At 37.0% G+C, this 59,736-nt stretch overlaps 2 protein-coding genes across 2 annotated transcripts; one reads left to right on the forward strand and one right to left on the reverse strand.

Moving 5' to 3' along the window:
- Positions 1 to 6,237: 6,237 nt before the first annotated feature.
- Positions 6,238 to 8,583, forward strand: LOC140136523 (uncharacterized). The gene has a single exon (XM_072158231.1). It carries the CDS (start codon positions 6,329 to 6,331, stop codon positions 8,468 to 8,470), a length of 2,142 nt encoding a protein of 713 aa, XP_072014332.1. The 5' UTR covers positions 6,238 to 6,328; the 3' UTR covers positions 8,471 to 8,583.
- A 2,028-nt stretch (positions 8,584 to 10,611) lies between these two features.
- Positions 10,612 to 35,925, reverse strand: LOC140135726 (amine oxidase [flavin-containing] B-like). Its single transcript, XM_072157327.1, is given in 18 exon segments — positions 10,612 to 14,430; positions 14,433 to 14,460; positions 16,179 to 16,241; positions 16,635 to 16,746; positions 17,651 to 17,748; positions 18,694 to 18,751; positions 20,675 to 20,728; positions 22,117 to 22,204; positions 23,848 to 23,923; positions 24,742 to 24,825; positions 25,051 to 25,139; positions 27,529 to 27,592; positions 27,971 to 28,008; positions 29,034 to 29,229; positions 29,773 to 29,877; positions 30,380 to 30,523; positions 33,427 to 33,521; positions 35,826 to 35,925. Coding segments are annotated over 18 exon segments (1,587 nt in total). The 5' UTR covers positions 35,869 to 35,925; the 3' UTR covers positions 10,612 to 14,278.
- Between the last annotated feature and the right edge of the window lie 23,811 nt (positions 35,926 to 59,736).

A 59,736-nucleotide genomic window follows, 5' to 3' on the forward strand; every position in this document is an offset into this window, starting at 1 on the left:
TTTCGGTGATTTTGTTAATTTTGACCAAAAAAGTGAATCATGCCAACTTCCTAAAAACAAAGGTTTTTGACCTATGACCTCTTGAAAATCAAAGGTCAGCATAAAATGCTTGTTTTTGGCTAAAAACGGCATTTTTTATTGAAAAGGATGGAAAATTTTTGTTATGATGATAACATTTGGAACCTAATAAAATAATACAAAAAAGAATCATACATTTAGTATGAGACAAGTTAAGGGATCCAAAATGAGCGTTTATTGCATTTCGACAGTATTTTTTGTGGGACATGAGAGCACCTCAGACCTATCGAATTGCATTCTGAATACGAAGCATGTCTTTCTGATATCAAATAATTTTCATTTTTTTAAATCACAATATAATACAAATTTTATGACAAATTATAAAATTTGATATTTTTCAAATTTTTGATATATAACAGTCCTCGAAGTAAATTATATAAATCTAATGATATATTCTTAAAGTGTATGTAGCAGGGAGGAAAAGCCGATGGTCAATTGAAAATTTTGACCTTTCATATTGAAGATATGGATTTTTTTCCCAAAAGACCTTTTTTTTTTTTGGTGTTTTGGGAAAAAAATCCATATCTTCAATACGAAAGGTCAAAATTTTCAATTGATCGTCGGCTTTTCATCCCACCTACATACACTTTTAAGTATAAATCATCAGATTTATAAAGTTTACTTCAAGTACTGTTAAATATCAAAAATATCAATTTTTAATGATTTGCCATAAAATGTGTATCAAATTGCGAATTTCAAAAAAACAAAATTATTTGATATCAGAATGACATTCTTCGTATTCAGAATGCAATTCGATATGTCTGATGTGCTCTAATGTCCCAAATAAATACTGTCCAAACGTTCATACCCCAGCCCTTAAAGGCTTAGGAAAACAGTACGGAAACGTTTTAATAATTATGCAAATATTCCTGCTCGCTGCGCTCGCAACATGTATCTAGACCATTTAAGGTTTGTAAATTGGGATCCCCAAAATTTGGCATGCGCAAGGGGGGGGGGGGGCAAAGATTTTTTGGCGGGCCGAGAGGGGGGCAAGCGATTTTTGGCGGGCCGAGAGCCGAGGGGGGCTCATAATTATTGCACAGCCCCTTACGACATGCATCATCTTCTGTGAACCCACTCTCGCATAGCCCACTTACGGCCTGCATCATTTATGCGCAAACAACTATACGCATTTTCACAAAGCAATTTTGGCATCATGGTTTTTCGCTATCTTCTGAAGATAGCATTGCGGGCCTAATAAAACAATACAGAAAATATTTCATGCATTTAGAAGAACACGCGTTAGGAAAGTTTATTTTGATAATTTTGTTATCTACTGATGATATCATTTGGAACCTAATAAAATAATACAAAAAAGAATCATAGCATGAGACCAGTTGGAAAGATCATTTGGTATCTTTTTAATATTTCATGTTTGTTTGTTATCTACTCAAGATAAATTTACGCCGTGATTGCCCATCATTATAAGCCCGTTAAGACATGCATCACCTTCTGTCAACCCACCGCCACCCACTTACGACCTGCATCATTTTCTCGGAATGCGCAAAAAGCTATAAGCGTGTTCGGAAAGTATTTTGGTATCCTAGTTTTTCGCTATCTTCTGAAGATAGCAATGCGGGCCGAATGAAACAATACAGAAAATATTTCACACATTTAGAAGAACGCGTTTATTTTGATGTTTTTTTTGTCGATATCTACACAAAGTGGTAGTATTTATTTACAAAACTACAGGGACACCCACGCTTCGCTTGCATTTGCATCAAGAGGCAATAAATTTAGTTTACAGATAACAAAACAATTCCATTTGGGAAATCCCCGGCATCATCATCAAAATTGTATCAAAGGTGTTCACCGCAATTCACAATTGTAGTTGACACAAGCCTACCTTTCTTGTTTGTACATTACTTCTGCTTTGAACATTAATAATGAACCATGAACAGGGAGTCTGAATAGGGAAATATACATCATTACCAAAATTTTATGAAACAAATATTGTCGCCCTAATTTAAAATACTAGTCCACACAAGCTTATACTGTAATTATTTGTACATTACTTCTGCTTTGAACATTAACAATGAACCATGATCAGGGAATTGAATGGGGAAATATATTTTTTGCTTATTTAACAATTTTGTCATGCAAGTCTTTACTTTCAACCCAAGTAATCGTGTGTAAGTAATTTTATTTTGCTTCATATTGGCGCTAGTTTCTACGCCAAAACTATGGTGAGAAACTTAGACAGGTAATTTCCCACAACTCCTGGAACAAGCGTAAAATCCCACTTTGGTTAGCAAATTATCCCATTATCCTCATACAGCATTGAGGTGATAGGTACGAAGGATGCAAGTTTGTTAAAGATCTATGTCTCAACAACAAAAGTCAGCATTGCCAACTGCAAGCGGTGAAAACAATCCTGAACAGGTGGGGCTCTGATGACATTGCATAAATCGATTGCCTTATTGTCAACGTAAACCAGCCTGATGTTAATAAAAAGACTTCATTTGCCGCTGGAAAATAGCAATTTGAAGCAACTAACATTTTCATTGATATGCAGTTCACTGTTAAATTGAGTGCCGAGTAACCACTGGACTCAAATGTGCATCCAGCGAATAAACTACTTCAAACATTTGGCACACAACAGAGCTGTACGTTGGATTCTACTATGACAAGCCTGATGATCATCAGCATTGAGTCTTGAAGTGAACTATTTACATATTCACATTGATACTTAAAAAGTGTCTTATCATGCTTATTGGACTCCACGCCGATTGTTAAAAAAATCGATCAACGTACCGCTTGTTAACCAATGCATTGGGAACCTTCAATTGTGCCCAAATACTGAGATTCTCCATCAAGTTTCAAAACAGATTTTCGGATGTTATTACTACTACAATAGCTGACACTTCCAAACACTTGTTATTTTTTCTGAATGTCGGTAGAAACACCGTTATAGCCAGGCAGCAAACAATAGCATCAACGAGTAATGCCATCAAGGAACCTGACAAACAAAAAAGGCAACATTACGGTATAAAACTGAATGTTGATACCAGACTCTAAAATCAAAGTTTTATTTCATTTTATGTTTGTGATCATGACAATGGTAGCGATGGTGGTTTCCAAATCATACCAGTACCTTCTTTTGGCTATCCTATTGGTGATCCATATAGAGTTAGCAGCATCTGATGTTGGTAAAACGACGAATCCCTTTCACTCTGGAGTCTATGTTGTAACCAACGACACTGTCCAATGTCATAATCAGCACTTCAATCTCCATGGGAATAATTCCATTACAATTCAGACATATGGAAACGAGACCTGCGACTTTTGGGTGTCCTCGTCTAATGGCCAAGGAATAAACCTGAATGTTCTTCATTTGTCTTTGTGGTCTATTTATGACTACTTCACTCTGCAAGAATCTGGAGAAGAATGCTTTGATCGATCTTTTGGCTGGATTGGATCTCTAATGGGAGAGCCATGCACGATAGTTCTTAATTGTAGTGTTATCCATGTCAACATGAGAGCTTTATCTATTTTGGAAATACAACAGAGTAGTATGATTCTATCAACAAATAACTTCAAACAGTTTGATTCTGATCATCTACATGCCCTAGAGTTCCACCTGTACCCTTGCGAAGATTTCCACATCTTCGATGATATTTATAACATACCATATTATGACATTTCCTACGCGAGACTACAGGAATTAAACCCATCTCTCCAGATAACATTAGAAGGTGATCCATATTTCAAACCGGATGAATTGCCTGGATTTGATCTTGGACTTCCAGATGATGTATTTGTGGCTGAACTCCTAGTGGTTGCTGTCAACTGCTTCTGTTACATGAGCTTCCAAGTGCTTCATATGGACTGTCATGGTGCACCTGCTGTAAAGAAAACTCTTTTGATATATGAACCTCCTGGGTTAGTTCCTGAACAATCAACAGCAATTGATCTCTCCTACAGACATCTTACGCACATGGAATCCAACAGCTTCTTCAATCTATCGGATGTTATCATTGTATTGCTGAGTCAGAATCAGATAAGTACAATTGGAAGAAATGTATTTGCTGGATTAGAGAACATCCATACTTTGGACTTGTCGTTCAACCACATCTCAAGTATAGAAACTGGTTCATTCTCATATTTGTATACATTGAAGCGTTTACTGTTAAATGTAAATAAATTAAGGTATATGTCACATAGTTGGTTAGATAGTTTAGTCAATGTACAAGTACTGTATTTAGGTGGGAATACCATCACTGATATAGAATCAGATTTATTTTCTGAAGTAAAAAGTTTGAAAGTCCTAACATTACCTAATTCCAATTTATCCAAAGTCAACCTTATTAACGAAATGCTTTTGTTGGATCTTTCATCAAATATTTTAGCAAGTTTCCCCACGAATCTGCCTGTGAATATGACCCATCTATCACTTGATCACAATCGAATCTCTCTTCTGAACCAAACAATGTTTGATAATAGATTTACATTGATATCACTAGTCCTGTCAAACAATAACATATCTTACATTCCAAATGCAACATTAAGAGATCTTCATCAGTTACAAAAGCTGTTTCTATATGGTAACAAATTGACAACAATTGAAATTGACCTGTTCAGTGGATTAATAATGTTAGAGATACTAACTTTGAATGACAATAACATTGAATCACTACCATCTGGTACATTCACATATCTTCATCAATTGCAAGAGCTGTTCCTATATAAGAACAAACTCAAGGTAATTCATAGTAATCTATTCAATGGATTGACAGAGTTAGTGATATTAAATCTGGCTAACAATACCATTGAGTCATTACAGCCTGGTGTATTCGCAGATCTTCAGCAATTGCAAAGACTTTACCTGCATGGAAACAAACTAGAGGTAATTGACAGGAACCTCTTCAATGGTCTGTCGACTCTTAAGATTTTAAATCTGCAGGACAATTTCATTGAATCATTGCAGTCAGATGTTTTCAGAGATCTTTATCAATTACAAAAACTTTATCTGCATGACAACGCATTGACGGCAATTGAAATTAACCTATTCAGTGGATTAACAATGTTAAAAATACTTGGGTTTAATAACAATATCATTGAATCATTACCATCAGGTATATTCAGAGATCTTAATCAATTGCAAGAGCTTTATCTATATGGTAACAAACTGCACACAATTAACATTGACCTGTTCAGTGGATTAACAATGTTAGAGATACTAGCTTTGAATGACAATAACATTGAAGCATTACCATCAGGTGTATTCAGAGATCTTCAGGAACTGAAAAAGCTTTATCTGTATAGGAACAAACTGAAGGTGACTCAAAGACAAAGTAATCTATTCAATGGATTGACAGAGTTAGTGATATTAAATCTGGCTAACAATACCATTGAGTCATTAGAGACTGGTGTATTCACAGATCTTCAGCAATTGCAAAGACTTTACCTGCATGGAAACAAACTACAGGTAATTGACATAACCCTCTTCAATGGACTAACAAAACTAGAGATATTAAATCTGCAGGACAATCTCATTGAATCATTACAGCCAGATGTATTCGAAGGTCTTCAGCAACTAAAAGAACTTTACCTGTATAGAAACAAACTAAAGGTAATTGATACAACCCTCTTCAATGGACTGACAAAACTAGAGCTATTAAATCTGCGAGACGATCTCATTGGATCACTACAGTCAGGTATATTCGAAGGTCTTCAGGAATTAAATGTGCTTGATTTGGGTAGCAACAGACTTAATATGATTCCAGTGGACATAAACGGAATGCCAAAGTTACAGATATTGAATATGGGTAACAATAGCATTGAGTCATTACCGTCTGATGTATTTAATGATATGCATCAACTGAGAGAGGTTGGGCTGCATGCCAACAAACTTAAGGTGATTCAAACTGACCTTTTCAATGGATTGATTGAGATACATATACTGAAACTTAGTAATAATAGCATTGAATCAATAAATGCAAGTGCATTCAGGAATCTGTATCAATTGCAGGAGCTTTGGTTGAATGGGAACAAACTAAAACAGATTCAACCTGACCTTTTTAATGATTTGACAAAGTTAAAGATATTAGGCCTGACTACTAACATGATTCACTCATTGCCATCAAGTGTATTCAGCTATCTTCATAGATTGCAAGAACTTTACCTGAGTAGCAACAAACTTAAAGTGATTAAAAAAGACCTATTTAGCAACTTGACAAATTTAAAGATATTCAGTCTGCGTAACAATACCATTGAATCATTACCATCAGGTGTATTCAGTGGATTAACAATGTTAGAGATACTAGCTTTGAATGACAATAACATTGAATCACTGCCATCTGGTATATTCACATACCTTCATCAATTGCAATCTCTGTATCTGCATGGGAACAGACTGAAGATGATTCAAAGTAATCTATTCAATGGATTGACAAAGTTAGTGAGATTAAATCTGGCTAACAATACCATTGAGTCATTACAGACTGGTGTATTCAGAGATCTTCAGCAAATGAAAGAGCTTTACTTACATGGCAACAAACTAAAGGTGATTCAAGTTGACCTTTTCAGTGCATTGTTGAATTTAAAGAATATGAAACTGGGTGACAATATGATTGAATCATTACCATCAGATGTATTCAGATATCTTCCTCAACTGAAAAAGCTTTGGCTATATGGAAATAAACTTGAAGAGATTCAAATTGACCTTTTCAACAGCTCAACAAAGTTAGAGAAATTATTTCTGCATGACAATTTCATTGACTCATTACCATCAGGTGTATTCAGAAATCTTCATCAATTACAAGAACTTTATTTGCATGACAACAATTGTACAGTAATTCAAGTTGAACTTTTCCATGGATTGAGTAAGTTAAAGAAATTAAGTCTTAACAACAATAGCATTGAGTCATTACCATCGGGCGTATTCAATTTGAGTTCCTTATCATATCTAAGTTTACAGTTTAACATGTTTAAAACATTACCTTCCGCTCTGTTTAAAGATCTTGTAAGCTTAGAAGAGCTCCGACTTGATGGCAACAGGTTAACTGAAATGCCAATAGATATTTTCCACCAATTTAATGGAATGACACTAGAGGTTCTAACATTACGATCAAACAAAATTGCCAGACTTTTTCCATATCAGTTTTCAAATTTGACTGCTTTGACATTTCTGGACCTTAAGGATAATCACTTGGAACAAATCCACAGTAAATCACTGTATGGCTTAACCAAACTGAAATTTATAAACCTTAGGAAAAATAGTTTAACTAAGATAACTAAAGACTCCTTCATAGGCTTGGCTCTCCAGAATGACAGTTATATTACTCTAGCCGATCCAGCCATGTGTTGTTTTCTTGAACCATCAAATCGGTCGCAGTGTGTACCGCAAAATAAGAAATCTCCTTACTTGACATGTAAGCAGCTTCTTCCCTCTGCAGCAGTTAAATGCTGCACATGGATATTTGGCTTCTGTGCTTTGTTTGCCAACATTGTAGTGTTCATTTGGGGATGTCAGCAGATTAAATCTGAATCACAAGGAGAAAAGTATGTGAAACAAATTGTATTTATCACCAACTTAGCGCTAGCAGACTTAATCATGGGTCTGTATTTGTTACTTATTGCATCTGTTGATCAATACTATCATGAGTATTTTCCTTCATATGCTAAACACTGGAGACGCAGCATGTTTTGTAAATTAATAGGATTTCTATCAGTGTTATCAAGTGAAGCTTCACTTCTGTTGCTAACCCTCATAGCAGTAGATAGAGTTTGGGGATTTAGAAAAAACTTGATAAGACACAAGTTATTTGGCCAAAAGACACAAATAATACTGTCAACATTTACTTGGGTTATTGCTCTTGCATTAAGTATTGTAACTGTGATATTCAATGATGACCAATTATATCAATTTTCTGATGTCTGCATTGGGTTACCACTGGCTAGAAGTAAAATATATGCAAGCAATTATACAAACTTTACAATATCGTATGACTTTGACATACCAGATGATCATTTCTGGTTACAAAGGTTTACAGAAATTGGATCAAAAGCAGGAAACTATTTCTCAATTGGGATTTTTCTTGGCCTTAACTTTCTGTTATGTTTGATCATTGCAATGTGTTACATACTTTTATTCATATATATTTGTAAATCAGGATTTGCCTTGATGAAAACTGATTTGAAAATGAGCATAAAGATGGGTGCCATCACGTTAACTGACCTCATGTGTTGGCTACCCATTATCATCGTAGGTATTCTAGCACAGACAGGAGTAAAGGAACTCTCCCCTGAATGGTTTCCATTGATTACAACATTTGCTTTGCCAATCAATTCAGTACTCAATCCATTTTTGTATTCTACTGTAGATCAGGTGTCAAAACATTTTGTACATCGTTTACGACCAAATTGTTACACAGAAGAAACAACGTTGTAAATCTATTCTATGTCGTTTCATTTAAAACTGTGTCACTATTTGATATGAACATGATGAACAGGGCTATTCTCTTGGATGTCACAAACATTTCCACAGTAACATTGAACATTGTCGTAAACTAGAATATTGCTTAGAAATGTTTTAAGGTTGGTGTTAATTGATTTGCTTTGTCAATAACTTTAAATATGTTTATTTTCATCACATAGTTCAATATTACCATGGTAATGTTTGCATCATCCCAAAGATGAAACGACGGAAGTAATATTGTTACTTGATAAAGCCTACATGTGATTTATAATATTCCAAGAAGTGCCTGTGTTTGATGATAATTATCATGATTGTTTGTACAATTTTCATTAATAGAATTAAAGCTTATATCTAAATTATTTGAACACCTTTTAGAAACAAACTTGTTAAATTTTGAGTCTGGACTTCCAAGTGTGATAAGGCTTTGTCAATATTGAAACAACCTGATAACAAAGAAACAATGAACATTGTGCAAATATATGCCTAAATGATAAGGATGTAAAAAGGTGTAAAAGGGATTCCCGAAATAGAGGCATAGTGTCTGTAAGTTACACTTCATTGAATCACCCTGTGTGATGATCATTACATGTAGAAATAATATCAAGACTAAGTGATGCATGTCATCAAGTTTTAAATGGAACCAGATTCACATAAAGACAACTTTATACTCAGTAAAATAATAAAAGTATTCCCAGGTCATGTTGCATTGCCAGTTTAACAATATGAAGCTCATTCTAACCAAGCTATACTCTTGGCTAATATAGCTGAACATTATTGTAAATCAGACTTATGTATTTTATTGATTTACTTAAACATTCTCATGTTTACATTATTGTTGCCAGTCTTGTGGGACTAATTTTACTACACAGACAGTGCCAGTTATGAATACAGTTGTAAAATACATTTTTTAATTATTTATCAGGTAATCTGGGAGACTTTTGGATTATAGTGGGAGGTCGGGAGATGAACACAAAATCTAGGAGTGAGTCTCCCGCAAGATCCGGTTGAGTTGGATTTATTTGTGAAGAGAGTTTGACTTGATGCTCAATATATTAGAAAAATGACAATAAATATTTATATATTTTCCTTAAGGGATCTAAAATGAGCGTTTATTATGTTTCGACAGTATTTTTTGTGGGACATGAGAGCACCTCAGACCTATCGAATTGCATTCTGAATACTGAAGCATGTCTTTCTGATATCAAATAATTTTCATTTTTGAAAATCACAATATAATACAAATTTTATGACAAATTATAAAAATTTGATATTTTTCAAATTTTGATATATAACAGTCCTCAAGTAAATTATATAAATCTAATGACATATTCTTAAAGTGTATGTAGCAGGGAGGAAAAGCCGACGACCTTTCATATTGAAGATATGGATTTTTTCCCAAAAAGACCTATTTTTTTTTTTTGTTTTGGAAAAAAAATCCATATCTTCAATACGAAAGGTCAACATTTTCAATTGATCGTCGATTTTTCATCCCACCTACATACACATTAAAGCCATATTATAACATTTTCAAACAAAATAGATTAGCATTTCTTTGCCATAAAATGTTAGCTTTTACTGTCAAATATATCCCCTTTTATTTTTGAGCCGAACAACTACGGCAAAGCAAAAAAAATTGAATTTACTACCAGCGCACATGTCGCCAATATCGCACCACTCCTTCGGTCACGCTGTGGTACGACACGACCCTTTATTGTGTATATCACCGTCCCGCTCGCCGTTGCAATGCGTGGCGTGTTATGAACATCGTGTATGCGTTCGACTAATAATTCCATCGTAATAATAAAGCGCCGGTTCCGGCGTTTTATTTCAAATCTCGGATTTTGACAAAACTACAACACCTAGAGTCTTGATTTTTGCAGGGTATATTGGTTTAATAAAGTACAATATTATCGTGTAAAAAAAGGAATTTTAAAAATTCAGTGAGGGCGTCTTCCTCAGCAAATGTTCACAGTATAATATGGCTTTAAGTATAAATCATCAGATTTATAAAGTTTACTTCAAGTACTGTTAAATATCAAAAATATCAATTTTTAATGATTTGCCATAAAATGTGTATTAAATTGCGAATTTCAAAAATCAAAATTATTTGATATCAGAATGACATTCTTCAGATTCAGAATGCAATTCGATATGTCTGATGTGCTCTAATGTCCCACAATAAATACTGTCCAAACGTTCATACCCCAGCCCTTAAGGTGACGAAAAAAGAAAACCCTGTTCTACGGGCCCGACCGACCCACATTTTGAACAAATGAATGTCGACCCAAATTTCAGAACTTTTAGGAACAATTTTTTTTTTGTATTTTCTCAAATTGCAAATTATTTATTTACAGATTTTGGTTATTTTTGGGTCATTTGCAAAAAAGAAAAAGAAAAAAAAAGCCTTACTTGAAAGGTCCATCCGCCCGTAGAACAGGGATTCTTTTTTTCGTCACCTAATGGTCCAATTTTTTCACATTAATTCAAGTCTACCATTAACACAATATGTTTCACAATTTTGAGTTGTATTGCTCCGGCGGTTTTAATATGAGAAGCAAAACGTATAACAATGCCCCATATGATAGTGCATACTTCCACGTCTTTGCTCACACCAAAAATGAAACATATCTTAGGCATTAAATTTGACTGGGTTAATGAGAAAAACATGAACTTTCTTCTGATAACTAAATCTCAGTTTTGATGTAGAAAAATGGGGATGAGGCTCATTTTAAACTTGAAATGCACACACATATTGCTAAACTATAAAAATATTTGGTAGATATACGTTATAAATTGGTCTTTTTGCTCAAATTTACCCTTTCCCCCACCATTTTTCACAGAAAAGATATATATGTAGTTTAAAGAGGAAGCCCCGCCAGAACAGTTCTTCTGGGGTGAACCAAACCTGCCTGGTTATCAAATTAATCAGTGACAAGGGTATCTCTGAATTTGACAGGTGCTAATTGATGTTTTAATGTTATTGCATCAATTAACATCTGTCAAATTCTGAGATAACCTTGTCACTGATTAATTTGATAACCAGGTAGGTTTGGTTCACCCTAGAAGAACTGCTCTGGCGGAGCTTCCTATTCAAGCTCAACAATTAAATGTTTAATCTTCATAAATATAGACATTTGAATATACATGGCTTACTGAAGTTCAGTATCCTCTTCTAATTTCTCATATATATTGACTCATGTTAAAAAAATACTAACACCACCAACAAAAAACACCTGCTTTGCAAAGTTATAACATACACATACATTGTATATAACATACTAAAATTCACTACAGTTTGTCCACTTTGAAGTAAAAAGTAAAGTACACAGGTAATTACAGTTTTATCGCGACGTAATGTCAAAAGAAATTAACACGCTCAGGCCCGTATGCAGGGGGGTGCAACACACCATCCCAAATTTGGAAAAGTATACAAAAAGTCTTCAGAAAAATTTCAGAATTTGCGAGCATAGCCAGCAAAAAATTCAGGTTTTTCACGCTTTTTTAGACAAAAAGTCCACTTTTTCAAAATCAGCACCCCCCCCAAATGAACTCATGCGTACGGGCCTGGTTAGATTACGCTGCTAGGCGCGCACAAATGCATTAGCGTCTTAATACACAATGCACGATACGCTCACGCAAAATGTGTGTATCTTACTTCATACTTCAAAGTGGACAAACTGTATTGACAAATATTTTTATTGAATGATCAAGCCATCTGAAAACCAGCCTGCTAAGGTCTAATTTTGTGCACAAGAAGTGGATGTCTCTTTTTCTGCAATTTTGACGCAAATACTTTGTTGCAACATAAATGAGGGCAAAATTGGTTTTGATGGCTGTCCTTGGCACAGGTTTAATATTGTCTTGTTCCCATTCACTGTATCTACTGCCAAATCATGTCAAACTTTCAAATGGCCAGGCGGTATTTCTGAACTAAAACAGATCTTAACCTAACATGCTGGTGTTCTTTACTTGTTTGTAAACAAAAAATAGACTTGGTTCAAGGTATGAGGCTGTTTTTCTCTCTCATTCTCTTCTTTAAAAAATTGTTTAAGTTACACCATGGTCTATAAATGGCTCAACTGCTTAAGTATTTTCTTCATATTTAACATTATTATAACATTGTATAAAAATAACATTTTCACGACATTTCAGATCTGACATTGATTATCAATAAGAAATAGTACCTTATTATTGTTAGGTTGTTCCATTCAAAGGGTACATTATTCATCTATACAGGATACTGCAGACCTTCACTGTGGACATTCATTATCATAGCAATGAGTCTCTGCACTAGATGTTATGCTGTTCCTCTGCATTGCACCATAGATTATCAAAGAACAGAGAAAAAACCTGGTTCATAGTGCTATAGAAGTTTCACATTATGCCGAGTCCATGTCTGATTTACTCACACCTGTGAGATTAGTGCCGTTGAAAAGTGTGGTAATTTGTGTCGTCATATTCAATCGATGATTGCACACATACACAGGTAATGAAAGCAGCTTAAGCCTAAAAAAAATGTTTCATTGGCGCAACCCGACCGACACTAAAAGTAGGCCCCACCCTAGACTTTTTAAAAACTTTTACCCCAAATAAATAAATAAATAAAATTTAAAAAAAAAGAAGAAGAAAAAGGCCTTTATCAGACACAATTTACAGCTTTAGTAAAAAAAATTCCGTACCTACCTACCCTAATTTATGTTACACCAATCAAACAATTTGATTTAGGCCTTACTTATAGTCTAGGGCAATACCTTCAAAACAGGTGCAGATCCATCACTATGGTAATTGATCCTGTCACATTACTATTTCTACAGTGAATTCTATTGTTAAGAAATAACAGGTAATACAATCTCCTTATACCTAATATAAAGTTTCTGAGGCAGTACAAACATTAACCCTAAAGGTCCGTTCATACTACACGATGCGTTGCTTTGCGATGCGCTGCATCGTACTGCAAACTACTGCATTGCGATATCGCAATAAAGTTAAATACATTTGAACTTGGAAATGCGTTGCGTTGAGTTGGGGCAAAAGTAGTCAATATATTCGCAATGCGGTGGTAGTATGAACGGACTTTAACTCTGTAAAATCTTACAAAGCAAAACAAGCATGCTTGCATCATATGTGATGTGATGAGGTAATCACTTAAACTCATAATACGCATGCAGATGCTAATTTTGGTCCTTTATTGACGTACACTTATCCACCTTATCCACAGCATATAAGTGAGTGAGTATCATCTATTTACCAATAAATAATGTACCCTTTTTTAGTGAGGTAACAGAATTTCGAATTACACATGATAATAAAACATAATTAAAGCCATATTATAACATTTGCTGAGAAGGATGCCCTCAATATTTTTCAAAATTTTATTGAACCAACATACCCTGCAAAAAGGTGCTGTAATTTTGTCAAATTCTAAGATTTTGAATAAAACGCAGGAACTGTCATTTTATTATTACGATGGAAATATTAGTTGAACGCATACGCAATGTTCATAACACAGTATGTACATGGCATGCGGGATGGTGATCTACACAACAAACGATCATACCATAACACGACCGAAGGAGTGATATGTATTGGCGACATCGGCGCGGCCGCTGGTAGTAAATTCCAATTTTCTTTGCTTTGGCTTAGTTCTTCGATCGGCTCAAAATTAAAAGGGATATATCTGACAGTAAAAGCTAACATTTTATGGCAAAGAAATACTAATCTATTTTGTATGAAAATATGTTATAATATGGCTTTCATTTCATTATGAAAATGGAATTACATTCACACTTCTATCTTCCATTCATTAATTACTTTCAATACGTCTGGTAGCCTGTCCTTGTGCAGATATAGCAGACCTCCTAGAACTCCAGCAGATGTCACCAAGCCACAGAATTTCAGAAAACCGCCGACGGTTGGACAATTCTTCTCAATGCACTGAATTCCAAAGGTTTGGCAGGGATGTCCTACAAAAAAATGAAGAACAAACAAACAACAGGTAAGACATAAGATTACAACATCAAAAGTCACAGATTTTAAAACTGGTCAACCACCCAGGCAGGGGGGGGGGTACTCAATTTTGGTTTTGATGGGTGTGTGCTGCTGAAAATTTGAAAGTGGACACATCAATATACCAAATTTTCAAGAAATTTTGACCTATCAATATAGCAAAAGTAAAAATTTTCCGCCAAATTTAAAACAAATTGTCTTAGGTTTTACAAATTTCCCCAAAATTTTTGGCAAGATTGAGGCAAAATTGAGCTATTTCCCCCAAAAAATGGATACAATTTTGAAAAAAGGGCCCATCCATTTACCTAAATTGACCTAGAAAAAGGGGTCATTGATATACCAAAAGGCTGCAAAATGCTACCCATGTTTGAGGGTCATTTGTACTTAGTACCCCCCGGTCAACAACACACATTTTCAATATTTCATTATTTCAGGGAGACCCCCCCGGGGTCAACAACATTCGACCATTCTCCTTCCTCAGTGGTGTAATGCTGTAGGTTGACTGACTGATGACCCTACTGTCATTTGACTTAATAATGTCCTTTTTGTCCTTTGGGACATTGTTTCTAGTAGAGAATCATATATTCTGGAAAGTTTTAGGCCCCTGTCCCCATAACAAAAAAAGTGAGAGAAGTATTATTATGCATCAAACAAAAGACAAGCCCACCCTAAATATATACAAGAGAGGCTTGGATATCATGTGTGCTTGCATGGAAGGACATAAGCCACTATAGCAAGAGGCAAGAAAATGGAATGTGCAATTTTGGGATGGGCATCTTTTTCATTTAAAGGGTCACCATTACAGTAATAATCTTACAACTGAAGCAAACGCGTTTTCAAACATGCATTACATAATTGGTTTCTTGCTTGTTATTTTGTTTCCACATTAATTATATGCACTTATTTTATTTTAATGATATAAGTTAATTTTTGTGTGATGCATTTACTTTCTTCCATTATTTTTATTACATCTTAATGTGTCTAATTATTATTGTTAGTATTGCAATAAGTTAACATTGCAAACACTTAATTATTGTGCTTCTTTAAATTTATTCATCAACATATAAATCAAACCCAGTTCTATGGGTCCAACTGACTGATCTCTATTTGTTGATTTTATTTTTTGTATACAAGTAAATTAACATTGCAAACACTCAATAATTATTGTGCCATTCTTATTCATGAACATATGAATCAAACCCTGTTCTATGGGTCCAACTGACTGATCTATATTTGTTGAATTTATTTTTTGTATACAAGTAATAAATTAACATTGCAAACACTCAATTATTGTGCTTCTTTTATTCATGATCATATGAATCAAACCCTGTTCTATGAGGCCAACCAATCTTTTTGGTGATTTAATTTTTTATATGCAAGTAAAAACAGCCATATTCTTGGCAGAAGAGGATTTATTTTGACTTAAAATTCAGGCCATTTTCAAAATATGTTTATAAAAACTGTTCAGATTTGTTCCATGATTTTTTAGGGACATTTAACCTCTTCCAAAAATAAAGACTTGTAAAATAAATTCCTGACCAACCGATCCTACTTGGAAAGTCCTATCAGTAGAACAGGGTTTTTTCATTGTCTTTGGTAGAAATGGAAGCCCCTAGCACCACTGATAAAAGAAACAAAAATAAGAGAAACCAATGAACACAAGAATTGAACTCACAATTGACTCCGGCTCTTCCTGCCACACTTGGTCCCTTCTAAGGATTCTTTTTGCATGTAAAACCTGAGAAATGATAATATACAAATCATTACACACACAGCTACAAGATATACACTAAAAATATATCATACTCTCTTTTCAAAAACTGAACGGAATAAAATGTACAAACATTGCAAGTAGAAGATCAACCTCGCAAACACGTTTGCAAAAGATTAGAAAAGGTTGACAGAACCCGATATTTAATAACATACAATGCAGTTTTGAAAGTTGCACTTTGGTCCATTCAAATCTGCAGAATGTATCTACAGTACATGCAGATCAAGCATACTGTATTGTTTCAGATTTAAAAATAATTTTGTCAAACACTTTTTGATTTATTCTACAAAGTCTTAGAGGGAACTTAGAACTTGTAAACCCTTTATTATACAAGTGTATTATATTTAGCACATGACATACCTCTCTTGCTGCTCGCTCACCAGACTGAACAGCGCCCTCCATATAGCCTGACCACCAAGTTGCTGTTTCTGTACTGGCAAAGTATACTCTACCAAATGGAGTACGCAACACCCTGCAAACAGATTTAAAAGATGTCATACTTACAGTTACATACCATAAAGATTCACCTATGCACATGGGCATCTTTGCCTTAAAAGTAAATTTCATGTACAAACACTGTCAGATAAGAATTAAGGGGCTGTGCCCTAGGCCTTGTTTGCTTGTGGGATTTTTTATGGGATGACACCCCTTACCAAACCCGAATGCAATTATTGCATTCAGAATGCATTCATATCTTACCATTGTGGTAGTGATATGGCATTTTGTGATCTTTTGCATTTGAATGCATTCAAATGCAACAGACCACAAAATTTTGAATCCTTTCGAAAGCAATATATCCAAATTCAAATAACCTTGTTTTTTGTGTGTTATTTTTGCATTCGGATCTGACAACTAAGGACAAAAATCTCTGCATTCGTGTTGCATTCGGTAGCATTCTAATCCAACCACAAATGATGATCACATGGTCACCACATGTTTTTTTTTCCTTCAAATTATGCTACAAAAGTGGCAGTTATGTTTGTGCCAAAAATTCCAGTTTTGTCAGGGGAGCTCATGTATTGCGCCATTTGGTGAATCTTTACGGTACATCAGATAACTTGACATTATCCAATATCTACAAGTATAGGGGAAATGTCAATTTATCAACACAAACAGAGTCTCGCTAGTATCAATTGGGCAAGGGCAGCAAAGTCAGGCAGCTTGTTTACCAATGTTTACACTTTGCCAGTGTGAGTGTTTATAGTTTAGATACCAAACTACTAGATGGGAGGTTCATACCTCACAAACACAATGTCCATATTGTAGATATCCATTGAAGAATTTAATATGAACATTTTTTTGTTATAAAAAAGTAATTTTATGACTCAGTCCATGCATGCTAAAACCACATCAAGCCAACTGAATAAATAACTTACTTTCCATATTTACTAAATACCCCTGGAGGTGGTGCTCCCATGTAACACCCTCCAGACCACTCCTCCTCCATCCAGTTGTGTTCTACATAATACGTTGGCTACAGAGAGAGGGGGAGAGAGATGTAGAAATGGTATTATAACATAAAATGTGCACCTTAGTAGATTATGTACATTGATTCACCTCAAATGTGGCAGTGACTTAAGTGAGTATTTCACTCATGGAATACGCTGGCCCGGGGGGGGGGGTACTCAAGTTTGGTTTTGGTAGGGACATGCCGCTGAGAATTGAAGTGGACCCATAAATATACCAATTTTTCAAGAAATTTGGACCCATTGATATACCAAAAGTCAAAATTTTCGGCCTAATTTAACCCAAATTCTCTTAGTTTTTAAAAATGTTCCCAAAAATTCTAGATTAAGGAAAAATTGGGCTATTTTCCGAAAAGAATTGAGAAAAATTTGAAAAAAGGACCCATTCATATACCAAAATAGGCTTTGAAAAAGGTCATTGATATACCAAAAGGCCGAAAATGCTACCCATATTTGCGGCATGCCCCCGTATGGTCATTTGTATTGAGTACCCCGGACGCTGGCCTAATTTTGCAGAGCAACATGGGTACAAGGGCCATTTGTTGGCATACGTGCGAACCAACCGCGTAAAGGTACTAACGTCACCACTAAGCTTGGGTGAAACAAGGTATAGGTGTCATTCTACATTTTTAAAATATAGAAGTAATAACACATAACTTTTTTCAATCTCCATGGAGATACAATCAAGCATAATGTGGAACATGATTTGACCATTTTTTACTATTTAAGCTGCAAGTTTCGTTTGATAAAGGCTTTGGAACTTTTTTCTTCTTTTTTTTAAATTTATTTAAATCTATTTATTTATTTAATTTGATTTTTTTTTCAAAAAAAAAGTCAGGGTCGGGTCTACTTTCAGGGTCAGTCAGGTTACGCCAATCTTATCATCACAAATTATCATCTTGATGGAAATATCAATGTTCTGTATAAATTAAACAAGAGAAATATTGTCTTACATGCAAGGCCTCTTCTGTGTTGAATGCTTTGGCATAGTACTCTGCTATCACTTGTTTTCTGTCGGAAGTGGAAAGAATCAACATTTACTATCAAAAATTGTTGTCTTACTTTCATTCAAATTTGTTTCTACATGGAGCAATTGGGTCATTCCATTTAAAATCCACCCACTACCCCAGTGGAAGATTTTGTAAATAGCTTCCACAGTGAGAGTATGAATTTCAAATGGAATGAACACATTAGCAGCTTAATTTGAATTTCATACACCCTCTGAGAAAGACTCAACCTGAATCTTCCACTGAGGGAGGGCATTTTTCAAATGGAGCTGCTAATGTATTCATTCCATTTAAAATTCATACTCCACCTGGGGACGATATTTCCAAAATCTTCAACAGGGGTAGTGTGGATTTTAAATGGAATAACCCATTTAATACCTGTAATAATGGTAACCATCAGTTGTTTTACGTTTTTGCAATGTGAAAATTCTAAACATTAGAATAGTTCAAATTCCTTAGTTCAAATTCAGATTATTAACAATACGAGCGTATAGCCTCCAAACAACTGATGCACATTTATAAGCCTCTACTCCACAGCAGCCATTGGGCTACCACTGGTTTTCTCGGTAGGGGTTCCCATGTGACCGTGGCTTTCCCATTCAGCATAGCGTAATTCACCTGCTGGTGTAAGAGATATTTGCTTGACCCATGAGTTGAGCTGACCTTTTCTTGTAAAGTAAACAGACACATGTCAGCTAAAAATAATTTTGGTACTAGTATTTTGGGATTTTGCTACGGGACTGTGTGGACATTCTATTCTACACCCATCAACAGTTGGTACTCTTTTCCTGGTTCCCCCTGATTTATTAGAAGTTTATATCATAAGTGACAAAAGAGTCTAGAAGATGCCATGAAATTAGAATCATAAAATTGGGAAGGACATGACCCGGAGCTACCTGGGAATATGACCAATAGCTAGAATTTTTATCGAGTGCTGATATGGAAACAGCATTGCATTTGCAAGAAATATAAAACAATATTATGGCTCATATATGGAAATGGAATAAATCTGGACTTGATAATGCCAATTATTATGAAAGCTCAAAACTCAGTAAAACCACAAATATTGGTAAAACAGACCAAATGTCACTCTACAAATCTAGCTCCATGGCTGAGTCGATCTCGGTAAACAACCCGGGTAAACACCATGCTGTACAATTGTACTGCCCCTGCATGCACTTGACTCATGACCGGTGTCAAGAAAAGCCAAGTTTGCATTTTACCTTCCTGTGCCACGACCTGTCCTGTGTAATTTAAATCCTTTTCTGGACTGAGATTTGTTCTTGATTTATATTCCATAAAGTAGAAAGGTCCCGGAGAAAAGTATCATTCCAAATTCCAATCATTGACCAACTGACCTAGTTTTATCGTGCATGCGTGAGATCGTGGTTGTTTATGGAACACACGAAAACATGTGCTTACAATGACCGGGGCAATGACTAGTCTTGGTGTCACACTGCATGTGGGTATAACATGAACATACACAACAGTAACAGTCTGGAAAGAGACGTGAGCTAGCCAGACTGCAGTCTCTGATACTGAGTACTAGTTGCTTCAAAATATTGGCTGGTTTTCGAAAGGATCTAAAGGATCTATAGAGTGATAGAAAGGAGCGTTTGGGGATCTAAATGCTCTGAATTATTCATTATTATACCCTACGTCAGCTCATTATATAAAGATTTCTACACGCTGGTGTAAACAAAAAAATCAGATTTTTTTGATTTAAATCGGATTTTTTTGATTTAAATCGATTTTTTTGATTTTTTTAATTCCAAGAACTGCAATACCCCATAATAAGTTCAAAAGAGACCAGTGGAATGCTAGACATATGCACAATACTATCAGGTATTTACAAAAATTCAAAACGGGGTATAATTATATGACAAGAGGTCATTGGAATAAATGTGGTAATGAAATGCATGCATACCTTTCTTCCTTGGTTAAATGGCAGTACTGCCTAGCCCTCTCACCATTCATGAACCTGAAAGAGATAAAAAGAAGTATACGGTAATCCCCAATCCAAAATGAAGTCAATGTACCACAGAGTCAGGCTAGCATTACATTAAACACAGATTCTCTATCTCTCTTTGGGCTATTCCATTTAAAATACACACTACCCATGTGGAAAATGTATCTAAAATCTTCCACAGAAGGAGTATGTGTTTCATATAGAATAGACAACTTCCATTTCAAATATCCATTCCTATTGTGGAAAATATAGGCCATAATACAGGGGGCGTATGGGTCTCAAAATGATTAACCCTGACCAATTACATATGAAAAACATACTCCCCCTGTGGAAGATATTTCCCAAATCTTCCACAGGGGTAGTATGGGATTTAAATTGAATAGCTCATTGTCTCTAATTTTACCTATCACTCTTTCTCAAGTCAATCTGTTTTTCTACCAAGCACTTTGAATGATTTTCAGATGTGTCCGCATTGTCAATCACGCAGATGCATCGGACACGAGTTGTTAAATGGTGATGAACAACAGTGATACATGATTGAAAGGATCCCTTTCAACAATGAAAACAAGCTAAATATCGTCTAATTCACATGAATATTTCATGAGGAATGTCAGATAGTCATCGACACTCAACATTACAAGATTGTTGATATACCAATAAGACTATAGAATAAAAATGGCAATATTGATGCTTTCTCCAAAATACTGAATTCAACATGTAAGTATATAGGCACACAAATTCCAGGCATGACAAATTTTACGCGATCATGCATAACATTTATGCCGTTATCGCGTATACGCTACTGTAAAAGTGTGGATTCATCACCGATTAACAAGAGTTTGCTCCTATACAACGGTATTAGCCTTTCAACAAGGCTCTGCCTGGACCCCGCCTGGAGCACCGTAGTGGGAGCGCCACCTATAATTTGCCGCTCGCTGTCGCGGCTTCACCGCTCTGTCGCGCCTTCGGCGCTCGCCCCCCCTGGGATCGCGAGGTCTATGACAAAGACTACAACGGTATAGGAAGAGTTGATGAATATTAAAAAAAAAATAAACAAACAAATGAAGCCAAAATCAAACATTTGAACCAGCCCAATTTAAATTGGGCTATTCCATTTAAAATGCACACTACCCCTGTGGAAGATTTTGGTAATATCTTCCACAGGAGGAGTATGTTTTTAAAATGTAATTAGTCAGGGTTAATCATTTTGAAACCTATTATACACCCCCTGTATTAAGGCTTTACCTATATCTTCCACAAGTGGAGTGAGTATTTCAAATGGAAGTTACTCAACTGTCTATTCTATTTGAAACTCATACTCCCTTTGTGGAAGGTATTTCCAAAATCTTCCGCAGGGGGTAGTGTGGATATTAAATGGAACAGCCCATTGGCATACTTGCCCTAAAATTCCTGGATATGATCCATCAGGTTTTGTTTCTTCTTGGGTGCCAGCCACTGGTCCCATGCCTACTATTATACCATTGTAATCTGAAATCATTAGAATACAGAGTAAAAGAGAGGCCATTTCGTGCATCATTTTTGAAAAAAAAATCTATAGTTTGTTAGGCTTTTACCACTACGCCGAAAAGTAGACCCACATTAAAAGTGATATACACCAGGCACAAAAAGAAACTTGTCAGTTATATTCATCCTTGCTGTTCAATAACTTGATAAATTTTGGATTATTCTGAAATATACATTTTGTTAATTGGACTTTGCTTTCTCATTTGACACCCTGTTCGTGAAAAGCGAACAAGAATTGACCAAGATATACGCCTCCAAAGCCTCAAACCCCAAAAAGAAAAGTTGCATTTTCAACGGTTTTCAATGGGAACACATCGTTGAATTGCACACAAGCACCACGGGCCAATCAATAAAGCACACAGTGTAACAGGCACAATTGAATCCTTAAAATTGCAACTTTTCATTTTGGGGTTTGAGAGTTTGGAGGCGCATATCTTGGTCAATTCTTGCTCAATGTTCATGAACAGGGTGTCAAATGAGAAAGAAAAGTCCAATTAACAAAATGTATATTTCAGAATAATCCAAATTTATCAAGTTATTGTACAGCAAGGATGAATATAACTGACAAGTTTCTTTTTGTGTCTGGTGTAGTTAACCTATGTGATGCTTCATGTGAAATGTCACAAGACAATTCTCGAAATAAAATACATTGATATTAATCCGTGATGTCACAAGGCCCGCCGATTAAGAGCTGATCAAACTATAATGATATTAACCCCATGGGTACTACAGCCTTTATTACAGTGCCCCTAATTGGTTAAATAGAGCTTTAAAATCCCTCCAGCCCTAACTGACTGTTCTTACCACATCTCTGATTGGTTCAATGTATGATATAGCCCTCTTTGTAACCACGATGTCACAAGGCCCGCCGATTAAGAGCTGATCAAACTATAATGATATTAACCCCATGGGTACTACAGCCTTTATTACAGTGCCCCTAATTGGTTAAATAGAGCTTTAAAATCCCTCCAGCCCTAACTGACTGTTCTTACCACATCTCTGATTGGTTCAATGTATGATATAGCCCTCTTTGTAACCACGATGTCACAAGGCCTGCCAATTAAGAGCTGATCAATCTATAATGATATTAACCCCATGGGTACTACAGCCTTTATTACAGTGCCCCTGATTGGTTAAATAGAGCTTTAAAATCCCTCCAGCCCTAACTAACCATTCTTACCATATCTCTGATTGGTTCAATATATGATATAGCCCTCTTTGTAACCAATCAAAATAGTTCTGAGAGGACATTTTTGATTATTGTTCTCCACATTTTGCCTGGCTCTCATTTCCGAATAATAGATTTGCATTGCTCTTTCGACCGACCCTAAAATCTGAAAAAATATTGGGTCAGTTTTTTCCCCTTCATATTTCAATGTTCATTTGGTATAAAATACACAAAAGTGTTGTGAAAAAAATTCCCTTAGCTAGGATTTTCAAGAGAATGAAAAAGTGACAAATTTTCCTTAGTAAATCACACTCTTGGGTACAAACCCCTTCATACTTTCTTGCACAAGTGTGGACCTTACAGTTTTACATGCCAATTGCAAAATGTAGCCGGACCATATCAATGCTTTTACTATAATGACAAGTTATATGAGACTTACCTAGATCCCTCCAAAAAGGTCTCTTATAATACATCATGGTCTTAATACATGATCCCATGGGCATTCTCTGAATCAGCTAGTACATGAGAGGTGGAAACAAAAGAAAAGATAATCAAGTTTTGTTTATGAATTCAGCTTTTAAACCCATGAGCACTATTACCTTTCTTCCAGTGCCTCTGATTGGTTACATGATATAGTCGCAGTGGCGTAGCCAGCACTTTTTAAGAGGGTGGATCACCCTATCATATATACCCAGGGAATCGCTGGCCGGGCCAGCGTAACTTCTGTGGCTATAGTCTGTGATTTTCTACATAGCATGTGAGGGGCCGGAGGTTCAAACCCTGGGTGTACCAAGTGATTTCATTGTTCATCTTCTCTCCTTTCTTCTTTTCCTTCCGATAGCAAAAAATCCATGGGTTGGGTTAGGGTTAGGCTAGCTGAAAATAGGGTCTCTTAGGTGTGGTGAAGTAGCCTGAAAAAGGGGTCGTTATCGCTGCACATATACCCATATACCACCTGACAATGGCATTGCTCTCCTCCCGACAAAGTATAGTCTTGGTTTTAAAAAAACCATTTCCAGTGCTTCAACAAATTGGGCTATTCCATTTAAAATCCACACTATCCCTGTTGAAGATTTTGGAAATATCTTCCATAGAGGGAGTATGTTTTTCAAATGTAATTGGTCAGGGTTAATTATTTTGAAACCCACACTCCCTCTGTGTTATGGCTTTGCCTATATCTTCCACAACTGGAGTGAGTATTTCAAATGGAAGTTGCCCAATTGTCTATTGTATTCAAAACTCATACTCCCTTTGAGGAAGACTTCAGCTAAATCTTCCACAAGGGTAGTGTGGATTTTAAATGGAATAGCCCATTTGCCACAAACAGACTCACCTGATTCTTGAGTGCTGGTAGAGATGGCTGGAAGGAGATCTTATTCATAATAGCTGGTGGAACTGCACAAATAACATACGTTGCCTGCATTAAGGATATATAATCAGAATTACTTTAATCACTAGCCGTGGGGGCTTGCAAAAAGTGTTTTTGATATTTTTTGGCCCTGTAAAGGATCACCATTTATAAGCATGGTATTTTACTTATCCCGGATTTTTTCACTTATCCGGCCAATGCTTACTCCCGATTCCCAAATTATTTTTTTTGACATTGCAAGAATGACTAGAAACGTCACGGTTTCACAATTACCTTAAACACACTTCCATCTGCTACTGTTACAGATACCAATTCATCAGTTTGTTCTAACCTAGTAACTGGGTTACCTAGCAACACACAGTCTGCCAAAAAAAGAAAAGAAACTAGATGGCACAGTTGTGTTTGACCAAACACGAATATCTATGCCTGTGTTTCCTCCCACTAACCCCCAACCCCGCACCCCCACCCACCATGACACTCTCAACCCACCCTGACACCCCGTAATATGTTTAATGCTAAAACAGCTATCAGTATACCAACATAGAGCATTGCAGCTGCTTTATTTACTGAGAAAACAGCCAGCCCTTTGTTTTAACATTTGGGCCCTTGGGCCCCTAGCCCTGTACATCTGGGACCAAAACGGGCAAAAGGCACATCTACAACTTAGGGCTCATACATATGCCACATATGAGCCCTAGTGATCTTGTACTTTTAGAGCTGGGCTTGTAAATCTGTTGCACCATATTTTAACATTTGGGCCCTGGGGCCCATAATATATAACATATGGGGCCTTGTATATTTGTAAATATAGAGTACCCCTAGGGCTATCAGTGTACCAACTCAGGGCCATGAGGCTGTTTTATTTGATGAGAAATGGCACGATTGGTATTTTTACATTTGGGCCCCTGGGGCCCGTGACCTTTGACCTATGGGGCCAAAATGGGCAAAAGGCACATCTATGGGGTAGGGCCATTAAGTGTGCCAAATATGAGCGATGGGGCTCTTGTAGTTTTGGAGATAGCCCTGTTAATATGAAGCGTGAGAAGAAGGAGAAGGAGAAGGAGAAGGAAAAGGAGAAGACTAAAGAGCATAAGCAGAATATCTATGCCCTGTTCCACAGGCATAGATAAAAAGGGAAGTTATTTACAGTTGAGAACTTGAGAACATAAATCTCGCAATCATCTTCCAACAGTTTCATTTTGTAATCTAGACATGGTATCACTATCATTATTACTATCATTATTATTATTGTATTCATCAGATTAACCAGAACATTATACACAACCATTTTGTTTTTGATACAAGTTTTCACAACCAAGTCTGCGGGTGCTCTTTATCCCTTCCACTATGAGTAAAGTGCCACCCTCAAGACAATCTTTTTCAAACTCTTTTTCCACCGCCGCCGCCGCCACCACCACTGCCGCCACCACCGCCGACACCTCCACCACCACCACCACCACCACCACCACCCACCACCACCACCACCACCACCACCACCACCACCATCACCATCACCATCATCATCATCATCATTATTAATATTCATCAGATTAACCAGAACATACACAATAATTTTGTTTTTAATACAAGTTTTCACAACAAAGTCTGGGGATGCTCTACATGTATCCCTTGCACTACGAGTAAAGTCCCGCCCTCTAGACAATCTTTTTCAAGCTCTTTTTCCATTCTGGAGAGCCCCATTTAGAAGTTCTACAGACTGACAAAATTATCCTCTGAATACCCAAAAAATTACTTTCAAATTTGAGCTTCAACCACTTATTTCTATGAAATTTTCCCCCAAAAAGTTACTAAAGACTTTTCGCTCAAAACATGCTATAATTATGAGCACGGCGAGTGAGTGTTGATCTGTTGCGCTAATAATAATCCTGTTAGAATGGGCTATTCCATTTAAAATCCACACTACCCCTGTGGAAGATTTAGCTGAAGTCATTCACAGAGGGAGTATGAGTTTTGAATAGAATAGACAATTGGGTAACTTCCATTTGAAATACTCACTCCAGCTGTGGAAGATATAGGTAAAACCACAATACAGGGGGAGTATGGGTTTCAGAAAGATTAACTCTGACCAATTACATACTCCCCCTGTGGAAGATATTTCCAAAATCTTCCACAGGGGTAGTGTGGATTTCAAATGGAATAGCCTAATAGTTGGTGGAAGGAAATAACGAAATTTGTCACTTATGAATTGCTTTCTTTTTTCATTCATTTTGGTATAACTTGGGGAAATATAAAACGGATAAAAAAAAAAGTATCAAAAAATGCATAACAGAATTGCCATCTAATGACTACTTCATTTGGTTAATTAGGTCTAGAGCCTTTAAGATATTGGTTTTGTTTTAAGTGTACGGATACTTTTTGTGTGCAGTATATAAGGTCATACATGCAGCAAGGTTGTTGCTTTAGGATATTTTTAGTGCTACTCTTATTTCTAATGGGCGATTCCAATTACAATCCACACTACCCCTGTGGAAGATTTTGGAAACATCCTCCACAGGGGAGTGTGTTTTTCAAATGTAATTGGTCAGAGTTAATCATTTTGAAACCCATACTCCCCCTGTATTATGGCTTTACCAATATCTTCCACAACTGGAGTGAGTATTCAAATGGAAGTTACCTAATTGTCTATTATATTCAAAACTTATACCCCCTCTGTGGAAAACTTAAGCTTAATCTTCCACAGGGGTAGTGTGGATTTTGAATGAAATAGCCGAATGCTTACATACTCTTTACCTTTGCCTAGTTTCTCTGCTATTTTTTCACTGATTTGCATCGAACCGCCAATAAATTTTCTTTCCTGTGAAAAACATAAAATTATAGAAACAAAAATAATGTGTGGGTACCATCTGTACAACAATATCTGCCAATAATTGCCTGGTAATATAGTCTGCATTTTTTTTCTTGCTTATATCTTAATATTTGCAAATGGAAACAATTAATATAAATTGACAATGTATGGATTCACCTTTTAATTGAATGATGCACATATTTTTTCCAAATCCATGCCACATATAAATGAAGCCAAGTTATATACAGTTGCAAACAGAAACAATTACCGGGTAATATAAATTGACACTGTATGAATTCACCTATTAATATAATGATGCACTTTTTTTTCAAATCAAAGGGAAATACATGAATAAGAAAACATAGAAACAAAATGCAATTAACTCACCTGCCCACCATCTTTGTTACTAGCAAACCTGACAAACCCTACAAGTATATAAAGAAAATATACAATGACAACAATTATAATAAACAGGATTCTTAGACCAAATACATCATACATAATAGATAGACATCCTGACCATTGTTTGTATGGACAAGACGATTTAATTAACCTGACCGCTCCTAAGGCCAAAAAAAAATATTGTTGTGTTGCCCTCAAGTGGAAAAATGAGAAATTTGGGTAGGACGGTCGGATTATTATTTTTTTTTTATTTTTTTTTTTTTTTAAACCTTCAGTTTTTAAAAATCCCCTCAAATATTAAATAATGCTTGTTCAATTAGGGGCATTTGTCAATTTTGACTTCTGGATACCTGTTAGACAACAATTAAAGACTAGTCTTACAATAAAATATTAATTTTAAGTGAAAAACATTGAGTTTTTGAACAAATCTGTAAAAATCATCATTCAAAAAAAAAAAAAAAAAAAAAAGAAATTGCGACCCTGATTTTTCAGGATTTAGGGTCGGGCGGTTGAGGGCAACACAACAATATTTTTTTTTGTGCCTAATTGACATATTCTAAGAAAAGTACAGATTTTTTAATGAAAAAAAGTAACATGTCAAGACAATAACCAAATGTACCCCAGTCTGTATGTCTTGTGGTACTTGTGTTAAAGTAACAATGTGCTCAGTAGTGGGGGACAAAGGGGGCAGCTCCCCCCATGAGAAGTCTTGCCCCCCTCTTTCCCCCTATGGGATGCTGGCCGCCCTGATATGCAAGATTTTTAGCCCTTTTTTGTACTTTTAGACCATTTCAGACTAATTTTTGACCATTTTTGTCAAAGTTTTCCCCCCTTAAAAGTTGTCTTGCCCCCTTTGCCCACCCTGAAAAGTGCTGGCTACGCCACTGAATGTGCTGAATGAATTTTGTCATGGCTATAAAAATAGATAATCTCCACCATTTATTAGGGAAAAGCCAAAAAAATTTAAACAGTTATCTGCCATCATTAAACTAGAGCGTAATAAAGGTTTGGGCATTTTATCGCATTAGTTTGTATAAATTCCACATACCTCCTCCACATTTGATGTACCACAAGAAGAACAAAAGTGATATATTTTCAGGCTCAGTGGCAAAAGCTGCACGTACGATAGTCAACATCAGGGACTTGGTAAACTGAAACCAGCAATTCTGGTCCATAAATTCTTTTACTGTCATTGAATCCCACTCTTCTGCTCTTGGACAATCCCATGGTGCTGCAGTGGACATCTGTACCAAATTAAATCACAAATCAGTGTTCAAAATTTTGGTTGTCCGTTCACCCGGAACATCTAAAAAAGTCGCCGGACAACCAAAAATACTGATTCGGTTGTCCGCCAGACAACAATAAATCTGTAGCCAAAACTCACATTTGTACGTGTATCTTTTAGCCGATGGTAATATTTAAAATGTGAAAAAATTTTGGAATAAAATAAACATGAATTTAAATGTGGTTCCACAACCCAGCTGTGAAACTCAACCGCAGCCATTATCTATTTACTTTATCGAGCCCCTCGATACCTGAAAAAAAAAGTTTAGGCATCACAGGGGAAGTTCCCTTTGCATTCGATAAGTCAAACGGTTATTGTGTTGATGAGATCGGATATTGTGTTGGAGCTGCAGAGTGGATTAATGGTTTTACTTCCACACGGACAAACAACCAGACAGCCTAACAAACAAAGAACCATCTGGGTGATACCATAAGCCCCACATATGTGTATTGGCACAATGACATAAAAATAGAGTTATCTGTACCATATACTTGCAACTAACCTGGCTTCCTAATTCATCAAAACTCCGAATCATTGCCAACGAATCCATGATCATGAGAGGGTTGTATGTGCTTGGTGCTGGACCCTTGAATGGCATTGGTGTGCCCTGAATAATGATAAAAAGATGAACAAGAAACAATTGTAATAGATTTTATAATATAAAGAGAGAGGTCAGCCTATCTGCTGTGTCCTAGCAGGACATCGGTCAATTTGAGACATTAAATATTAAATGTGGATCCAGAGGATACATGCCTGAGAAAATAGATTATAAATAAAAGAACTGGAGCTCATACAAACTGGCACTATAATAAAGAGAGATAAAATCAGAACCGTTTGGATTCGAACCAGCGCCAAGACTCACGATTACATGTTGTTGAGTTCACCACCACATGCCACAACAGCTCATGGCGGATCTGCCAGCGATTTAAACATGTAATGATTTTATTCTCTTGCAAATGTCTCACAGCCATTGAACTTAATTATATTATAATTGTTATATTATTATATTGTACCAAATATCTATATGCAAATAAATGCGCAAATAAATGTCCTCAAATATGAGGTCAAAAAATTGGACATGCTAATTTTAGAACACCCTGTACACTTACATTCACATGAGGGAAAAATATGGACCTCTCTTTTTCATTGAGGATGTAGTTATCAACGCCTAATTCTTTCGCCAGCCTGATGATTCGATTCTGAGTAGGACCAATAAAAGACCCACCTACATCTGTATATTCAATTGCGGGGTCCTGCCAACATAACAAGAAATAGATGTGGATTAGTTAAATGATGATAGTCTAGAAAGTGAGCATGATTTACCATTAAAGCTTATGTAAGGCTTGCACATAATTGAATTCCTGGGTGGAAGAAGGGCCCAACTCCATCAAAACTGTTTTTTGATAAAGAAAAAACTTAATATTTGGAAAAGTTTTATGGACAGAAGGTTGTCATCTTCAGGGGACCTTTAACACACGAACATACAGTACTACATACATTCGAATACAAGTTGGGCCCTTCTTCCACATACTCTAATTGTCAGTTCCGTAAACAGATGTGTTATTAAAATAGCTACAGAAATTTGGTAATTATCCATTAATTAAGTAGAAGCATGTAATATGTTAGCAAGAAAGTTTATTGTAGTGAAAAGCAGATTTCATGGATAAACAAAATTCCTCTTTAACCCAATATCTATGGAAGAAGGGCCCAACTCCATGGAATTGGGCCTTTCTTCCATGAAAACTATGATTAATTGTATGTGGAGGACTATTTAGAGAGTGGATTTTGGCTCATCTTTCACATACAATGAAGAATAGTCTGCTGGCAATAAAATGCTGGGTCTAATTCATTTTTGTAAAAAATTGGAATTGGGCCTTCTTTCACTTCTAAAGGCATTCAATTATTCTTTTGAAATTCTATAGCTAATTATTCTCTTGAAAATGGCTTTGCTATTACATGGACACTACCAGCCTCCAAGAAATATTTTGATTGTTAGGATTATGGAGGTAATACTGTTAAATTTTACCTGCCTGCCTCAACGGTAAGATCTTTGAGAGCTTTCTGGCTGAGTGGACTATGGTCGACTTTTACCCTCACATTGATAAACAGCAGTACGGTAATGTGAAGGACAGCTCAACTACTCACTATCTAGTGGATGTTGTAGACACTGTCCTTAAAGGTATTGATGAGGCTGGCCATTATGCAACCTTATGTGCTGTTGACTTTACTAAAGCCTTTGACAGGATTAATCACAATATTGCTGTTCAGAAGTTAATTGATATAAGTATTCGCCCAAGTATTATTCCTGTCATTAGTAGCTTTTTGTGTAATCGCACCCAATCTGTTAGAATCAAAGGCATGTCAATCTATTTCGGGAGTGCCTCAGGGCACTAAATTTGGTCCGATTATCGGTCAATTTGAGACATTAAATATTAAATGTGGATCCAGAGGATACATGCCTGAGAAAATAGATTATAAATAAAAGAACTGGAGCTCATACAAACTGGCACTATAATAAAGAGAGATAAAATCAGAACCGTTTGGATTCGAACCAGCGCGCACTCACGATTACATGTTGTTGAGTTCACCACCACATGCCACAACAGCTCATGGCGGATCTGCCAGCGATTTAAACATGTAATGATTTTATTCTCTTGCAAATGTCTCACAGCCATTGAACTTAATTATATTATAATTGTTATATTATTATATTGTACCAAATATCTATATGCAAATAAATGCGCAAATAAATGTCCTCAAATATGAGGTCAAAAAATTGGACATGCTAATTTTAGAACACCCTGTACACTTACATTCACATGAGGGAAAAATATGGACCTCTCTTTTTCATTGAGGATGTAGTTATCAACGCCTAATTCTTTCGCCAGCCTGATGATTCGATTCTGAGTAGGACCAATAAAAGACCCACCTACATCTGTATATGTCAATCTATTTCGGGGGGGGGGGGAGTGCCTCAGGGCACTAAATTTGGTCCGATTATTTTTTCCGCCATGGTCAATGATGCTGCATCTGAAGCCCCCCTGAAATGGAAATATGTTGATGACCTGACGTTTGGTGAAGTTGTAAATGCTAAGACAGGCGGTTGTTCACAACTGCAAAAAGATCTTGATGGTTTAGGTGAATGGTGCAACAAAAATGACATGCTACCAAAACCTTCCAAATGTCATATTATGCACATCAGTTTTTTGAAAAGGGAGCATTCCTTCAATCCTTTGACTCTCAATGGATCTGTTTTAGATGTCACTCAGAATATGAAACTTCTAATAGTATCACCTTAGAAAATGATCTTAGTTGGACTACTCAAGTCAATTCAATGATATCTCGCGCCTCTAGATGAATGTATATGCTTTATGTTTTGAGACGCTTCAATGCTTCGTGGGATGATTTATCTTCCGTTTATCAAATGTACATTCGGCCTATCATGGAATATGCCAGCCCTTTATGGCATACTAGTATCTCCAGAGCACAGTCTGAGCAGATGGAGCTCGTCCAGAAGCGGGCGTGTCGTATCATCCTGGGCCAGAGCTACACATCTTATCGGGCTGCTTTGGAGAAACTAGGTTTGGTTTCCTTATGTGAGAGGAGAAATCAGCTGTTGGTGCGATTTGGCCAAGGTTTGCAAGCGTCTGCTAAACATTCTCAAATGCTGCCTAAATCCAAAGGTGATCGCACGGTAGGAATCTTAGGTATGCCCAGCAGATTGATCCTCCTCGCTGTAAGCGAACCAGGTACATGCAATCTACCATTCCTCAAGTTGTTCAGCGTCTTAATAATCTGTGATTTTTGCCTTTGAATATATATTATGCTATTGTATGCATTTTGTTGCTGCTTTGTATGTTGTTTTTATACATGTTTTTAATTGTTACCCAGGCGTATCAGGTCTGTGACCTGCTTTCTGGATTGTTTTATACCTCAATAAATAAAATATAAATAAATAATGAGAAGCACGCAGGTAATATGGATTTTTATCCAAGATAACAGAATTCTTATCAACTAAAGAATAAAGCCATACACTCCATCTTTTCAAAGCGTGACACAATTGTCACCTGTACTGTACTCTCTGTACACATACATGTGAAAGACAGCAAACGAATAATTTTGTCATGTTAACTATTTTATCATACTCTACATGTACCTTGATTGTGTAGGTTCTGCCACCGACTCTGTTCCTTGCTTCAAGTACCAGTACATCTATGCCCGACTCTTGTAACAATTTGGCGGCTGATAATCCTGGAGAAAAGACAACAAGATGAAATACATCAGTGGTTCTGAGCAGACCCTGCTCACCAATCAGGTACTCATGGTTGTTTGATGGCATGTAAAATTTAGTAATTTTAAAGAAAGCTGAACAATGATGGCACTATTTATCAAAAATATTGTCTGCACTTTACACTGAGGGGAAGACACTAGTAAAATGGTATTGAGAACATCAGCAAACAGACAAACAAATGACATCGGAATTTTCAAAAACTTTATATCATGAAAGGTATAACTCATATTATTTGGCTAATTTAAATTTAAAATATATGTAATTAGCGCCCTCAAATTTGTAAACAAATGTACAGTTTATAGAATTAAAATTACTAAAAACAAGCAAAAACAGATGAATATTGAAATGGAAATCTGTGTTAAAAATTGCTACAAAATATAAGTGTATAGTTAATGTGATAGCTGTTGTTATTATTCAGGTCTAGAATTGAACATTATATTAATGTTTTGTTAGAAAAACTAATAAATGAGCACATAAACAACAGTGTACTATATTTGATCCTTGACCAAATACAAAGTGTAAAAGGAAACAATAAAAAATAGGGACGGCGATCCCAGATAGGTTGTCCGAAGATATGGGTAGTGAACACCACACACAGAGTAAATATTCATGTGAGAATTTGTTAACCACTCAGAACAAGGGCAAGTGGCATCGGTATGTTATTTATGATAAGAAAAGGGGTACCGCTAGAGTGTACTAGTACATCATTTCCAAACATATATAAGGGGCTGGGGGTAAAATTTCCAAATGGCTCGCCAAAAATCGCTTGCCCCCCCCCTCTCGGCCCGCCAAAAATTCTTTGCCCCCCCCCTTGCACATGCCAAATTTTTGGGATCCCAATTTCCAAATCTTAAATGGTCTATATATATGTTGCGAGTGCAGCGAGCAGGAAAATTTGCATATTTAAGCGTTTCTGTAGCGTTTTCCCAAGCCTTCTTAGCGCATTTTATTTAAAAGGCGCCCCATGAATATGTGCCAAAAATCGCTTGTCTCCCCTCTCGGCTTGCCAAAATTGCTTGCCCTCCCCCTTCGCCTCGCCAAAATTTCTTGCCCACCCCAATTTTACCCTCCCCCAGGGCTTATATTATTGCACAGCCCCTAATGAACTACTTGTCTTGAATCACTAAAATTTCAGTGAAGTTGAAGTAATTGGATTCTTTGACAGAACTTTTGTTACCAGTGTGTAGTTATTTTTTGAGAAAAATGCAAAGTTAGTCACAAAATTTATCAGGGTGTGTAGTACCACCTTAAGTCTTACAAAGTGTCACTAAATGTGGACCAGTGTGACATTAAAATTTTACAACCGACTTTGGGTCCTTGAACAATTCTGATTTCTGCCCCAAGGGCCCTTGAACTTGAAGATTCTGGCATATTTTGAACACTGTATACCACATTTATAGGCAGTCTTTAATAAATAGTATAGTACTATAGTGCCATATTCAGAAGCTTAGCCAGGATTTTAATCAATTTTGGTCCCATTTTTAGTCATTTTAACTTATCTAAGGACACGCTACTCTTTCCTGTCCACATTTTATCCTTATAAATTGTCTGTGAGGGGGCAGTTTTCCTGGCTTTCCCCTGGCTACACATCTGGCCTTATAACTCATTTTACTTGGTACAACAGGAAACGTTTATAAAAACATGTATGTAATTTCAAATCTTGAATGATAATTTATAATATCCAGGTTCCAAGCTATGAATACCCTGCCAACTTGTATCTTAATCCCATCAGCACTACCTGTCGACACAGCAGCTGATGGGAGTATCCCATGCATTGCAGTGAATCTGCTTGTTCCATAACAAATGTACACAAAATATTAACAAGAGCAGCTTAAATATTGAGAGCTATGGATAGTTTCACAATACTTTAGGGGTTATATTTTTGCAAACAAAAGTCTAAGCTTCCCTGATTCAAGTGAGTTATTTAAAGTTGAAGTGAGAGATTTTGTGTACATTTTCTATGGCACATTCAGTTCTATTATGGTACCGCAAAGCAAAATGGGATACTCCCTTCAGCTGCTGTGACCAGCTCTTGCTGTGACCTGTCGATGTAACATTCTCTCTGATTGTTCAATTACATGATATCTTCATTTTGAATCACCAACCAGAATGGAGCTTTGCAAATAATTCACCCCAATTTTTTTGTGTGGTGAAATTATTCTAACAATGTTGCTGATTGGTCCAATTAATAATGAAAACTTTTTTTTGACCAATAGGCAGGTAGTTCTCATGGGATTAACTCATTAAATTTAATATGTACTCACCACTCAGGCCAGCCCCAATCACTATCGCATCATAGGTAGTCATTTTGAAGCATGTATGATTCTCCTCACACACTCAGTAAACCTACTCTGCATCAACTGCACTGCTTTTATTGCATGTATTCAAATCGTATCCTTAGCCAGTTGCATTTGTTAGTCTTCTTCTGATCTATGCACAAAATGTAACAAAAATACCATGCAGCTGACTCTTTTATGTTTTCAGCCTACCATATGATATACATGTAGATTTTAAATGTTGTATTCATGCATTGTAGATCTGAAAGTGTCTCTATGCTTTTTCTAACATATACTGCACCCAGAAAATATCCTTACACTTGGAAAAAAATTCCTAATTTTAAACTAAACCATATTTGGGTAATCTTGCCCATTATGACACCCCATTTAATCCAACATGACCTTGAGAAGTAAAGTTACAACCATTTGATTGGACAAAGGTCCAGTTTTAAAAGTGACAAACTGGCCTATACAAGGTGAAAAAGATTTTTATTTTATTTCTCAGTTCTTTTGTTTCAGTTTTGTTATAGTTCCTTTTGTTTAAGTTCTTTTGTTTAAGTACATTGTCATAGCATGCTCCGATCAGGCGTGTATAGGGCAGTTTGTCACTTTTAAAACTGGACCTTTGTGTAATCAAATGCTTGTAACTTTACTTCTGGAGGTCACATTTGGGGTGTCATAATGGGGTGTCATAATATGTGCAAGATTAGATAGTGTGTCTATTAAAAAACTAAATTACCAAAATATGGTTTAGTTTTAAAATTAGGAATTTTTTCCAAGTGTAAAATGTGTAAGGATACTTTCTGGGTGCAGTAAATTTTCATCCATACCTGACTGCTGTATGATTTGCAACACTAAACAATAAATAGTACATAGGCGATTTTTGCGTTTTGCTAGTGAACCAATGTTTTTTTGCATCCTTAAGGATAAAACTAGAATTAGTTCCATTTTGTTCTATGCCCCCTATATATGCTTCCCACAAGTTGTCAAATGTCATAATTGGGCCAAAATTTAAATATTTGTTCTATCGTGTTGTAATATACATCAACTTTTTCCTCTCATTGCTAGGAATAAAAAAGTCAATTGTCATATTGCACTTGGGTGCTTTCAGGAGGATTATACTCAAATAAAAACACCCTAAGCGAGGAATTGGTTTGAAATTCCCCCTAAAAAAGGAGATCTATACATTAAAAAAAAACACCCTAAGTGAGGAACTGGCTTGAAATGTGCCACTAAACAAAGAAAGACATTGCGTGTGTCGGTATGAGTGTCATTCAGTGATGATGACCGGCTATTCAAGGCGCTTTTGAAGTCGGCTCTGAATTTTTTTAAATCTGGTGTGTAAAATTATTCGGAAACCACTCTTAAGTGCCGAATAACTTGATAAACATGTCGGCATGCCACTAATGGCCGTTAATTGGGTAATTTTAAAAATCTATCCTTCGTTCTTTAAAAAAATCCTGGCTACGCCACTGCCTCAGAATCAGATGAAATCATGTGTCAAATGTTATAATAATAATAATGGAGAGTTCTTTGTAGGCACACAATCTTCAAAAGAACTCTTTAAGTTATGCTTGATTTGCTTGTACATATTTCTATTGCCTGCATGAACTACATTGTATGACAACAAAATTGCACCGAAATTGTGAATTAAGTTTATGTTTGAGATTTCTTATGTTAAGGGGAGTAATTTGAGACCAGTTTCGATGATGTCAGACCATCTTTTACTGTTTTTATTCCTTGCTTTGAGAGAAACAATTTAAGATACAATATGATGGGACTACTTTTGGCCCCACTGTGACCTTTGACCCCTCACGGGAACCACCAGGGAATTTTAATTTTTTTACAGTTGCGCTGGGATCACTGAATGAGAGTTTAATGTGCAAATGAGAGGACGACAATGACCTATGATACAAAGCAAAAAAGCCACAAAGTTAACATGCCTTTAAAATGTGCACATTATGTAATATGTACGCTGTACGCATACATTTTATGTGAACTTCCGATCATCATCATCATCATCATCATCATCATCATCGTCATACACATAAAATGTAGGCCTGGGCCTATATTAATTAATTCATTCATTTTATTCATCAATCATCAAATTAGATAGATAGATAGATAGATTTATTATTATCTTTTCACTCATTACATGATACAAGAAAATTCGCATGAGATGCAGGATTATGTTGATAATATAATGTTAGAATAAAAAATATATCATTCATATTTAATACAATGTCAACGATGTATTTTATAAAACAAGGCCATACTAAGTACGGTTGAATTGAACATTTTGTATCATTCAAACAACACATCCGTATCCGCATAGATTTGATCTAGCAGGCAATTTACAGGAAAAAAATATAGTCCCAATAATCAGTCCCAGAGATATTCATTTACTGACATGATCGTCAGCTGATAGGGGTCTGTGCAATAATTATGTGTACAGGTACCCCCAGGTTGATGAATTCTCAAAATGGTGTGCAAAAAACGCTTGCCCCCCTTGCCGTGCAAAAAATATTTTCCCCCCTTTTTGACGTGCCAAAAACCTTTGCCCCCCCATGCCAAAAATCTTTGCCCCCCCTTTTGGCCTGCCAAAAATCTTTGCCCCCCCATATAATTCACCACCCGGGGCCCAGGGGTACAATATTGCACCATCCACTTCTACTATCTTCTAGTGATGTATATGTTATGTACTCATATCATGTACAGTATAGACTGAGTCTGAATAAGGTGAGTAAGCTTACAATAAAAACAACTTTTAAAACCCACTGCCTATCATTCTTAAGTTCTTCTGCTTACCAGTACGCTATAAATCTACGGTGACAATGTATAAATCTGTCCTTGTCTCGGGCCTTGTCTTTGCAGCATCCGTTCATCAGATGATCAATGTAAACAATATTGCCAGGGATAGTGCATTCACTTTGTGTACTTTGACCCCACACCCTGGCAGCACGGGGGATGCACTATTTTTATAGACCTGATTTTTACAATAAAAGATACGGCGCCGGCGTTCCTAGGGCCTACATAAAAATACTTGCAGGCGTTTATTCATTCTGCAAATTATCAAGATTTAGGCCTATGAAATATTCCATTAATATTATCCAAATGATCAAAAAAATATATTGATTGAAATTAGTCAAATATCCAAAATATTAAATGTAGGCTACTATAGCCATAGTCTATGGAATAGGTAATAATAAAGTTATCAGTTCATATAGGCCTATCATATGGGATATAGTAGGCTATAACCCCGGAAAAAATATGCAACATCTCTGACCCCCCAATAATGCTTCACATTTAATCTGAATATCGTTTATTGTTTTTATTCGTTCAATGCAAAGAATATTTCCATTCGGTGAAATATGCCTATTCCATTCAACTCGGCAAAGCCTCGTTGAATGGAACAGTCCATAGGCCTATTTCACCTGAAAATATTTAACATGAAAATATTCTTACCTTTGAACTCCATCATGCTCATAGACATTCAATATTTGTATAATAGGGGCCTATAGGCCTATCATATGGAATATTTTCGATAGTAGGCCTATAAATCCCGGAAAAATATGCAACATCAATTTATGATATCCGAAGTTAGGCCCTACCGTTTAAAATATCAAAATAATCTGAAATATCTCAAAATGTAGGGCCTACCAGGCTAAGCCCATTAAATTATATGAAATATCCATATAGCCATAGCCAAATTATCCAGGCTATATAGTCTAAATAGGCCTATAAAAACTTATCTGCAGAAAACTAATAATCCCGAAAATAATATCCACAATAATAGCTACCCGGTATGATATAAAAATGTGCATAATTTGCCGGAGGGGGTAGGCCCAGGTGGGGTGGGGCTCAGTGATGCAAGCGAATTTCAGTTGAAAGGGGGGGGGACCTGGGGTGGGAAAGCGATATTTGGCAGGTCATTTAGTTTATGGGCCAGGCACCTATACCGGCGTGTCCATGATCTTTTCCTGCAGGGGGCTCAGCCGCCCATCAGAGTTATGGGGGGGGGGGCGGGCATAATGGCTAAAATCGCCCAAAAATGGCTGATTTTTACATGATTTTTAACAAAGTGCAGGGGAATTTTTTGCACGCAATATTTCATTAGGCCTACATAGGGATAGCACCCTACTATTTTCATGACTCACTGCACTGCAGCGGAACCCCCGGAAACGCTAGTCAGCTGATCGGTCACATGACCATTTGATGACTTCCGGTCCGGTCGATCTGCACAGTCAGTTTCTGTTCTGATGAGTGAAGATTCAGATTTATCTGATCTTTGATTGCCTACGGTATTTTGTCAGGGGCTGACAGTGGCTGAAGTTCAAGTTGAAGTTAGCACAAAAACACAATTGAAATGCCTGGTCATCAAGATGGGTAGGTACCAGGGAATCAATTTTATTTATAATTTCTAATGCACTGCCACTGGCACTGCACGACCAGTACTAGCTCGTTCACGTAGCGTTTTCGTTGTCCCACTGGCCTACTACAACGCTACGTATTATAGTATAAGCCCTAGACTAAATCCTCCAGCCTCGAATATACGCACGGCCGTTACACTGTGCTGTATACGAGGACTGAACACCAAACGTGTTCTGAGCGTGGAGGACTTTTGAGCTCATTAATAAAACGCGTGCGACTTCGCGCTTAGCGTCGCATGGCGAATTGCCATTTAAGGAAATTTCCGCGGTAAATTATCTTCCGACTAAGCCCTTGAATAAAACAACTGTTTTTAAAGGAATTTTAATGAATTTTAAACTTGTTCTTTTTGTATGATAATTGCTTTCTTTCCTGCGATTTATATTCCCTATCAGTATTATATAATAGTATAAATACTATTTAGTTTACTGTTTTGTTATACTGTTTAGTTTTAAATAAGCCTATTGCTTCAGTTATTGTTATATTTTCCTTTCACCATTCTGATTCTGTTTAATACTCTGACTTCTTCAATTTTCACTCGGCCATTATGTCGGTCCGGTTTTAATTGGGCATATTTTTGCTTTGTTTTCTTTAAACTTAGGCCCACGCTCAATTTTGTGGTTCATCATCGTGTGTAACAAATTTCATGCTAAATAAACAGCCCAAACTTACCTTGCGAAGCCGTTAACATGAAAACAAATAAAGTGCTTGTGTGTCGCCTGAAGGCTCCATTGATTTTTGTGTTTTTGTTGTTGTTGTGAACTTGTTGTTTTTAATTACTTCAAAATGGATGGTAGGCTTGTTTCTTATATTTGCAGTTACAGTGAACAATATTTATAACACAGTCCACGCTTATGCACCGTAGAGAATGTACAGCCGAGTTTTACGGTGCACCCACAGTAAAATAGAAAGTCAAATGAAATGTTTTAAATTCGGTCGCATAATTTTTTGTTATGCGTGATGATGCGACTTGATCTAATATTTTATTGTATTTCATTCATACATACAAATTTAATACCGGTACCTGTCAAGACCATGTCAAAATCAGAAAAATGCTTAGCCTTCTTCAACAGTAGATTTTAGAGTTTTAAAAAAAATCATTTGAGTTTGTTTTGATTAAAATGAAAAGAAATTAGAAATATTTGTATTCCCAGGTACATGTAGGCCTACATCATTTGTACATGGTCGTAATTCGGGTTATTTAGGGGGCTGTCATTTTCTTTGAAAGGGGGTGGGTCATGAATATATCTGCTGGAGGGTGTCATAGCATTTTTTGACCAAAAATAGGGGGTGTTATAATTTTTACACCAAAATTAGGGGGTAATCGGGTTATAGAATTATTAAGGGCTGGTGACCTAAAATTTTCAGCAGTGGCTATGCTGGCAATCTTTTTAACTTACAATCAAAATGTATGCACAATCTATAGTTATATGATTCAAAATTTTGGCGCTCACAAGCACCTTTTACACTTACAGTCAAAATTTTAACACGCTCCACACACTTTCTTCGTGATTTAAGTTTTTGGCGCTTTGTGCCTTGTGGGGATGTCATTTTCTTCGGCAGGGGTGGGGTCATGAATATGTCGGTGACCGGAGTCAATTTTTTTACGACCCCCTATCGCGAGCTAAATTTTTACAACCCCTATCGCTGGTCAAAATTTGTATGACCCCCCTTCCACCTATACAGACTGAAGACAAATTATTCATGGCCGGAAGTAAGGCGCGGAGCGTACCCAAATTTTAGAGCGGAGTGCGCGAAACGCGTTAAAAATTTTGATCGTAAGTGTAAAGAAGGAACGCGGAGCGCGCAAATATCTTGCATTGTATAACAAAAGATTGCGCACACATTTTGGTTTTGAAGCTAAGGAATGCATGCAAGCGCCAAAAAAATGTTGAGTCACCAGCCCTTAATAATTCTATAACCCCCCTATTTTGGTTGTTAACAAATTTTTTTGGTCTCAAAATTCTATGACCCCCAGTATATTCATGACCCCCCTTCCAAAGAAAATGACAGCCCCCTTTAGTTCCAGTGATGAATAATTTGTAGTCAGTCTGTAGGCGGAAGGGGGGGGCATAAATATTTTCGACCTGAGATAGGGGTTGTAAAAATTCAGCCCGCAATAGGGGGTCATGAAAAATTTACTCCGGTCACCGACATAATTCATGAGTCATGACCCACCCCCTTCCGTGAAAATGACAATTCCCTAAGGGGGTCATGAATATACTGGAAGGGGTCATACAATTTTAGACCAAATATAGGGGTTATAATTTGTTAACACCCAAAATAGGGCTTTATAGAATTATTGAAGGTTGGTGACTAAAATGTTCGCAGCTCCGCATGCATTCTTTTTAGGGGGTCATAAAAAAATGTGCCCGCAATAGGGGGTCATAAATTTTTTACATATTCATGACCCCTCTGCCGAAGAAAATGACATCCCCTATTACGTTTAGCTATCACTGCTAAACAGCAGGGCGTGTCTAGCATTTTGATAGGTTAAATTTAAATTTTGATATTAAATTTCCATAAATAGTTGACTTTCTTTCCATGAAAATAATGGAAAAAATGTCATGGATGCAGCTCATGCCAGCATACTAACGCTCGGGGGTGAATATGCTAGGACTTTTAGTATACTACAGTCATGACTTGCTAGTAGTATATTTTAGGCCAACAGGGGCTAGGGCCTAATTATAGTCCAAACCTCATACGGGAGAGGAGAGGACATCATGTTCAACTATAGGCTACAATTGAATTGTTGTCATGTTTTTTGCTTACCGTTTTTCTTTCGTAGGCCTGCAGCTACTAACATGATGACACATTGTATACGCATGCGGTACATGCCATTGTTCAGTCAGATCTCGGCAAATAGTACTCATGTCCATGTCCATGTCACAGTCAGTACACAGTCAATAATAATGATGACATCACATGGCCATGGTAACACTGTCAACATCAGCGTAAAACCATCCAGTCAGTGCCAGTACCATGTCCATGAGTATACCTCATGACCCTGGACATGTTGGAAGTTGTAGGCATGCAACAATCCTGGGCAATATTAATCATGACATCAGGCACAGTAAATAGCAAATCAACTGATTTATCCAGGGTACAACATTCATGACATAATGACATTGTTGACATGCACGCATGGCATAATGATGGAGAATCTTGCATGGAAGTCTCAGGGTTTTGATCATTGCATGATTGCAGTGACACTGTCGGTTGGTGCGACGATATTGTCAAGTACCGTACCAGTATTCTCTTGCCAAGTCAGATGCTAGGCCTGTCTACAAGTACAATCAATGTGATGCCGTGTATGCCACTGAGGCCTAGCACATGAGCATGCTAGTCAGAAACAGGCTACATTTACGCACGGTCATGACGGTTTGCATGCATGATGCATTGAATTGGAGATGTCCATTTTTGCACGGCAACTTGAGATGCAGACAGACCATAAGAAAGCACACTGCCGTAAGAATGAACTTGTTTTATACTAGAATAGAGCTGATTAAATATGTCGTCACTCAACTGGGCTCAGACCATGCAGACAGTACGTAAAAAACAACCATCATCACCATCAATCATCATGGCATGTAAAAGTCCGGGGTAAAAGTATAGCATGCATGTGTACACATACATGCATAATACTGCACACACTGTCACAGCGGCACTCCCGGTAACTATCCACATAAATTCTTCCAAATCGGATTATGTTCAACTCTTTCTTCACTTCCAGTTTGGTCCAAGCGATGTTTGAACACTTGCCGTTCATTATACCTTGTTTATTATTCCACAAATCGGTATATCCTGTTTAATTCCTGTACAAAATTTGTCTTCCACACGGCGCCGTGATTGAATTTCGACATCGGTGTTCAAAATTCCGACGAAATGGCGCTACGTTGTTTGATCTCCATATATAGACTACAGAAGTCCATATATGGACTATGTGTTCCATATATGGACTATATAAGTCCATATATGGATATTTATCGCGCCGTCAAAAAAACGTCGGCGCGCATGAAAAAGTCCTCCATGAAAAATGCACGGATCGTTCTCAGGCCTCGAACGAGCCGCCGCCATGTTTGTCCGCCATTTTGCGAGTGAGAGGCCAGGGACTCAGGCTAGTATAAGCCCATACCGGGGCAGCGCCGCAGGTATTTCATGTGCGCAACCGATTTATTCGAAACCTCATGCTCACCTCCTGCCTTGCTCCAGTTGTTGTTTCATATATTTTTTATAAGTCATCCATGGCCTTTAAAGAAAGTATTTCCTCTTATGAGTAGAAATTTAAGTTATATTAGCTCGGTTATATCTTGCACCGTCACGTACGATCCATTTTGTCAAGTTACTTCCTGGTTTTGAGTTTAGGGTTGGGTGATATCACAAAAAGATCGAACATGTTTTTTGTTTTTGTTTTTTTTAGCTGATTAAATTGAAATAGCAGTGTTATACAAATGTAGTAATGTAAATGAATTATTTCTTGGGATAGGTATTCACATATTTTATATATTCATGTATAAATATTTACTGTTTTCTTTATATTATTATTATTATTATTATTGTTATTGTTATTATTATTATTACTATTATTATTATTATCATATTATCATCATCATATCTTTATTTAGGCCTATACTAAGTATTTACTTTTAATTATGTGAATATTTGTGCATTTTCTTTTCTTCTTATTTAATTTTGTTTTCCCATTTTATAAATCTATTTATTTATGAGGAAGCAGTGTTTTTATTACTATGATTTATTAACTGTTATTTATTTATGTTTATGTCTTTATTTATTTTGGATTAAATAAATTAGACCAAGTAAAACAAAAAACAAGTTTCTCATCCGGGTTTTCGATAAAAAAAACCCTGAAGAGTGGCTTTCTATTTATCATTTATTATCGCAAAATAAATGCCCATAATACGTTTTAGCGTAAACAATTATGCTTGGAAGAAGGAGGCGGCCTCTTTTAGGGGCTGTGCAATAATTATGAGCCCCCCCGGGTAAAATTTCCAAACGGCCCGCCATCCCCCCCCCCATCTCGGCCTGCAAAAATTGCTTCCCCCCCCCCCCGGCCCGCCAAAAAATTTTGCCCCCCCCCCCCTTGAACATGCCAAATTTTTGGGATCCCAATTTGCAAACCTTAAATGGTCTAGAATTATGTTGCGAGTGTAGCGAGCAGGAAAATTTGCATAGTAAAGCGTTTCCGTACTGTTTTCCCCCTTCCCCACGATTTTCAGACCTCCCCAGGGCTCATAATTGTTGCACAGCCCCTTATTTTGTTAGATCCCCTCATCAGGCCCGTACGCAGGATTTCATTTGGGGGGGGTGCTGATTTTGAAAGAGTGGATTTTTGTCCAAGGCGGGGTGGGGGCGATTTTGTACACTACATGTACCATAGATGACATTAAACAAATTATGGGTAAAGTGCTATCTCCAAGTTGAGAGGGGAACCAGTGGCGTGCGGTGCCCGGGGCAGGGGGGAATTGCCCCTTGGCAAAAAATTGCCTATTTGGTACCCCGCCCCCTAGTGTGCAAGGAAAAAGAGAAAACAAGGAGGGAGCGAGAGGAAAAAAGAGAAGAGAGAGAGAGGGAGAGGAGGGAAAGAGAAGAGATGTGGGGAATCCATATGATATGCAGTAGGCCTACCATACGATTATTATCAATAAGCCTGGCAAAAATTTATTTTTCATCAAATTTACCCCAACTTTTCATGCATTATCGAGGACAAAATTTTGCCAAAAACAACCACTTTTTTGTGGTTTTCAATGACAAGAATTTCAAACACCCCTTTTCAATGACACTTAATATTGACATAAACTTATATCGCATTTTCCCAAGTACCCCTTTTATCAAAATTTCGCGGACAGTGCAAATTATACCCCATATTTTGATGATATCACGCAGTCAAAACAGTTAATGACTTGAACCTGAAATCCATAAGTGCAAATCAAACCAATTTGTTTAGTTGCGGATCAAATCTCGACAGAGAATTCATGCCAATACAACATTTTATTAATTTGACCTCATATGGCCCCTGATGACCCCCAAATGACCATACTAAAATATGGTTCTAAATGGTGACTGTATACACCCAAGTTTCATGCCCATATGACAGTTTTTACTAATTTGACCTCCGATGACCTCTGTTGACCCCGAAATTACCTTAAAAAAATTTGGCTCTAAATGTTGACTGTACTAACCAAGTTTCATGCCCACATGAGTTTTTAATAATTTGACCTCCAATGACCTCTGGTGACCCTGAAATGACCTTCAAAAATTGGCTCTAAATGTTGACTGTACCCAACATGTTTCATGCCCATATGACAGTTTTTAATAATTTGACCTCTGGTGACCCCGGAATGACCTTCAAAAAATTTGGCTCTAAATGTTGACTGTACTACAACCAAGTCTCATGCCCATATGACAGTTTTTACTCATTTGACCTCAGATGACCTCTGGTGACCCCAAAATGACCTTCCAAAATTTTGGCTCTAAATGTTGACTGTACAAACCAAGTCTCATGCCCATATGATAGTTTTTACTAATTTGACCTCAGATGACCAAAATTGTTTGGCCAAATAATAATTGCCCTTGTTAAACAAACTGGGACATCCCCATACCCCACCCCCCATTTAACATGTGCTTAATATCTGTATCGTCCAAGCATCCTCATCTTCAATGCAACGTTCACTATTTATCACATTGGAATTATATTGCATGTTGAAAAATGTAGGCCAAGGGTTGATTTTCTTGACGGCATAACATGCAGGCCTGGGCGAGCGCGGCATGAGAAAATAAATCTTGGAATATGATCCTGAAATCTGCCAGGTTAGTTATTTTAAATTGATTTATTTGGACAATTAACAGTCTATTATTCATACTTGTTATCGTTGAGTGTCTAGGACAAGAAAATGATAGGCCTACACAATTTTTCGGCCTAGGCCTACATCATTTTTAGCATTTAGTTAACTTTTTATTACTTGTCTTTTTAATACGAGCTTTAGGAGGATTAGTTCGACAACAACACCGATTTAATGAGCATTATATACACTCTCAGAAAAAAAGGTGCTATGCTACTTAGAACCTTTTTTTGTCCTGTATTTAGAACCCTAAGCAGTAATAAGGTTCTAAAAAGAACCTTAAAAGGTTCTATAAAGAACCTTAAAGATTTAACTAGGCCTGGGGACATTCTAATTCATTCATTCAGGGACTCATCACAAAGTTAAGAAAAGTAAAACGTAGTGTTAACTCTTTTTCGTACTAAAAAATCATTTTCTTGGATAAAAAACCTTTTTTTTTTTGAGGCTAAGAACCCTTTGAGGGTTCTTTCTTTAAAATTCTTTAAAGGTTCTTCAAGCTTAAGGTTCTACAAAGAACCTTTTTCTTGGCTACACAACCTTTTTTGGTTCTACAAAGAACCCAACTGAAACCCAAAAAAGAGGGACGGGGGGGGGGGTTTACCGGAAACCGAATTTTTTTTTAAGTAGGCCCAATCAGAAAAAAAAAATATCACAGTCAAAAATACTTAACCCACATAATACTTAACACACATAAATAAACAAAGAATATAATTATAATATAAATAATATAATTATAATAATTACAAAAGGGAATATCTTAATATTAAAATCCTAAAGCAATTTTAAATTAAGATTAAAAGGATAAACTTGAGTGGCTATACGTGACGTGACTGTGCATGCCTGAGTGTGAATGAAACGAAGCATATACGATATCGCCCAGGGATGTCCTTGGGAAAGTCCATTCTTCTGCGCATGCGTGATGGCACTAATGCAAAAATTTTACCGACGAATTCAAACAATTTAGTGCCTGTGATTATCGTTAAAATACTACGGATTTAGACATAATGAGATTTTAAAACGTAGCTCTAAATATTCATATGATGGAGGAGACTACATGAGACCGTGGAATAAGCCATAGCAAGTAAGTAAAAGAAAATGGGGCAATTTGTTTGCAGTCAATTATCCCTCCCAATCTGGACGTAGTCCTTCTCTGACGTTACTAACGTAGATTGCCTGGCGATCGAAGTGTTATCGTCAGAGCAAGAGCTGTAGGCATTCTTGTATTGTTTGTGATATTTGTACAATGTGTGAAATAAAATACGTTTTTAACAAATATTATGTGTGAATTTGTCTGATTTTTTTACTCTTTCTGATGTTTTAATAAATTTATAATTAAAAGACACAACAAAATATTGTTAATTCCACCGTAAATGATCGTTTTAAAATGGTATTCATTTACTTGCCCCTCTCCCCCTGAGAAAAATATCCTTCCGAAACGCCACCACTTTTCTGATTTTCGCGACACTATATACACGTAGTAAACGCCCAAAACACGATACGATTCAATCGGATCATGATAACATGCATATTCATGATCGATAAATGATATATTATTCATAAGTAGTGTTTATTTCCGCATATTAAATAGAGAAGGGGTGTGCAACACTCGCCGATTGACCAATCAGAGACCCGCATTATCACCTTTCAATTCTGACGACAATGTCACACCGATGACCTCTCAATAATTTGTGTGATTTGCGTGACCTGGAAATTCGAACGCACTTTCACCCGCGATTTTTACAATTTCTTGCCGGAAATGGGACTGGAGCAGGTGGGAGTTCCACTTTGTTTACAAGTGAAATGCGATGCAGATTGCGATCGTGAACAACCGGAGATTCGGATGATGTTTAATTTTCTTAATTTTGTGAGTAATACTGTATATTCCAAATGAATTCTCTGGGGGACTGATACATGAAAATATATACCAACTGAGTAAATTTCACCGAACTGAATAAAATCATGAAATTATTCAGGGACACTGACAAATTTCAGTACAATACATGACACTCCGATGTAAGCTTACTTACAAATAAGTGATAAATATAACATGATTATTATGGAAATGCCACCGGCCATGCGCGGCGAAATCGACGGCATTCACAATTCTACAGATCCTGTCATGCATGGGCCCAAGCCGCCTGGCACAGTGGCATACCATGCTGAATGCATATTAATGCATGGACATGGTAGGCCTACCCCATAGTACGTACAGCCGCAGCACAGAATAGACTGTAGCTAGGTATCCCAGGCAAACCTTAGTTAACACATTTGCTAGTCAGCGAAATTCGCCGAGACGGGGGGCCCAAACACAATGCATATTTACATAAAAATTTGAATTTTTTTCGAGAACAGGTTGGTGAAGGAAACCTACATAAATAATAAAAAATAAAATATGTTTTCTATACTTCACTTGACCCATGAATATATGATTTTTATGGTGATAATCAAGTCGCACATGGAATTTTAGAGGATTTTGATAGCAGTTCCATTAAAAAAGCTAGTACAAGGAACTTATACGATGTCCTCATATACAAACTGATACTATCTGTCCATCGCATAAGACTGTTACCGTACGGCAATGTGGTGAAGGAATATTACACAGTCAAGAATAGGCTGCATCATTTTTTTATTATGATCCCTCCCAGTCTCCCGAAACATCAAAACATCAAAAGCGTTGCACTTTATATACGGTACTTACTTAAGACTGTCCTTTTTCACATAACGCAGACAAAGTAGGGCCAACTTGCCTAGAAATGTTCAAATTTTGGCAAGAAATATCTCTGTGTAATCCTATGTAAGTCCCATATCACATCGTTATTGGCGATCGAGGTTTTTTTTTCTGAAGTTTGGTTGGTACCCACCAGCGGCATGCATGTGACGTGACACAGCTAAAATAATCGACCAGGAATCGGGGATCGTTAAAACGTCAACAAATTTCAAAACACAGAAAGCAGTAAACTTAATGGCGAGCGGTCCGAATTTTGAGACATACAACTGATACAAGTTTACGTGGTGAACTAAAAAAAAGCTGCTATCGCCATGAGACTAAGATCTAGAAACACCCCTAAATGCCGTTTTGGGGGATTTTGCTAGCAGAATCTTTTTGATGAAAGTCAATCTTTGACAAGATGTAAGTTGTAACTTTGTTACGGAAAGTGCTATGACAAAAATGTTTTCAGTTTTGGCTTTCTTTACTCAAGGGCTTTAATTTGATATGTAAAATGATGCAGTACTTTTATGGCAAATTTGAATTCACCTAGCATACCTATAGTCTGTCATGCCCGACTGTACATCATGATATGTACCGGTATATGACTGCCGCAATGCAATGATGATGATATTGATTATTATGAAAGTATACATTTTCAGGAAGGAAATAATAAAAGTTGTGATTATGAATGACTACAATTTACAAGATCTAGGATTCAGGATTGGTGTTCTTTGAAAGATTGTAGAACAGCCAATAGGTTCAGTGGGTTAACCATCCTCCACAAGGCTAAGAGGGTCTCCTGCCCCTGCCGGTTGATAAACAAGGATTGCTATAATTATTCGTTCTCGGCCAAGAACAGTTCAAGATTGGAACAAACTACCCTACCACATCACCACGATACAAGACTCCAAAGAATTCAAGAATCAAGCAACCAACTACACTACAACCTGTATTAAAGCCATAATGTGAGATTTGCTCCACAGCAACGCCCTCAATTTTTTTTGAATTTCTACTTTTTGCACCATTGTAATGGCCATTGGTGTACATGCCCTGTGAACGACTATAAAACCTGAACTTGAGTGCTTTAATTACATTAAAATTTATCATTTATTTAAACCGGGTCGCCCCAGTTTTATTCTGAGCTCATCGATCAAGTACTGAATAAATACGTCTCCTGCGTGTGTATATTGAATCATTGAATGAGGTACCGGGTACTGTATAAACTGTATGTATGCATATACCTTGGTAGAACGTCTTGTTTGTACATCCCATCAGCTGCGTGTAGCTCCATCAATAATGATATAAATAATACGATTGGCAAGATTATACATTATTGTAGGCGCTGTACGTCAACTTGACGCATAAACTGTGTGTATATCGCTATTCAGGCCTTGCCGCTTGAGGCGAGCGATCGCCTCGCCGCCACCGCCGCCTAAACTCGATTTCTAGTGAGCGATTTTCCACTCGCCATAGACACTAAATATCATTCGCTGCAAATCTCTCAAAATCAGCCATTTCAGCATTAAATCGAGTCTGCCCTCTCAAAGCGGAAAAAGTCACAAATTTTAGCCCGCTTCGCGCGCATTTCAACATAAATACATAAATACCGTATTAAGACCGAAGCTCTATTTTATTATTATACCCAAGTGGTATTTGTGAAAATTCGACCACTCGCCTAGCTTTGTGCTAGCGAGTGATTAACCACTCACCTTTAAAATCTAAACGGCAAGGCCTGCTATTTGTCTTTTTATGTCTTGTTTGAATCCCATCAGCTGTGTGAAGCTCCCGATAGGTGCTTTCTCTGTGTTACCTCATTTGCGCTCTCTCCGTTTTACCTCATTTGTTTGGCTCGAAATTAAAAGGGGTCAATGTGATCAGTAGCTATTCAATGAAAACTGACATTTTAGATATTAGACAAGTCAAAATTTGAAAATTTGTGCTTATTGGAGGCATTTCGTGTTAAAAGTGGTTAAACAAGCTTTTTAAGATAATTCGAGGGTGCTGAATTTGAAAATGCTGTTTAACCAGTTCAGTTTTGGAGTCTTAGCCCTCAAAATTCAAAAACAAAATGGCCGCCATTTTCAACATATTTTTGATAATAACTTGAATTTTAAACAGCATAGGAGGTTAAAAATGGTGGCAATATTCATGTTTAGGATGCAGAGGAACCCAAATGGATTGTTACTGAAGTTTCAAGTGGTATGGTTTTGCCGCCATGTTGAATTCCAAAATGGCCGCCATTTTCATCAAGCATTTCCTGCTATAATTTGGATAGTAGGCAGCATAGAAGTTTAAAAATGATGGCAGTACCCATGCTTTTAATACCAAGGATTCCAAATTATCTGTTACCTACTATCTGTTGTAACTAGTCACGGTTGCCACCATCTAGAATTCCAAGATGGCCGCCATTTTCATCAAGTTTCTGCATTTCATGTTATAACTTGGATAGTAGGCAACATAGAAGTTTAAAAATGATGGCAGTACCAATGTTTTTGATACCATGCATTACAAATTATCTGCTACCTACTACCTGCTGTAACTAGTTAGGGTTGCCACCATTTAGAATTCCAAGATGGCTGCCATTCATTTGACAATTTCTGGGTGTATTTCAAAAAACAAAATTGTCATCGTTTTCATATAAAGGGTACATTACGTTCTGTGGCTAAACGCACTTTAAATTTTAATTTAATATTAAATTAGTTTTCCAAGTGCATTTAAAAAGGTTGAAGATTTCCAAATTACCTATTATACTTTTCACACCGTACAACTCATGAAACTGTTAACATTGGCACTTAATGTTACCTACGGCTAATTGTTTCCGTTAGGATCTTGCAACTATTGGATTCTTTCTATTTGACCTTTCACTTTGTAGTTCAGTGATTCCTAACTTTAATTGATGCCTTTTAAGGCAAGAGTGCAGAAACAGAAGAGACTTCTGCACTCTTGTTGGCTGTTAAATGCACACGTATGCACAACCATCTGTGCATGTTAGCTTAGCTTTCATGCAGCTGCCATTGTTCATACATCCATTGGTACATCTGCATGTTGGTGGTAGATTCTCCTGTGACAACCCTTTGAGAATAGTACCACACGTGCCTTATCGCATCTGTGCACATCATCTGGCATGCACCTTGCAAATGAATTGTGCTAAGAGCTGTCAACAATGGCTTGAAACACCTCTGTCTTTTTGCCGTAGCTAGCAAGCTGTGACACACTGTCACAACCAGTTATGAAATAGAAGCAAAGCTTCCATTTGGCAAGCCAGCAGTTCCTGATGGATTTTGTGGATTGGGATGTACATGGGCTTCTTACAAATCCTGCCTTCATCCACAGCTGAGTGCATAGCATCTTGTCAAAATAAGCAGCCAGCAAGACAACTATGTCAGTGTCACGTACTGAAACCACTACAGCACCAGCATTTGTGTTAATGTTAATGCAATGAAGTACAAAGTGAGTATCCGCCTCCTCATGGCCTATAGGGCTGTTGTGTCCATCCCTGAACCTGAAGATCTAACTTCTGTGATATGTGCAAATCCTCCAGCCACTACAAGTGTTGTGGGTGCAATTGATACAGCATTTGTCATAAGCTGTTGAGATAGGAGCGGCAAGATTTATTCTCTCCAAGTGAGAGAAAGTTAGTCCAGTTATTCGGTAGAGAACGCCAGGTTTTTCTATTATTACCCGCATACTGGTCGATAGCTCGGGTTCGCTTTTGTTCTGGTTCCAGTCTTGATGGAATCATGCTGGATTGCTGGTATCTGTCAAAGGTACCTCAATCCTCTGAAACTCAGCTGCCATTGCTTATATGCAGAATCCCATTCATGGCAGCAAGTAAAATTTGAACAGGCATAAGTTCATGCTGCAGAATCTGGTCCAAGTTGTACGTCCTGCCATAGAGGCAGTCACAAATCGCTGTAGAATGTTTCTATCTGCCTTAAGGGCCGTATTAGTGGTGTTGTTTATGGTGTCAAGTGCGCTGAAGATCAGGAGTGCCAAGCACTTTACATTGGTAAAACCGACCAATCCCTGCAGAGTCGCATATCCCACCTTAGACGCGCTATACTTCAAGTGGCAACGATTCAGCAGTCTACAACCATCTTGAGGGCAGCGGTCACAGCTTTGACATTGACAAAGTTGTCATTTTGGACCGTGAACTATGTTGGTTCGAGCAGGGAGTCAAAGAAGTGTGGGTAGAAGCCGAACAACCGTCCCTCAACAGGAGCGGGGGCTTAGAGTGAATCTGTCACATGGTTGGGATCATGTCATCAAGCAACTTCCTTATCGATTGACCTGGGATGACCCTAAATCATCCATGGGGGGATAGGGGGGATAAAGTCACCCAATATTTTGCCAGGGGGGTGGTCCATACAATCACCCCCCTCCCAATGTTGACGCATCTAGGCCTATATGTGTGTTTCCAGCCAAATTAACATGATATTTGGCCATTTTAGCCTAAAACTGTAAAAAGTGCAAATTTTTGCGCGCATTTGTACCAATATCTTATTCTGTTACCAAAAGGTGCTGGATTCACTATACTTCAAGACATTTTTCGACCCCCCATGTCAAAAAGAAATCTATGCCACTAGCACTGGCCAAATCTTTGGTTGCAATATTCTACAGTACAAGAGATGAGACGACTTCTCCTCATCGAGGTTGTCACGCTCTTTTCTGGATGGTGTATTCTCGTTGTACACATACTCACTTTCCAATTGGGAGTGTTCCATCATCAGCACTTGCACAATTTACTTGATATGCAAGTTCTCATGTTATATAAGAGAGTACCCATCTGCCTAATGCAGTGATACTTCTTGTGATACCTACAATCCCACCGCTCCTCTTCCCAGTACCATTCAACCATACTTGGCTATAATCAGGGATACTTGGTTGAATTTCCGCCTCGACTCCTTTTACAACTAAAATTTCCTGCCTGGAATTCAAGGAGGACTTTTGGTGGACATGATGGAAGGTAGCTCATTTCTGCCATATAAGTGGTACCCCATTTGGCATAGTAGTATGATCATACCTAAAAAAGAAGGCATACAAGTGGAGATCCCAGACACCATCACGGTTTACTCTGATGAAAGCAAGAGAATGCTCACCATATCCATATATTGACAGATGATGTGGACAGATGCGATAAAGCACGGGTGATACTATTTTCAAGGGTTGTCCACAGGAGAATCTACCACCAACATCTGATGCAGAAAGGCTTCACACAAAGTATGCACATTACCAGGCTTGTATTTGGAAACAAGCAGTCACCTTTTCTCCAATTCTCCCCAAAGTAACTGACATGGGATGGACTTACATAGATATAACCTGGCTCCACAACTGATGACACTACCTCCAATTCCCAAAGCACGTCGCGAGATTTAACAGCCAACAAGAGTGCAAAAACAGAAGAGGTTAAAGCCATTAATCAGAGTTTGGAATCACTGTACTACGAAGTGAAAGGTCAAATAGAAAGAATCCAATAGTTGCAAGATCCTAACGGGAACAATTAGCCAATGTTACCAGTTTTATGAGTTGTACGGTGTAAAGTATAGGCCTAGTAGCTAAAAACGGCCATTTTGAAATCTTTAACCTTTTAAAATGCACTTGGAAAACTAATTCAATATCACTGTTTTTGTTCTAAAGAAATTAAAAGTGCATTTAGCCATAGAAAGTAATCTACCCTTATGAAAACCGATGACATTTTTGTTTTTCTGAAACACACCCCAGAAATTACCTAATGAATGGCGGCCATCTTGGAATTCTAGATGGTGGCAACCCTAACTAGTTACAACAGATAGTAGGTAACAGATAATTTGGAATCCTTAGTATTAAAAACATGGGTACTGCCATCATTTTTAAACTTCTATGCTGCCTACTATCCAAGTTATAGCAGGAAATGCATAAACTTGATGAAAATGGCGGCCATTTTGGAATTCAACATGGCGGCAAAACCATACCACTTGAAACTTCAGTAACAATCCATTTGGGTTCATCTGCATCATAAACATGAATATTGCCACCATTTTTAACCTCCTATGTTGTTTAAAATTCAAGTTATTATCAAAAATATGTTGAAAATGGCGGCCATTTTGTTTTTTGAATTTTGAGGGCTAAGACTCCAAAACTGAACCGGTTAAACAGCATTTTCGGATTCAGCACCCTCGAATTATCTTAAAAAGCTTGTTTAACCACTTTTAACACGAAATGCCTCCAACCTTTTAATAAAGCACAAATTCTCAAATTTTGACCTGTCTATATAGGAATCTATTTTTGATGCAAATCACACATTGCTTTAAGGGGGTACTACACCCCTGCCCAATTTTGTGCCTATTTTTGCATTTTTCTCAAAAATTAAAGCACATTGGGGACAAGTAAGATATGTATATTATAGGGGCAAGGACTACAACTACTGCAATGGAAATTTTATTTCAGCACAGACAACAGTTGTGGAGTTACAGACAAAAATGAGGGAAACCAATATTTGATCAATAAATCAATAACTACGGTACTTGCTTTGACTTGCTTAATTTTCAGTACAGTAGGTGTAGTCCTTGCCCCTATATACATTTTTTTTCAATCACTCTTTTAGAAGCAACCTTAAATTTGGACAGTACTAAGGACATTTTATAATTGTTATTCACTCATTTTATCTATTAAAGTCATAAATGTACGATCTTATATTTTATGAATTTGGTTAATTTTTTTCAAACCTGATTTTTTGGCATATTTGTAATGTTTACACATGTCACAACTGGAATGCACCTAAATGGAATCAGCCAAATTTGTTGTGTTTGTAGGTAAACAGAGCAAACTTCGACATCAAAGTCATAATTCAAGAAATGTCCTCCCATAGAACTGCGTGTTAAACAGCCAAAATAACAAGCAGTGTTTCTTTCACTTTACCTCGTTATTTTGGCTCAAAATGGACAGAAACCATTCCCGATAATTATTACTAGTATTATTTCAGCATTTTGAGTATATAATGACAAATTTTAAATTTGAAGGAAATTGTACATTTAGCCTTAAATGCAATATTTGATAAAAAAAACACAAAGTATTTAAAAAAAAAAAATGTTGGTATTTATACAGCGCCTTTCACATGTGAACATGTACCAAAGCGCTTTACATTTATTCTGCCGTCATTAGAATATATATGTCAGCTGCCATACAATGCCCAAGGCATGCTCAATTGCTCATACCTTTGGGCGGCGCTCAATGGACAGTATTCATAACAGCTCCCCATTTCACACCTGGGTGGAGAGGAGTAATCGAGATAAAGTGCCTTACTCAAGGGCACAACACGATGGCGCGCTGGGCTCGAACCCGCAACCTTCACGGAGCATTGTGCATTCAAAACATGCTCCTGGAGCATGTTGGACTTAGAATATTACTCCAGATTATTCATGCTCGGAGCAGCTCTTCCTGGAGCAGCTGTTCCTGGAGCATAATTGAGGACCAAAATCTCACAGAAGCACAACTACTTGGATATTCTGTGACATTTGATGTTTTTGCAAGCTTTTGGGAGATGGACGATGTGAAATGGATTCTGTTGCATTTAGTAGTTGGTAATTTCATATTTAGACTGACCTATGATTACACAGTGTATAGTGCTATCTACTGAAGATAACAGACACACTGATCAGCATGCGGTGTAAAGTGCTATCAACTGAAGATAACGTATATATACCACTGAATACAGTGTATGGTGTTATCTACTGAAGATAACAGGCACACTGCTGATCATGCAGTGTAAACTACTACTATCAACTGAAGATAACAGATATACCACTGATTACATACCGTATAGAGCTATCTACTGAAGATAACAGACACACTGCTGATCGTGCAGTGTAAAGTGCTATCAACTGAAGATAACAGTGTACTGTATGCCGTATGGTGCTTTCTACTGAAGATAACAGACACACTGCTGATCATGCAGTATGAAGTGCTATCAACTGAAGATAACAGATATACCACCGATTACAGTGTATAGTGCTATGACTGCTATCTACTGAAGATAGCAGACACACTGTTGATCATGCAGTGTAAAGTACTATCTACTGAAGATATTAGATATTACAGTCATCTTAGGCTATTTAAATGCAGGCACTTAATTTAATGCCCCCGTGGCCAGATGGGTGCATGCTGACATTACAGCTTGTAGACAGGATGGGTCACATGGGCATTAAATTAAGTGCCTTAAATAGCCTAGGATGACGGAGAGTGCTGATCTACTGAAGATAGTAGACACACTGCTGATCATGCAGTGTAAAGTGCTAGCCACTGAAGGGTTATTAGTCAATAAATACAGCAACTTAGTTTTAATCCATAAACCTTACCCTAAATGTCGCCCTTACCTGTAACCTAAGCCCTAACTCAGACTCTAAAATAGCAGTCAGTTGGTCACTTTTAGTTCCATTCCATGCATGTTTCAGAATCATCACCTACCAGCCCAGTCTAATTAAAAAATGACCCACCACTAAATGCACCAGAATCTATTACATATGCACCCATCTCCTAAAAGCTCACACAAAAATATCAAAAATTACAGAAAATGCAAGTGCAAGTGGAACATTGCCAAATTGGCATAAATCAAAAATGGCCACTTATACAGGGGTGACATTTCAAAGTTGGTCAAATCTTGTTAAAAAGCCCATGATACCAATTTATTCCCCTCGTCATAGGGATTGAGTATACAGCTTTTGAGTAATAGGGAATAAAAATTCCTTTAAAAAAGGAATGGGGCGCCCAATGTGAGCTTGGTCGTGATGTGGTGAATTTCATGGTGTTTAGATTTGGTATTATTATCTCTTGCAAACCCGGTGACACCTCATTATAGAAATCAGACCTGTTGATAGGTTGTAAGAGGGGATAGCCTTTTCCAGGCACAAATTGCACCATATATAAAGAAAGTTTTGCTACTTTGCAACACAATCAAATCTTAAATGCAAAATGAGATCCTGTAGGTGGCTCCCGATGGGGGCTTAAAAAACTAAATGCAAAATGAGGTTTTTAAAAAATATTGTTTTGCAGAGTCAAGACGCAGGTATCATTATTAAGCCTCATATCACTTATTTATTGTAGAATAAGTGCAGAGTAGGTTAGATATGAATATTAAATGTTAGACCAAAGTAGCTCAAAAGCACATGTACTATACACCTGATCCGTGAACTTGTCTTTTTTAAAGACAAATTCTTGTTTAAAGGTAGTTCTTGTTTCTGTTGAAAAGACAATATTGATGTCTAAGATCTTAATTATATCATTCATAGCATTTAAATTCAGGATATAATATTATCTATAAGACTTCCCTATGGACAATGGATCTATTCCCTGATCCAGCATGTCTGCAAAATGTATATCATTAGAATTAACACCTGATAACGACTGTTGACTAGTATTATAAAACTTCAACATATTTCATATCTGCCTAAATTCTTCTGGTAGAATAAACAACCTTATCTCTGTTTCTGATAGCCAAATTATCTTGAAGGTCATCACAAAAATAATGCATACGTAGTGGTGATGATTTCTTGTTGGTAAGAAGAAAAGCCCAGCATTATTTCAAAAGAAAATATCACATTTTCATCAAAATGTACCAACTTTTAATGTGTTTGGTATCAATCTGGACTGAAATTGAATCATTCGCCAGATTCCGTTGATTACAGTAAAATTCATCCACAAATAAAAATCATATTATTGGGTCACCATATTGTAAGTTTGGCAACTGTAGTTTGACAATAACCACTATATGGATTTTATGGTAATTAACAAACAAAGGCCATCGGTTTAACCCCAATACATTTGTACATTCATTGAATGACTTTTAAACTTTGGGTACAAAAACTCATACTCTGCAACTTAGGTCAAATTTTGCACTATGATTGTTTAATTGAGGTTATTGGACTAT

Source organism: Amphiura filiformis, chromosome 16, assembly GCF_039555335.1.
Source record: "Amphiura filiformis chromosome 16, Afil_fr2py, whole genome shotgun sequence".
NCBI lineage: Eukaryota > Metazoa > Echinodermata > Ophiuroidea > Amphilepidida > Amphiuridae > Amphiura > Amphiura filiformis.

Excerpts from the sequence above, each read along its gene's own strand:
- LOC140136523 (XM_072158231.1), top strand. The coding sequence starts at position 6,329 with ATGTTAGAGATACTAGCTTTGAATGACAATAACATTGAATCACTGCCA.